The 72,089-nt window shown below is 38.3% G+C and overlaps 2 protein-coding genes and 1 long non-coding RNA gene across 7 annotated transcripts; 1 reads left to right on the forward strand and 2 right to left on the reverse strand.

Moving 5' to 3' along the window:
* Positions 1 to 2,602: 2,602 nt before the first annotated feature.
* LOC141359594 (CD276 antigen homolog) lies at positions 2,603 to 6,776 on the reverse strand. The gene is made up of 3 exons (XM_073862283.1): positions 6,664 to 6,776; positions 3,055 to 3,086; positions 2,603 to 2,975 (listed from the first exon to the last, which is right to left on the reverse strand). The coding sequence occupies exons 1-3, from the start codon at positions 6,696 to 6,698 to the stop codon at positions 2,641 to 2,643; spliced, it is 402 nt and encodes a 133-aa protein (XP_073718384.1). The 5' UTR covers positions 6,699 to 6,776; the 3' UTR covers positions 2,603 to 2,640.
* Positions 6,777 to 22,655: 15,879 nt separating this feature from the next.
* On the forward strand, positions 22,656 to 27,652 carry LOC129431204 (uncharacterized). 2 transcript variants are annotated; one of them, XR_012366032.1, is made up of 6 exons: positions 22,656 to 22,897; positions 26,243 to 26,340; positions 26,577 to 26,594; positions 26,709 to 26,766; positions 26,855 to 27,123; positions 27,526 to 27,652. It is a non-coding gene; the product is annotated as an uncharacterized lncRNA (long non-coding RNA). The 2 variants fall into 2 exon arrangements; XR_012366033.1 differs by lacking the exons at positions 26,577 to 26,594; positions 26,709 to 26,766; positions 26,855 to 27,123 and having other exon boundaries at positions 22,678 to 22,897.
* A 14,640-nt stretch (positions 27,653 to 42,292) lies between these two features.
* On the reverse strand, positions 42,293 to 58,889 carry LOC129435076 (uncharacterized). 4 transcript variants are annotated; one of them, XR_012365735.1, is made up of 11 exons: positions 58,875 to 58,889; positions 58,418 to 58,457; positions 57,932 to 58,318; positions 57,261 to 57,357; positions 53,152 to 53,273; positions 45,048 to 45,311; positions 44,882 to 44,955; positions 44,618 to 44,757; positions 44,203 to 44,464; positions 44,017 to 44,099; positions 42,293 to 43,782 (listed from the first exon to the last, which is right to left on the reverse strand). XR_012365735.1 is itself a non-coding variant. In XM_073861560.1 (5 exons), the coding sequence occupies exon 1, from the start codon at positions 49,857 to 49,859 to the stop codon at positions 46,377 to 46,379; it is 3,483 nt and encodes a 1,160-aa protein (XP_073717661.1). In that variant the 5' UTR covers positions 49,860 to 49,913; the 3' UTR covers positions 42,293 to 43,782; positions 44,017 to 44,099; positions 44,203 to 44,291; positions 45,261 to 45,311; positions 45,466 to 46,376. The 4 variants fall into 4 exon arrangements, 3 of the variants coding, with proteins under 3 accessions (XP_073717661.1, XP_073717660.1, XP_073717659.1); XM_073861560.1 differs by lacking the exons at positions 44,618 to 44,757; positions 44,882 to 44,955; positions 53,152 to 53,273; ... (2 more) ...; positions 58,418 to 58,457; positions 58,875 to 58,889 and adding an exon at positions 45,466 to 49,913 and having other exon boundaries at positions 44,203 to 44,291; positions 45,261 to 45,311; XM_073861559.1 differs by lacking the exons at positions 42,293 to 43,782; positions 44,017 to 44,099; positions 44,203 to 44,464; ... (4 more) ...; positions 58,418 to 58,457; positions 58,875 to 58,889 and adding an exon at positions 45,466 to 49,913 and having other exon boundaries at positions 45,048 to 45,138; positions 45,261 to 45,311.
* Positions 58,890 to 72,089: the final 13,200 nt, after the last annotated feature.

Consider the following 72,089-nt stretch of genomic DNA (forward strand, 5'->3'; position numbering starts at 1 on the left):
AGGTCACCTGCTAAAAAACAAACATGCTGGGGTCTCTGTGATACCAAGAAGCCCTCAATATGGGATCATTCAGTGCATAAAAGTGGATTTAAATCCCACCCCCAAAATTCTACATTTGCTGTGAGCTTCATGAAGTTTTAAACCGTTTTATTCATTGACATGCCATAATACACTGAATAGTATATTCTGTATTGTTGGTGAATAGCCACCATGTTCAAACAAGGCTGGTTTAGACTGGAATATTGGGAAGTAAGATGGTAAGTCCCTTAAGGGGGCCAAAAGGACATCTGGAAGATATATATAGTACCTTAAAGATGGGGAAAAAAAAGAATCGTGTCTTCTGAAATTAATTTACTTTTTATGCAGGATAATACACATAGCATGCTGCAAAAAAGCAACAGTGACAATTTTAATATGGGCATGAAATAAGAAAACAATTAGTATGAATACTATACTGACCTCAGTCTTAGTAGTCTATGGAGCATCATTATATGAAAGATCTGTGATGTGGACAGAACTATAATACTAGCTACAATAATAATGCAATACTAGCATCTTCAAGTGAAATAAAGACAGAAACTATAGACTTACAAGTTTAATGAATGGGATAGTTAAAGTTATGTCAAATATATGCTCATATATTACTTGTATGTAACTTGTGTTAAACACATTATTTGATTTACAATGTTTTTAAATTATCTGTCCATGCAGCACATTTGACACATATCTGTTTTGTGGAACATTTTAACACACTGAATTTTGCAAAAAAAAAAGGGCATTTTGCATAATAATTTGGAAAAGCATAATTTGCATATTTTTCAAAGTATTAAAGTATCTTTTGACATTTTAAATATGTCAAATTATGTATTTAAATAAAATAACATGCACACTGTCATATAACTATTCTATTCAGATTAAAATACAATTTATAAACATTCAGAAAATCAAGATTAAGAACATTTTGCATGCTGGTGACTTGATTGTAGAGAAAATTCTGCACATAAGGTGTCTGCTGACATATTTTATCATCTGTACTGATTTTAACATTAAAAAAGTCTCATATATCTGGCACAGGGGTGGGTGCAATCCACTGCATCCAATGACAATAGGTAAAGCTGTAACACAAATTAATTGAATTGAAACCGCCTTTCAACCTCATCAGCATTTATGATCTCAACAACTGCATTAATAAATGTATTCATCAAACCCCTGACATCAGTCTTCATAATAACACTAAAATAACAGTATGCATACTTAGATGAATTACAGTATATCTAGTATTTTTATGCAGGACCATGAAGTGACTAAAACACATTAATATCTAGTAGGATTGAAAGAGGAACCAGCCAATTAATCTGCAATGGTATAGTCTGCTATACGGTGGTGTTTAGCATCATTTTTATGCAGTATGGAGCTGGACAATCCCTTTCACCCACTACATAGGGCACTGGCCAACCAGAGAAGTACATTTAGTCAGAGACTGATCACTGCTTACTGAGCGTTTTAGAAGTGAACCTGTGACTATTAGGCTGTATAACTCCTCTTTGTAAGTGCTGGGACAATTCACTATTGAAGTAAATGACCCTTTTTTTATGGGTATAGCTTTTTTTCTTATCTATTAGTTTTTAAATCATTGATGAGCATATAATTATGTTTTTATTTATTTTTTCTTTCTTTCCTTTCTTTTTTATAATTGTAACACAAAAGCAATTTCCCCCTGGGATTAATAAAGTTCTTTGAATTGAATAGTATTAATCGTAGCCTGGTTAGCTGCAAAGAGTAAATCTCCATTGTAACTTCATCTAGATATATTTATGCCTCCCTTCATGCAACCGAGTCAGGGCTAAATTCAGCCAGGATAACTGGAAAATCTCAGCTTAATCCCTTATCTTGCTTTTATGCAATAGCTCTCAGGTCTTGTTTGTTCTCCTTGGTTGCTTTTGTCTTCTGATTTATCTGCTTGATGGTTGTTTTGGTCTTCTGATTTCTCTGCACGAAGGGAAGTTGAGAAATAAAGCATGATTGGCTCGTGATGAAGAAGACAATTTCACATTATAAGTTAACAGCCTATAAGTTAACTCCTGTTAGCAACCAAATCTTTCAAACATGGTAAGGAGCGTCACATTTCCTGCTGACGTCAGAGGTATTCAGACCAATCACAATGTACAGATTAGCTGGCCAATCAGGGACACAGAGCTTTACAAATCCGTGCGTTTCAGGAAGAGAGTGAAATCTGGAGCTACAAAAATGTACGGTATGTGGAAAATAATGTGTTTTTAAACCATAAACCACGCAAACACATTTTATTATTCAAAATAACATGGTTTTTAGCAATGAAATAGGTGCTCTTTAAATCTCTATAAGGCTAGAAAAAATATTCCCTGACCGACTGTAACAGAACGTTTCTCATTGTTTACATTACTAAAAGTGTTGTGCAGTGATATACAGAATTGAAATAAATAAATAAAGCACGCTAATGACCAATCAGAATCAAGGTTTAAAAGTAACCGTTTTTATAACCCACTTAGACAAGCAGTGATGATATATTGTATATACAATAAAAAGTTAATAAAAATGAATGACATTTTGTGGAATTATTTAAGGTATTCGAACTATATATTAAAATGAATGCATTGATTTTTACACACCTTTGACAAGAAGTTCGACCTTCCGAATTATTGTCTCTTTATTGATGAAACACGAGTATTTTCCTGCATCAGTCTCTCGAAGATTGTTCAGCCGGAGGGAGAAGTTTCCTTTCAAATAAACTTCAGGAAAACTTTCAGTTCTGTTCTTGTACTGTGACTCTTGTTTCTCTACTGACGCGTTACCTTTAATTATATCATACACATTCCTGCTTTCTTTATGTCGCCAGTATACAGTTATGTCTTCAGTTTTACCCTGATCTGAACTTGCAGAACATGGCAGGACAACAGAACCACCGACAACACCCTCGACTGTGACATCCAGAGACACTGAAAACAGACAAGTACACACACATGAGAAAATAAACAGATTTTTATGCAATAAGCAATAAGGAGATTAAGCACTTACCTTTATGTATAAACAAGCAAACAAGAAATATCCTGTAAACAATAAATATACCTGTTAGTTTTCACAATACAAAACATCACAGTTTGCTCTCATATTTAATTCAGAAATACATTACTCAAGGTAAAAACAACACTATGTACATCTTTAGGGACCTCTTTTAAAACGAGGAAGATAAAGAACAGATACATTTACTTTAAAGGTTTCATTTTTTACAAAGTTGTGCGTTTCAAATGTAATTTCAGTTAACATTTTATTAAAGCATTTTGGGTTACAATTCAGTATTGAAAAAGCCACAGACAAAAAAGCAAATGAAAAACAATGCTAAATGCAATTGATAGAATCCAAATAACCATATCATGCATAAACAGCATAGTGACTTAAACAGACTTAGACTTAGAGATTTTAGTGCTCATAGCTCTGTTGGACATTATTTTGGCTCAGTTTCATGGACCCAGACAAAATGCATATTTGAGCTGACTGAAAACAACTTGCATAAGACATTGTTTCCTTTAAAGATGCACGAGTAATGTTTTTTTCTTAGGCACATTTTCTAAAAACTACTGAAATGTCCTAATTTTACTATGACTTCATCTTGTCTTAACCTATGCTTTATATATATATATATATATATATATGTGTGTGTGTTTATATGTATATATATATGTGTGTGTGTGTGTGTGTGTGTGTGTGTGTGTGTGTGTGTGTGTGTGTGTGTGTGTGTGTGTGTGTGTGTGTGTGTATCGTTATAGGACTAATGCATATGGTAAAATAGAGTAAGCATCTTTTTAAACAATGTCATCACTATGGGTGCTTCTAAATATGTTTCCTCGTCTCCTTTTTCCTACGTCCTACATCCTACGACCCGGAAACTGATCTAGCTCCTCCATCATGTAGGGCAGTGTTCTTCACTCCCAATCCTGGAGAGCCGGTGCCCTGCAAAGTTTAGCTCCAACCTTAATCAAACATCCCTGCAAGCTAATCAATGGCTGCGTCCGAAAACTCTAAATTGCTGCCTTCTGAGGCAGCTTTCCAAGGCAGGAAGGCATCAAGGCATGTCTAAATTCAATGTTTGGTTTACTTTCTGTCTCCTGAGATACCTATGCGTGGACGTACATTAAGAATAATTGGTCGAGCCCGGTCGAGTTCTAAAAAAAATAAAATGGCGGCCAAGGACGCGACTGGACCACCAATTTAGTGTAAATAAATGTATATTTTCACTTTTTACACCTTTTAAGTGCATTTCTAGCGAGAAATTAGTATTGTAGTTTTCAAATATGTGATTAGTTATCACAAAGGCGCTCTCTGTTTAAATTTCAAACACGCTGCCTTTGAAGTGTGTCCGAAAGTCTTTCTCTGAGCTGCCTTCATGCCTCGAAGTCATTTCCTCATGAGGCAGCAAGGCAACGAGTCACTGTCTTGAGTTTTCGGACGCAGCGAATGTCTTCATGATCACTAGAACAGTGGTTCTCAAACTTTATCAGCGTGCGGCCCCCCTTGTGTACGGCACATTCCTTCGCGGCCCCTCCAAAGAAATTTTATGGCAAAAAACTGTTCTAAAACTCAATTTTAATTAAACAAAACATATTGAATTATACAAAGTAGTGCTGTTGGTTAGTATACTTATTTTTTTTTTTGGTTTAATTGCACAGAATTCATGATAAAATAATTTATTTTATAAAATGTCATAAAACTGGGCCCCCCCTGGCACCATCGCGCGGCCCCCCTGGGGGCCTGTCCCCCAGTTTGAGAACCACTGCACTAGAAAATCACAGGTAGGTGTGTTTAATTAAGGTTGGAACTAAACTCTGCAGGGCACCGGCTCTCTAGGATTGGGAGTGAAGAACACTGATGTAGGGCATCTCAATTTATTAATTTCACCACAAGGATGCAAGGAACGAGGAGTTAGGAGGCTTTCTGGGGAGTCATGAGCGAGGATACACAACATCGTCACGTCATTAAACACTCATAAAGCTAGTAATCATTAAATTATTGTAAATGTAGACTCATTTCAGACAGTATATGTAATATGTAACTAGTATAAACCACCGATCTTTATAAATTATCAGTGGTATAGACATATAACGTTATATATATATTAATTTTACAGCACTTTTAAGAATTTTTTTTTTAATGTAGTAAGAATATGAACTCTGACTGAAGTATGTATTTAACTTTATTTTATTAAATATTTCGGGTTTTAAATGCACTTAATTATTTGATAACAGATAAACGTTATAAAGGAAAGAGGATATCATTTCACTTCGTCTCCTCAGTCCTCGCGTCTTTCCTCGCTTGCACCCTAGGAAGATCATAGATATGTATAAAGGCTAGATGGCTCGTCCGCGCTGCTGGCCAATGGAGTGCAACGTCCGCATTTTGGCGGCCATCTTACGACAGGGCGCTCCCTCACTCGTAGCATTGAGTTTTAATGATGCAGGTACTTTTAAATGACCATAACTTGCTTAATTTTTTTACCGATTTTCAAACGGTTTGGTTTGTTATAAACGTCAAAGATGTACCTATGACACTGCATGAGTAGTTTTTTGTGTATTTTTACTTTTTTGAGTAGTTTTTAAAATCTGTACTTTTACTTTTTCTTAAGTATGTTTTATTTAAAGTATTGTACTTCGCTACATTTTAAATCATATCCGTTACAGAGTAAAAAAAATATTTTAAAAAGCAAAGTGATAAAGACGCGAAACGGATGTAAATGGGCGGGGCCCGCGCAAAAAGAACCATGGAGACGGACGAGACAGGCGCTCGCTAATGCAGACCCGCCTCAGTTCAAATCTTATGAAAGAAACCCCTGGCCATATTTAAGCGACCACTTTCCACTGACGCGAAGCAAGTGTTTCATTTCTATGAAAGGTAGGATTCATGCTCTTAAGTACGAAATTGCACGACGCGTTTTTAATACCATGCGCATTATCTTCCGAGGTCTAGCAGCTTTGCGTCAAGTCAAACACAACTTCAAAACGTCCTCGAGACATTGCAGAGAGAGGGAGATAGCGCGCGCGCGCGAGAGAGAGAGAGAGAGAACCCGGGTCAGGGAAGTAAGAAGATAATAAACGTGTCAAATGTATATAGACATGGCACTCATCTCATTATATGCTCATTTAAACTAGATATATAGTTTAATAAAATAATGTATGTTACCAGCATTAACATAAATTACAAACTTATTATAGTGATACTAGCTGCTGACCACCTTCAAAAGTGCATAACTCACATGTAAAAATCATTGAACAATTCCATATATGTTTCTTACTTTAAAAAAGCTTTTTATTTTATTAACTTTTTGTTATTGCACTTTAATTGTAAAGATGTTCCTACAATTAAAAACAACTAGTTTGAGATTTATATTCCCTTGTCGTTTTTGAACTATAGAATCCTCCACCTCTTCCCGCTGTAAAAAAAAGTAACTTTTACTCTGAGTAAAGTTAAAATGACTTACTTTTTACTTTTACTTGAGTAGATTTTTAGACAAGTAACTTTACTTTTACTTAAGTAAAATATTATTAAAGTAACTTTACTTTTACTTGAGTACAATATTTTAGTACTTTTTCCACCTCTGGGTTTTTACCAAATATGGTTGGGAAAAAAACATACCTGACGATCATGACTACAGAGATGAAATCTTTCATTATATTGGTTTAGTGACGGGTTGATATTTTGTTTGGAAATTATACGCAAAAGTGCGCGTCTAGGCCAGACCGGATTAGAAGGCTGACTGCCAATAACGTCACCGGGTCGCGACGAAGGCTGTCCCACCCACATATCTATGGTCCCACCCACCCTGTGGCTGCGTCCCTTTCGTTTACTGAATACCCACACTTGCGGGGTGCTGCTCAATTCTTATTTGTGCATCCTCGTTATCTTTCGTTGCGTCTTAGCTCCACCGTCCTCGGATGCAAGTGAGGAAAGGTGCAAGGACGAAGGAGACGAAGTATTTAGTGAAATTATATCCTCTTTCCTTAGTCAAGGTTTATTATCTGTTATCAGTTAATCAAGTGCATTAAAACCCCCAAATATTTAATAAAATAAAGTTAAATACATACTTGAGTTATAGTATATAAACGCATGACGTATTTCCTGTATTTTCCCAAGTGTTCTAGTGGAAGATCCCAAGCGTGCAAGTAGAATTATTCAACTGATGGGACACACTTAGTGTAAAAATGTCAATCCAGGTAGTGGCAGCAATTTGCACCAAAACATATTTGTTTCTTATTAACTTACATTTTAAAAAAGTTTTTCTCTAAATAAAATGAACACAAAAATATTTGAAATTATGCCAATGAAATGTGCAACACTTTCCGCTTTACTACCACAATATGTAATATCCATTTATTAACTTGCAATTAAAGCTTCTGCATCATCACGCGAGGTCTGGGCGAAAGTCTCACGATTTACATCCAGAACATGATGCATGATGGGATATACTTAGCCTTGAATACCGCTCCGAAGTGGTATTCAATATAGTGTGGGTTTAGTGTGGGTTAAGGGCACTGCACTTCCAGTTTTAAGACATGGGACAGTCTTGCTCACTTTTCTGTTGAGTGCACGGGCTCTCAAGTGGCCAAGACCGCAAGTGTGGGTATTTGGATGCAGCCTGAGTCTCATATAAGGTTGTGAATCAGTATAGACCATTTTGTAAGATGTAAACAACACTGATCCAGAAACACTTCCTTATTCAGTTTGTAACCGTTTATTTATTTTTTTACAGGTGCAAATTTATTCTGCTTCTGAAAGTTGAACAAAAGTGTAGCTATTAGTCTTATTCAGTGGTGGCCGGTGACTTCTTTTTCGAGAGCGCACACGATGTGAAGCTCGTCACATTATGTAGCCTGTCATTTGTGTGGTTTGTCATTTCAAAATATGTGTTTGATGCATCAAGTGAACCTATGTGCATCATGCGTCCTTTCAAAATAAGTGCCTGAAGCAGATGCATCTAAAGGGTTTCTAAAAAAAAAGACGCTCGTGTTTGCCAGATACTCTCTTAATCTCATGTGTATTCAGAGTTTATTGTAGAGTGAGTGTCTTGCAAGGATTTTGTAAAACGTGAGTGTCTCTTTTATTATAAATCCTTTTGACACTTGTGCAGCAGGCACTTATATTGACAAAACATGTGATGCACATGGTTCACATTACGCGGCAAACACATATTTTGAAAACATGAGCAACACACATGACACTCTGTACACTTATTTTGAATTTGTGCCCCACGGAAGAGCTGTCACCAGCCGCCACTGATCTTATTAAAAAAAAAGTTCAGCAAATGTTAATTTCAGAGTATTTATGTGTTAGAGAAAAACTTTAAAAAGTTAAATGTAAATTACAAGTAATTTATTTTATAGCTTTGCTTCGTGCCACATTACTACCTTGGGTGTGCATTATTTTCAAATAATTCAACAGCATGTCATCAATTGTTACATATTACAGTCATGACACACTTTAAACAACACAAGAAGTTATAAAGCATTTGTGTAAGTGACTGAGTGTATAAACAGGATTTTAAAGACTAACAATGTGGTCAATGCAACCCTGACTACTTCCTCATGATGTGGTGTGTAATACATTCAGCTCTGGGTTAAAGTTTCTCTATATGTGTGAGGAAATCTAGACTGCATCATGTTTATGGTCACACGCTTTAGAAGAAACATCATGAGGGTACAGCTCTGTAAGTCTTTCTGTTTAATTTCATATATTTTCTCATGTTTTGTAATCTAAATGTGATGATTAAATAGATTTATTATGGGAAGTAAGCATTATTAAATCTGTTTTTTATTTTAATCTCTTAGATCTTCTCATATGGGCTCAAATGCGTTGATGGATAAACTAACAGATCTTGGACAGAATGTGACTATAAACTGTGATCTAGATGGGAATGAGGTTTATTGGATTTTACTGAAACAATCAGATCCACCAGTTATTATCATACTGCGCACCACCACACATAAACCTTTTTACTAATAAAAAAAATAAACAGAAATATTTTATTCAATCAAAACATCATCTGTTTATAAATAATGTCACTCTTGATGAGTTAGGAGTTTATTACTGTATGAACACAGACACAACAAGCAAACTATTCAGCAATGTCACCAGGTTACACATCACTGGTAAGTCATTCAATCAGGGTAATTGTATACATTTTAAAATAATTACAACTAAAACATCAACTAAACCCTTCAGTGTTTGAACAGTGTTTGTTATAAAATTACAGATCAAATTCCAGGATGCCAAAATAAAACTGAAGTGACACATTTTGGTCCGAGTCTGACAGAATGGAAGATTATTGTCATCATATCTGATGTATTTAATGCTATTATACTCATGGTGGTTATAGGTGAGTGATTTATACTTTATAAGAAAAAACTAGTATGATCTCAAAGGATAGCTAGATAAAAAAATAAACATTTGTCATTATTTATTCACCCTAATGTTATTCCACATCTGCTTTGAATTTTTTAAACCTACACATTATTGAAGATTTGTTTCACACTGCACTTTAATGTATAAAGACCAAATCTGTCAAGCTCAACAAAGTGCATAAAACATGAAAAAGAACAGTAAACTTCATTATTATAATTTTATTCAAAGGACTTGCAGTGGCTCTTATTCATAAAAGAACCAGAAAAAGCACAAAACAATTTGAAGATATTGACCCACAGGTGCTCATGGATTTTGAACAAGACTCAACACAAATACAGGTGACATTAAACAAATTATTATTTATTATGTAAGAAATAATTGATGACTTTTGAAAATAATGCACAACCAAGGTGGTAATGTGGCACGACACAAAGCAGGTGTGCATTATTTTCAAATAATACAAAGGACCGGAGCCAATTATTCCTCTTATACCACAGTATACTCTGGTGCCTATTTATAAGACAGGTAAAAAAGTACTACACTTCCATAGTGTACTTCAAGTGCTTTATTTTCACACACTAATTTTGTACTTAATTTACAAAAAATCATCTTTAGTACATCTTAAGATGTTTTTAAGATTATCTAAGTGTACTTATCTAAGTGCACTGTGCTATTTTTAACACCATGAATATGAATTAAAATGCACTTTTAACATACTACCTCTGTATTTTGTTAACACTTGTATTAAACTTGAACTCAACTTTGATACAAAGATGGGTTCAAGTTTACTTCAAGTGGTACCTAAATACATTTAAAAAAAAATGTTTTTAGCACATTTTAGATCATATTTATTGTGTCTCAAATAGCACAGTGAAGTACACTTAGATGATCTTAAGAACATGTTAAGAAGTACTAAAGACAAATTTTTAGTATATTAAGTACAAAATGAGTGTGTGAAAATAAAGCACTTAAAGTACACTATGGAAGTGTAGTACTTTTTCATCTGGGGTTAGTTGTGCGGTTTACAGATAAATTTGTATTTGAATACATTTCTCAACCAGTAGTACAACACAATATAACTTAACACCTAAAGAATAATTTACAATAAACCCATGTGATGTGAAGGAGTCACACTGACAGGGTTTATTTTGTGATAATGACTAAAAGACGGTACATTATAATGCTAACTTATGTCTGGCTGTAGCAAATAAATAAATGGACATTAATTTAAAATTATGTTACAGAATAAGAAGTCCTAAAAGATTAAAATATCACACTGTAAAAGATTGGTTGTCAACTAATTAATTTTTTTGTCCATTAGCAATATTTGACTTTATTTAAGGATGACTACAACACATTTATGTGTGTTTTAAATGCTAATATAAATTTCTCTATTGTTTTTCAGTATGTTCTGGTGGACGTTCCCAAACTACACAGTAGGTATTAGTCTGTCAATGTCAGCGTCACCTATACAACTGCCCAAATGATGAACATGACTGATCCTGCTTTATTTCTTATACGTGATAAAGTATATTCATTATATTGCATAACTTTATCTCTTTAATCTTAAGAATCGCAGCAGACTCAGTTTATAATGACTACAGTTGTGTATAAGATGCAACATACTTTGTAAAATCTCTTATTTTCATTTAACATCCAGTTATAAAATAAACAATGACATTGTCAAATGTGAGTGTTGTATTGCTGTGCCATTTTTTTTAGTTCACATACCCATGAATGCTAAATTAATTTGTTACCCCACATACCACTTTATATGGCAACTTTGCATGCATTTACAAATTAAAGAGTAACAATGTGGTCAGTGGAAACTTCATGTGTGGTGTGTAAAAAAAACGGTTGTAAGCTTCAAAGTGTTAGTTTCATATCTCAGTGTGAGAACACCTAGACTGCATCATCTTTAGCTATTAAATATAAATAAATATGTAAACGACACTGGTACAGAAGCATTCCTCTTTTAGTTTTTTTTAACACTTAACAAAATATTAATATTAATTAGTATTAGAACAAAATACAACCAACAAAAAAATTTAGTACTGAATAAAACTGTTAAATAAAAGTGAACTAAAAATCAACAGGAAGTGATTCTGGACCAGTGCTGTTTACATCTTGCAAAACGGTCTATAACACCTGCTAATAAAAATGCTATAATAATAATAATAATAAATCTCATGAGAGAAAAACTAATTCTGAACAGAACTAATAATAATAACAATTAAAGTTATATCTACAGATGAGTGATTTGTAGGTTCAAAAATTTTTTTTGAATGAGGTTTAAACTGATTTACAGTGACACCACGTGGTAGAAATGTGAATTGCAAGATTGACACTACTATTTTAACCAGTATTCACTTTCAGAAATGTTAATCAATCAGAAATTATTATAATAAAATGTATTAGAAAATGGACAGCTCTTTGTATTCAAACACCTTATTTGTTTATGGCATTTTCTATCAGCTTGAAGACTCGTATAAAGATGCTCAGTCTGCTGTTATAGTGTATAGGCCTAAATAAATAACCACAAAATCCCAAACATTCAAAAATAAAGTCTCTGTTGTATACAATATATAAAATATTTAGTCAGACAACATTTAAATGCAGGTGGGCATTTCTTTTCTTGAAACACGGGGCAAACCCTCCAACTAGTTGCATAACAGTCGCTAATTTGTGTTGGGTACTTCATATATAATTGTCATTTTACTGTCTTAATGTCTTATGTAAATTTTACCAATGTCACACAGTCTTTTAATCTTAATTTGTCTGAAAATAAATGTAGATCAAGATAAACAGTCAAACAAACCAAACATCCTAATTGTAAACATCATAACGGAAACGGGAGTCTTAAGTATAAAATATAAATAACTTTTAAAAAAGACATTAGTTTAAAAAGAAAGTCATTTAAAAGTCACGGCAAGTATTACACTCTTAAAATGCTGGGTTAAAACAGGCAAGCATTTTGCATTGAAACAACCCTTCATAGGTTAAATTATAACCCATTTTCCCTATTTTGACCTAAAGCTAGAAATAAACCAGCACTTTTTTAGTGTGCTATTACTGTTTTAACTGAGTTGTCCAGATTAGTTGTTTGAATCAGGCACACAATGCATACTTGTACAATATATTTAATGCAAACTGTAGTGAGATTTTGGTTTATGTTGTAACAATCAGCCCTTTTGGTTGAGTCACAAAATAAATAAAAGGGGTCAGATTTAACGGCGTGAGATTAAAAGACTTAAAATGATGAGACAAACAAGTGTAATTAACTTAAATAAGTGTATTTACGAACACATGGTACAACACACTAAAACTCAAGACTGTTAAAAGAAAGGAATATAAAAACCAAACCTAAAACAATCTAAAAGTCCAAGTGTTCAAAGTGTCCTCCAGTGTATGTACAATTAAATCCACAAATCCACAAAAGTTTCTGAAAGGGTAAGTTCTAGGGCTGTGTATCACCAACAATTCCCCTATACGATACGCATCCCAATACAAGACTATTTTGAATTACATTTTTGTTAAGAATTTAGTAACATTATTATTATTATTATTTGTTTATTGTACATTGAATAAGCAGTGTTGTAACAGTTGTGTTTTTGCCATTCATTTATTAGCTATTAGAAATAATTAAAATCCCAGAGTTAGTACCTAACTTATGTTTTTTAAAGGCAGTTTTAAAAAGATGGTGTCTTACTCTTGTCTCTCATTATTCTACATCTATGAATATATCTATAAACATGCAGTCAGACTTAATACTATTTAATAGAAATCAGATGCATTAGTACTGTTTTATAAGAGCGTGGCCAATAAAGCCCTTTTGCAGTAGTATAGGTTAAGATATCTGCGCTTTCATACTGAACTCATTGACTTTGATGCGCAAGAGAGAGCGAGTGTATGCGGCTCATTATGCAGACACGCAAAGTGAAACTATACCCCGCTACCTTTAACTCTACGTACTCCGCGGGACACATGCGTCTTTCCGTATGGATCACGGATCAGTCGTCACGTTACTTTCAAAGGTACATCCGAATCGATACGGAAGGTGCTGTATCGATGCGCGCATCGTCAGGAGTCCATGACGATGTATCGCCGTATCGATATTTTGAACACAGCACTAGTAAGTTCACAATGAGAAACACCACAATCCAAACAATTGTGTAGCTTTAGCAAATGCTAACAATGTGCTTCTGCTGCTTCCCTTAATACTGGCAAATGATTTCCTGTCATGTGATTACCCCCCCCTTAGGTTACCGCCTTGGGGAAGGAACTAGGCCTTTAAAAGTTACTGTCAGCCATTGTCCATGAAGTGGGTATCCTTTCGCCCCTGTGCATTATTATGTCCTTGTATCAAACGTTAAAATATGGTTTCTGTTCAGAACGAACCGTTTGGGAAATTTTTTTTGTTCAAAGCCCTGCTTAATTGTATAAATAATACAGGTTATGTCATAAACTCACATAAACACCAGAATAGAAATAGGCAGCAAAAACATTACAATCATCTCAGGTCTTGTTTGTTCTCCTTGGTTGCTGTCGTCTTTTGATTTATCTGCTTGATTGTTGTTTTGGTCTTCTGATTTCTCTGCACGACCTTAAAACAATTACAAAAAAGGAAGTTGAGAAATAAAGCATGATTGGCTTGTCATGAAGAAGACAGTTTTACATTATATCATTTCTAAAAAGCAGTGTGTGTGTGTGTGACATTTTACTTTTGTAAGGCAGGGTGTAATCTTAAACACAAAGGTGCTTCACGATGCCATTGAGGAAACATTTTTGTCTGTATGCTTCCATTAAAGGAAAACACAGTTTTTCAATATTTTACTATGTTCTTACCTCAACTTAGACAAATTAATACATCCCCATCTTTTTTAATGCATGCACTTAATCTTTGTAGACTGTGTCGTGAATGTGTTAGAATTTAGCCTAGCCCCATTCAAGTGCTCTTTTGCCAAACAATATACTTTAACACAGTGGTTCCAACTCCAGTCCTCAGGGCCCCCCTCTCAGAACATTTTAGATGTCTCCATTTATAAAACCCCTGATTGAGATCATCAGCTTGTTTCTGTGTTAATTAAGGAACTGTTTCAAACATTCTGGAAGGAGCCTGATGAGTTGAATCAGGCGTTTTAAGGAGACATCTAAAACATTCTGGGAGGGGGGCCCTGAGGACCAAAGTTGGGAACCACTGCTTTAACATATACAATTTAAAATATTTAACTAATTCATAACTGTTTTTGGTGCCCAATCATACTGCTGAAACGCAGAGAAATGAGCACAAATGGACAGCCATATTTGAGGCTTTGTGTCATAGTTTCAACCGTATTTGTAATCTAGATTAATTGTGCAGCCCTAGTGTCGCTGAGTTGCTTTTCAAATGTGCTGAAAATCCTCCTTTTCGAAATGTACGTTTTAAATGGAAGTAAAGATAACAACCATGCATTAGGAAAATTAATAATTGCTTTTTTAGGCTATATTATATTTTCTATAGACGTGTAAAACCATATTTTGGTGGATCGTTTTTTACTTTCATTGTTCTTACTAGTTTGCCTGCCCATTTAGTCTTACTAATTAATGGAACCTAAACGAACTTGGCTTGCTGTTCTCGAAGGCAGCTCGAATCTTGGTCGGGCTCGAGACCCAATTCCAAGTAACAGAAGAGAAGAAAAATGCAGTGAAGGAGGAGAGATGCCAGAAGAATTGCGGCTGGGCGCAGAGGCACGGAGACTAATGTTGACTGTGATTAATGATGATTGACAAGTTTAGGTTCCTTTCAAACCTACGTTAAAAGTTTAGCCGTTAAAATATTATTAGCCTAATATATGTTTATTTTGATCATGGTGCTATAGGATCGATGGATAATTCTGAAGTTGTTTTAAAGAAGAATAAAATAATTACTTTTCAGTCATTTGCGCTGTCACACAGTTGAACGTCTCCGCATATGTACATCATTGCGACGTACATTTGCAAATGATTCATAAAGTCATACCTCCGAAATTCTTTGATCGATTGTGTTTTAGACAAGTAGAGGTAGCTGCAGGCTCAGGCTCAAACTCTAATGACAGTAATGTGATCGCTGATGCGCTGGTAGAGAGAGAGAGGCGGAGAAAAAGAGAGAGAGAGCGCGGCTCTGTACAAAAGTGGAAATGATCGATGTTATTTGAAGTCGGCTCTTAAAGTACAAAATACCCGATTAAGCCATTACGTGGCTATTATAAAAAAAATTTCGGGACGTTTTTCCGACCCGGTGGCAACTTGTCCACGACCCAATACTGGGTCGCGACCCGGTGATTGGGGAACTCTGCATTAAATGACCGGTAAGCAGGATCTTTCGCCACAAGTGTTGTATTGGGCTTACAAATGCTCAGACAGGTTGCTCGTCGCGTGTCAGCAGTTGAAAGACACTTGTCGTGTGGGCATAGTGTGCGAATATTTTTGTCCTTTCAAACAATAAGCTGAAAGTAATGTGAATATCGCCCTAGTGGCCGAAAACCTCCATCTTCATTTCCCGCTCCCCTTTGCACCAGCAGCTACGTCAAAATTAATCTGTATGGCAACGGCACACGTACAGGCACACGCATGCACGCACCACTTAGACAGAAGTTTACACCCAGGCAAACACTGCTTGAGTAACGCAGGAAAGCGCATTCCTATAGTCTAGTAAAGTAGTGTAGTTAACAATATTATTAGTGTAATGCGTTACTTTATTTCGTTACACAAAAAAGTAATATAGTTACTGTAATCCGTTACTTTGTAACTCGTTACCCCCAACACTGTCCACCTATATATATATAGATTTATACACACACCAGTAGTAGAACAGTAAAATTTTAGCAGATCTTGCAAGATCTCCTCACGGCTTTATTTTGCTAACAATAAAGTTAATCTTACAAATTAAAACCTAAGCCTGAAGACGGTTTTATCCAAGGAAAAGGGAAACCACAACACCACACATTACAAATATTAAAGCAAAAATATGTAGCAACACAACTATCATAAAGTTAAATCACTAAAAGGCCTCCTTCTACTGGAAACAATAGTCTGTGACAGATTGTAACAGACTGTTTCTCATATGTTTACATTTCTAAAAGTGCTGTGCAGTGATACACAGAATAAATGTGTTTAATCATAAATAAAGAACGCTTATGATCAGAATCAAGGATTAAAACTAACCGCTTTAAAATCCACTCAGAAAAGCAGTGACAATATATTTAGCCAACCAATAAGAACATGTATGTAAAAAAAAGTTTATAAAAATGAATGACATTAAATAATTCCACAAGGTATTCAGACAATATATTAAAATTAGGGCTGTCAATAGATTAAAATATTTAATCGCAGTTAATCGCATGATTTCATGAGTTAACTCGCGATTAATCGCAAATTAATCGCACATTTTATCTGTTCTAAATTTACCTAAATGTAACACTTTTTAAGATTTTAATGCTCTAATCAGCATGGATTTGGATAATATATATGCTATATGCAAATGTATGTCTACAACAGCCTGTTTACATTTTCAACAGAACCATCAGCCATAGTTTTATAAATGTTTTTGCCTTTAGAAGACCTTGTTCTTTCTCCATTTCTGTTTGCTGCTGCATCATTTGTGACCTGTGCTGGGATGAGCAAATTTTCAAAAATGTGTCATTTATATTTTAACATTCTCTATTAAAAAACTTCAAAACAATTGGACCAATTGTTGGAATCTGACAAAGCATGACAGAACTATACCTGTTAATGCAGAGCAAAAACAATTTCAATATACATATATGTTTTTCTTTTCTTGTTTAATTTTGACATTGGGACAGACCACTTTAAGACTGTAGGATAATGCAAGGGTTTAATATAAATGACACAACAGATACTTTTCCTTAACAGTTAACCAAACATTCACTTCAGATATAACAGATTATAGGTCATACCTGCGTGAATTCTGGTCAAAACAGATATTTTTAAACCTGTAATTTTGTGTTAGATGTCTATATATATCGAGCCCAGTCTCCTGAAGATGCGTATAAATAGCACGAAGTGTCACGCACTCGCGCGTTTGTGTGCATGCGCTTCAGACGTCTGCATCAGACATCGCTTTTGAGCCTTGTCACTCTTAATAACACTTTTAACATCAATCAGATCCCGAACTTTATCTCTCTTAATAATTATTTTAACATCAAGAAAGTCCTGCGGTCTATTTTCTATAATTTCTGAAAGCTTTTTAAAACGAAACTAAAAAGTGAAAGAAGACTCATCTTTGCTTTATGTGGATTTGGGACGGTACACCTCACAGAAAACGTGCAGATAAAGAAAACGGCACGTGCAGAAAACGTGGATTTTAGATGTTTAATTACCATTTAGAGCATTGGATTCGCTAGACGAGAGCTTAATGTTATTATTTTTATGAAAAGCTCCGACTCATCTAGACAGCGCCAGTCACTTGCTGCGTCTCAATTCATCCAGCTGTGGGTCAAACAGAAATTGCGTGTTGCCTTAATCGCGCGTTAATAAAATTAGTGCCGTTAAAATGAATTTGCGTTAACGCGTTATTAACGCGTTTATTTTGACAGCCCTAATTAAAATGTATGCATTAATTTTTACACACCTTCGACAAGAAGTTCGACCTTCCGAGTTATTGCCCCTTCAATGATTAAACAGGAGTACTTTCCTGTATCAGACACTTGAAGATTGTTCAGCTGGATGGAGAAGTTTCCTTTCAAATAAACTTCAGGAAAACTTTCAGTTCTGTTCTTGTACTCTAACTCTTGATCCTCGTCTGACGTGTTACCTTTAATTATATCATACACATTCCTGCTTTCTTTATGTCGCCAGTATACATCTATGTCTTGAATTGTACCCTGATCTGCCTTTCCAGAACATGGTAGCACAACAGATCCACTGACAACACCCTCGACTGTGACCTCCAGAGACGCTGAAAACATACAAGTACACATGTATGAGAAAACAAACAGATTTTTATGCAATAAGCATAGGAATAAGAAGAACATACTTACCTTCATGTATAAACAAGAAGACAAGAAATATCCTGTAAACAATAAATGTACCTGTTAGTTTTCACAATACAAATCATCACAGTTTGCTCTCATATTTAATTCAGAAATTTATGATTCAAGGTAAAAGTGACTTATGTACATCTATTAGAGACCTTTTTAAAATGAGAAAGATAAATAACAGATACATTTACTTTAAAGGTTGCATTTTTTACAAAGTTGTGCGTTTAAAATTTAATTTCAGTTAATATTTTATTAAAGCATTTTGGGTCACAATTCAGTATTGAAAATGCCACAGACAGCAAATGAAAAACAATGATAAATGCAATTGATAGAATCCAGATAACCATACAATCATGCAGACAGCATAGCAACATAAACAGACTTATAAGAAGAAGAAAACACATTCATTGTCCTTTATTGTTGACATCGAAGACTGCATGGTCAGGTCTATCAAAGTCTACAGCAATTTTAAACAAGTTTATCATTGTAGATGACAGCCAAATAGGGGGAAATGCCAAAAAAGCCAGGTTGATGCATGCCATAATTCTCACAAACAAAACAAAACTATTGAGAAGACATGACGGACTACATTACAGTGTGTTTAAACATCACTGTTAGATATTTAATGAGATTTTAGTGCTCATAGTAGGTATGTTGCTAAAATTTTCACAATGGTTAAATGCTAAAACTAAAGAAAAAAGCTTTTAAATGAGACCAAGATCATGTTTATGGGTTCAAGAATAACAAAATACTGGCCACTTGAAACTCAAAAATCATCACTTTATTTTGTCCCATCATGTTTTTCATTAAAATTCAAGAAAATGTGTGACCGAATCATGAAAATTATTAAGTTTTTTGCTATAACTTTTTACATTTTTTAGATATTGACCTGAAACTTTCAGGATAAGCTGTTTGATATATCCTCTACATATTCTACTTGTGAAAAGTCAGATATATAAAAAACAAACCACTAATTACACCAAATAACACTCATTATTCAGTCTATATATACAGACATCTACTACATGGCTATACGGCTGCTTCCCATTCTTTACCATTCAAGAATATTTTGGTAGAGGTAAAACCACCTGTGGTAGTCGTTCAAATGTATTACAATTTAGTTTAATTGCTAAACTACAAGTGAACGCAATGTCTTTACAATTTCAAGAATGTCTTTACTGAACTTCAGCAAAAACAGCGACGACTTTACAAACAACAGACTTTGGCGAGCTCGCACGGCCAGTAGTTAAACACGAAAGGTGGTGACTATAAAGGAAAAGGTTCTTCCGGTGATGTTAACAATAAAAACTCAGAAATTTCGCAATCAACAAACCAACAGAAGCATTATTTTCCACAACACCGCGCGCCGCATGAGGAAATCTAGAGTTTCATTGAGCGGAACCAAACAGTCAGCCGCGAAAGCGGAGTTAGCAACATACCTACTCATAGCTCTGTTTAACACATTTTGGCTCAGTTTCATGTACCCACACTAAAATACATATTTGAGCTGACTGAAAACAACTTGCAAAGGGATGTAACTTAACGACTCACTCGCGTGTCCCATTAAAAATGCCTGTCTCAAATCGATTCTGAATCGCTGCGAATCTGTGTTTCATACACAGCTTGTGCGTCTACTACGGCTCTGTGATCAGTAGGAAGTCCTTTTCAATCTAAAATCATTATGAGTCGGAGTCGTTTATAACGTGCATTTAAAAAGCAACAATCGTTAAATAAAAATCATTCAAAATATTCTTTATTATCATGAAAATACCTGAAACAATTCGAAGAAAAACGTTTAACTGTTGCTGTAGTCATTTCCTGAAATGTTATCGTTACTTCTTCTGTGTCACAAAGGGAGATTCTTCAGTGCTCTCTTAGCTCTTAATACACGAGAGCGCCCCTGGCGTTCGGATGTGCTGGGATTTCACCGTAATTATTCAAATTCATTCATTGATAAAACGCACATTTGCACGGTTAATCGTTACATCGCTACATAATACATTGTTTCGTCTCAAGATGCACACGAGTACTGTTTTCTTTCTCAGACCCCTTTAAGAAAACTATTTAAATGTCCTAATTTCACTACTGTCTTTAGACAGACATACGAACACGCGCTGCTGCTCCATCACATAACTTTATTTAACTGACTTTTAGCAATAAAACACACACACATGACTCTGGATGTCAATGTATCAGATGGCCACTATGTCCGCATAACATCATATATGTATAACACATAAAATATGTTACAACTACGACTTTACCCTGGCTTAACCTATGATATAGTACAGAGACTTGTGTAAATTTTGACACCAAATCACAACATATCCTGTGTGTGCTCCTTTACTGAACTGTATTCATGTATAGTGAAGCCTATATGAAATCTTTAATTACATTGGTTTAGTGACGAGTGGATCTTTTGATTGGAATGCGCAAAAGAGCAAGACCTAGCAACTTGTCGATAGTTACCAATGGCTGGCCGGTGCGCTGCGAATGCCAAAAACTGGTCATTTGTTCAACTCCACCTAGTGGTGAACCATCGGATTTTCGGAACAGTTAGATGTAATGAAGCCTCGTTTGCTAAATCAAGTGACTTGGCCGGTTAGAAACAAGCTCCGAACCAATGATTCGAAACAAAAGATTCGTAGTAGTTTAGAAGCCCGCCGTGTTGAGTTACAAAATGGCTGATTTTCATTGCTGCTGCGGAAATGCCAGTAAAACGGACTATTATCAGCTTAAATTGAAGTTAGACTTGATAGTAGAGGTGTACTTAGTTACATTAATTAAATTTTCCAAGCATCTGTGCTTTATTAGGATGTTTGTATTGGGGAAAAATTTACTTCAGTAACGTTACATTCTAAAGCGTAGAATCATACTGTGTATTCTTTAATATTGCATATTAAAATTTATTTAATACCTAATTACATTAAAATTGTGTACTTTTATTTTAGGCAAAGTACTTAAACATTAAATGTAAAACAAAAACTTGCATTTATGAAATGTAATAGATTAAAAAAGATTTTGATAAAATGCTTTGGAATGTATGTTTCCAAAGAAAAACACAAATAAAATAAAAATACTTGGAAAAAATACTTTAAGTAGAAGGTAAAACCTCTGCTTGATAGTGACCCTAGCAATTTGTCCACCCACCTTCGGTCTGTGAACGTTGGAATCAATTTACTTCTCCTTTCTGTGTTTTTTGGCATTCTGTAAAACGATAGCTCCGAATTCTTGTTAATCTGTTAGTACAGTCCATCGCACTACAGCTATTTCCCATTTAGACGCGTTTTCACCGTGTTTCCACTGCTTTCCATAGACTGTAAAAAAAACAAGATGGACGACAACAACATCGTTCACATTTTCGTTCACCACACTTCACTTGCTTTAAAGGCTAGGCGAGGCTCCTCGGAAAGGGGGGAATGTGCTCGCTGCAAAGACAAGTTCCGCCTCGCTTCATTTTCAATGGGAGTGGCCGTTTGCCAGCGACGAGGCGGGGCGACAAGCAGGCTAATTTATGGAGTAGGAGGTCTCTGCAGAACAAAAAGAGGCGTTTCCCAATTGGGGGCGGTTTCAACTGAAATAGGTGTTTTTCCACCTCTTTGTCTGATTTGCTCAAATTGAGTGGGCGATTCCCTGATGCAGCGATGAGCGCCGCCTGCTACCGAGTAGTGATGCAAAGTCCGATTCATTTCCGCGAACCGGCTCTTTTCGGACAGTTCGGCTCATTGAACCGGTTCAAAAAGCCGATTCAACGGTTCCTGACGACATCAAGAAATGACATTGCTACGCATTTATTTTCTAATTACTTGTATCAATGAAACATTCAAATAAAGTCGTTTGTGTCAACACATTAAAACATTCAAATAAAAAGTTGTTTTTGTGAAGGCATAGCTGATTTATTGCCTTTCATTCACAAGTTTGTGGTCACAGTTTCAATCCCGGATTGTAAATGCCAGATACCAGTTTTGACTAGCCTACAACTTGAATAAGATTCCTAAAAGACACTGGTGCACAATTGCGGATGTGTAAGTATAAAGAATAAATGTCTTTTAAACTCATATCTTCCTTAAACAACTACAATATGATTTGCATGCACAATAAAGCGTACTAAAACTAAAGATTTTTAATAAAACAAGAATATCAAGAAACTAATAAAACAAGAAACTTCGCGTATCAGGCTCGTTCAAATCCTCTGTGATTCACACGCAGAATCATCGTCAATTCTCGCCTCGGCAATCATCGACAAACTTCGTTCAGTTATGTTTTAGTTCGACGTGCTATTTCGGCTGTGCGTCTTGCGTCATCAACCCGGAACCTATGCCCAAAACTAAAGTTCGATTCAGTTCGATTTGTGAACCGGCTCGACCGGTTACTTCCTGAGAACCGGCTCAAAAGAACGATTCGTTCAAGAACCTAACTTCACTACTACCGAGGGAGATCGCCTGCATATGCATGTAAGTGAATTGTTGCCGATGTGTGTAATGCCATAGATATCATATAGAAGACTAGATGCCCTATTGGCCGCTGGGGACTGAGAAATACGGCCGCCATCTTAAACCGGTCGTACTCCTAGTTTCGTTCCATGGCAGCAGATAAGACGCCAGAGCACTGTGGAGCATTTTCCTGTTCTAATCGGCAGACCATCGCAAATAGAGCCGCGGAGGATTATTTTCACAAGTACTTTTTAACATTGCGGTACATTGCGGTACTGTATTTTGTGAATAGAATATTACCAGAAAATTGAGAAAGAGCAAGGAATATTGATTTTACTGTACTGAAATCGTTGCCAGCTAACGTTCGCTAGGCTATGTTTACTGCACCAGCCGTTGTTCACCCTGTTGTAAATATTGTGTAAGGCGCTATATAAATGTGTATTATTATTAACTTATTATTATTATAAGGTGCTGTGAGCTGCGTGATTCGCCGAACTTTAAAAAGCTAAGATGTCAACAGTCATGTTGTGCGGGAGGATCTGGAATGTTTTCCTTCGTAGGGAGCACATTGAGGAGAAGACCCAGTTTGGAATCGACAACCATCAGTCTGACTTGTTGTCATTGGTTGTGTCTGTGTTTTTAAAGATAAGGCTCCACCATGTAGCCAAACTCACCTCTCTGGAACTACAGAAAGGGAGCACGGGAAAGAAGCTCTGCAAAACAGTCCTCTTTCAGGGGTGTGTGTGTATGTGCGTGTGTTTGTGTGCGCGTGTGTGTGTGTGTGGAGAGAGAGAGAGGGAGAGGGGGGGGGTTACAAATCATTTTAAATTGTTTCTTCACCTTATTAAAAAGTCTTATTTTACTGCAACTATCTGTTTCTGCATCTGTGTCATATTTATAGTGTGTGATTTATAAAATATCTACATCACATATTTTGATTTTGGACTCACTTTATATCTTATATCAGAATATTTTATTACTGTTAAGTGAATATTCCTTCGTTCCTACTATGAACATTAAGTGGCGCTATCCACACTAATATTCTAAACCTAAATCTTGACAAACTATATATTGTTGGAAAGCTCAAAGAGTATAATTTTCATATTTCATTACCATTTGGGGAAAATTATGACATAGTGAGATTCAGTTTCTAGAAGTTTACGGGCCCACAGGTAGGCCAAATTTGTTTTTGCATATAACACTAAAACCCTACTCTAAACCTAAAAAACATGGCAAGCTATATATCATCGGGAAGCTCTCAGAATGTAGTTTTAATATTTCAAAACCTTTTTGCATGAATAATAATGCGGTGACAGTAATTTATTAGTTTGTGAGATATACAAGAGTATGTGGCAAAATCTAGTGGCAGTTGTTGGTAAAACCATTAAAATTGTGACACAAACATTATTTTTTGTGATTTTAACTTGAAATTTGGATCACAACTACTTGAGACATATTGCTTCATGTTAACATTATTTATTGTGTGAAACATTAACTTTTATGTAATTTTATTTATAAATTAATATGTTACTGCATTATTTTATATATTAAAATAAAGGTAAACGGCTATAAAAATATTTATATTTAATATTTGTACTTACTAACTCATTTGTGAAAAACCCTAAATTGTCCTCTTTAAAACAACACCAAGATTAGGTTTCTAGCCCAAAGAATCCCAGAGAAATATTCATTTAAAGATGTACACCACATTGTCACCCTCCACTCAAACGGGATTTGCGGCACATAAGGGGTTAAAATACGCCGAACCATGTGTCCTGTATCATAGCTCCATGAATGACCGTTGCAGCAAAAAAAGCCGCGTGAAAATCTGTTCGGTATTCACTGAGATATGATTAATTAAACGCGCTGATCGCTCATTCCACCAGTCATACAGATTACACTGAGTGGAGCGGGTGACCGATCTAAGATGGCGGCCCCATGTCTCGCCACGCCAGTAGCCAGTAGCGGTCGATAGGGCGTCTACCTATATGATGTCTATGTGTAATGCTTTTGATTAATGTAGGTTATTTTTGTTGCTTGTTACCGACTAAGTTCATTGTAACGTTCAGTCACAATATGGCGGCTTTGACCGGAAGTAGGGAAAACGTACTTTAAACGCATTTAAACGCAGCAAGTAAGCAATGCATGCAAACAAACAAACGAGGAATAACACTCATACACCACAATTAGATCATCATGTCGCATACTTTGGAATTGGAAGATAAATAATTGTTCAGTCTAAGGAAATAAGAAGTAAAATGTGTAAGTATTTCTCCAAATGTGCACACGTTGGACTTAAGACCCCCGTAATGACGGGAGCATACGCGAATAGGTATATGTCCCCTTACGAACATTAAATATGGTTTTATTGTGGTAAAGGTGTAGTAACCATGTTTTTTTGGTGTATTGATTACTATCAGCAAAACTATGGGTTTACTACACTAATCAGTTATCAAAACCATAGTTATTTTGCGGTTACCATGGTTTTACTACAGTAACCATGTTTTTTTTAACCATGGTTAATTTTCGTAAATGTCTCGTTATTTTATTTAACATTTCCAGCTGTCTAACATATATTTTGATAATAAGAAATGCTAAAAAATATAAAATATTTTTTAACATTATTCAGTCATTTCAAAGTAACACTTAAATGGACATTATATTGTTATTTTTAAACAATTTGTGTTATTTTTTTTTCGTGTTTGGGAGAAAACAAGCAGCTGTCAGTCCATATTATATTGATTGGTGATCGTAGTGGTGCAGCAGGAAGTTTGTTTTCCCTATGGTATTTCCGGTCAAAGCCACTATCTTGCGATATAGGCATATCTGTGACACTTTAGCAGTTTACCTCTGCAGTGCAAGAAATTAGGGCTGGGTATTGTTAGGAATTTCACAATTCGATTCAATTTCGATTCTTGAGGCTTCGATTCAATTCTATTCGATTCAATTCAATATTGATTTACTTGCTTCGATATCGATTCAATAATAAGTAAATACACAAGCAATTAAGTACCTGAGTATATTTTTAAATAATGTGTGTAGTATTACTAATGTTTGATCACGTTGATGGTGAAGGCTTGAAAGAAGTGCTGCTGTTTGCCATCTTTGATCTTTCTGTTTTGATAAAGCGCATCTTGTACAACGCTGAACCCTCTAGAGTGTTGCCCACAGCGCCGCCACTGGCAGGGGGGGGGGGCTGAATCGATTCATGGGATTTGATGAATCAATATTGAATTGAGAAACAAATAATTGCAATGCATTGATGAATCGATATTTTTACCCAGCCCTACAAGAAATGATATTTTGCATAATTTTTATATGGCTATGCACAGTTATAATATGTCTTTGTCTTTATTGTGTCTTTAGGTAAAGAAAATAGGGGTCCTCAAATGATCACACTACACATGATAAAACCTACTAAAGCTTGCTGGAGCGAGCCACTGACTCGGTCACAGCGTAAACTGGTAATGTAACTGCAGACCTCCATTATGATTAAATTTTAGATTTTTATTTAAACTTGCATTTATGTATTTATCAGACTTTTATCCTAAGCAACTTAGGATAGAGGAACATAAGTAATTTGTCACACAGAGCCAACAGTATTCATTGTGTGCAATGCCAGGTCTATTAGAAAGATGGATAGATTAGGACTAGGAACGTGTTGATTGTCAATAATTGAACATTTCTATTCTCATAACAGGTGACTCAAGCTCTTTCAGTAAGTAAGAAGAAACACTGGCATATAATATATTAAACCATAAACAATAAAAAAACATAAGTAGAATTTATTGTTTTCCTCTTTTTCCCCCTCAAATTATTGATGTTCTATTAGGTTTGTTCGACTGCATGTGGCACTGCAAGAACCGACAGGCGGATGACGTCAAAGTAACGTGAGAGCTAGTCGAAATTAGATTTTTCCATATGGCTCTCGAAACAAACTGGCGGTACTTTAACATCATCCGCCTGTCGTTTCTTTAGGCACTGCATGAAGTTGAACAACCCTCTCGTCTCTTCCTTGTGTCCTCCTCAGTGACACACCCTTGAAGATACAGCAGGCATGTATTCGCCATTTTACTCAATCTTTAAAGTGCAATTGGGTTATTATGACCACTACTTTTGTTCCTCTACAGCATGGTTCCCCAAATCTTAGCCTGGAGGGCCGGAGCACTGCAGAGTTTAGCTCCTATTCTGATCAAACACCCCTGAGCAAGCTAATCAAGGTCTTCATGATCACTAGAAAATCACAGGTAGGTAAGTTTGATTAGGGTTGGACCTAAACTCTGTCGTGCTCCGGCCCTCCAGGGCAAGATTTGGGTAACCCTGCCCTACAGCTTCCTCTGCTAGTTCTTCGAGCAATCTTGCTGGAAGTTTTGGTTCATGATGTCGATTTTGCAATCCGCAACCTTGCCCTTACATGCAGTTGCTTTAACAACATTGTGTGCAAGGAATTTTTGTGTTTCTGGCAAATTTTTCGGTGACTGGACAGTAGGTTTTATTAGTGTCTTATTAACCATCTTGATATCATTGCTATAGTAAAAACGGCTCTGTTTGTTTCTTTCACAATTAACATATAACATTGGTCAGTACATTTTTGCACTAAGTGCAGTTGCTTGTGAATGAGATCAGTTTTTTTTAAATACTTTTATCAGGTGTGGTGAACTGGAAAGCATTTAATGAGAACTACAGAACCCTGTACACGATTCCTTACTCAATATCCAGATGCCTCCTGTGTGACACCTTGTACAAGAATCATGGAGCAGGTTACAGAGGTAGAGGACAACGTTTTAGTCCTGTGATGACTGTGAGGGATTTTGTGGAATCGACACATCGTTTTTATGAGGCTGGAGGAAAAGTAATCTAATTTGAAACTAGGGGGTGGTTTCCCAGACAGGGATTAGCTTAAGGCAGGACTAGACCTTAGCTTAATTAGAAAATATAACTAGTTTTTACAAACATGCCTTACTAAAAACATTACTTCTGTGCATTTTGAGGCAAAACAAAGGGCACTGATGTATTTTAAGATATGTCAGTGCAAGTTGTTTTCAGTTTGGGCAGCTCTTACATTTATTTTAGTCTAGTACTAGTCTAATCCCTGTCTGGGAAACCGCCCCTAGATGTTTTTATTTGCACACCTTTTAGAATATTTTGCACTTAAACTGAGATTGTTTTTTGGAATGTAACTATGCGACCAATAAACTGATCCTAATGTTGTTTTTGTTTTTTGTCACCTTTATCTCTTGTATATTAAGTTCTACTTTTTAGTTTCTGTTTTTATTACACTTCTCTAAGAGAATATTACATTTAAAATAATTTGTTTTAAGTGTTAGACTTTGAGTTTGGCTATATGGTTAGTCAATAAACTGATCCTAATGTTTAACTTTTTTTTTTTAAGTCATCATTTCAGGTCCACATATTTTATTTATTATAATCCATTTTACAAGGTCAGTTAAATATCAGTAATGCATATAAAGCCCATTCTGTAAAAATATGACAAGTTAGACCAAAGTAATCATGTGCTTTTATATTTGTATTGTTGTATTTGATATCCTGCCTGTATTCCCTAAAATACCCCGCCTCAATATAATTTAGTAATTCATCATCCGCATCACTCTACAACTGTACATTCAGATAAACCAAACCAGCACTGCAAAGTAATTGACTTTATCTCACCTCTCAATTGAGTGCGTTGCTAGGTATTCAGTAACCTTGGGCGGTGTCCGGGCCGGGCTCAGCTGGATCCGGCTCTGAGGCACTGGTCTATGATTTGTCCAAAAAACAAACTATCTTGTTTCAATAAATAAACTCACTCAGAGACTTATTTAAAAGAAAGTTTACGAATCGCCATAGACAGATGGCTTCGGTTTAATGAACAAAGTTTTTCATAACAAACAATATCAGCAACAGAAATAAAAATACGAGTAGTCTTCACCACGAGGAACGGCCCAGATCTAACTGTGCCTCCCACATTTATAGTGCTCAAACCCCCCATGATGACACCAGGGGACTTTCAGCCTCTTTCCTTATTCGGACACAAATCTGTTCACTTCTCTCTTTAGTTATGCCCAGACTTCCTTTCTTAAAGGCGGAGTCCATGATGTTTGAAAGCCAATGTTGATATTTGAAATCACCTAAACAAACACGCCCCTACCCCAATAGAATCTGGACCTTCTGTTGATAGACCCGCCCCACACATACGCAACCCGGCATTTGATTTGATTGGCTATAAGTGTGTTTTGGTAGTCGGCCCGTCTCCTTTTCCAACTCGTTTTTCAAACATCGTGGACTCCGCCTTTAAGCAAGCAAAAGTTCGTGACATGAAGCAATCACAAAACACACAAGTTACTATCATATAAAAAGAAAAATCAACTCAATTCCTTCTAGAACAGATTTGTTACCTTTTCTCTCTAATAAGGAAAACATATACTAATATCTGTGGCCACCCTATACAGTAGGTGGCCTTCATTTCTCTATACATTGTTAAAGAAAGAAAAATCACAAGTTGCTCAGGCACGGTGTTACAAAACCACCTGGTACCTCTTTCTGCCTGCACGCGAGTCCAGCGTGATACAGGTCACAAAACACATCAAAAATCACACACATATTTGGACGTCGCTGAATCATTAAATGATTAAAGATTCAACCTCTTCCATCATATTTCTTAAATTTGCCCCTTTATCGGGTTCAGTTGCGGCCCTCTCCATTTCTCGTATTAATTTAATTAACATTTTATTCGTCCGTTCTTGGTCCTTAATCATTTCGATCATTACTGTTGTAGTTCTGATGAGCTCTTCTTTGCTTATGTGAGCATTTCTGCCGTCTTCCCGTTTGCTCCTCCTTCGTCTCTTTGCCGGTTTCCTTCTGTAAACCTTGATTAATTAAATCATTGGGATTAACTTTAATTCACTGAGGTTGATACACACATTTGTATTCAAGAAGGAATTTCCATTACCAGATGGTGTTTTGAGAAAGCAGAATGGGAAAAATTTAGGGCATGTTGTGAAGAGACAGTTAATCTGGTTACATTTGGTGAGGACATAGAAGAATGCACAAAGCACAAAGATTGTTGGAGGCTTCCGGTGTCATGGCGGCAGCATAGCACACCTCGGCGTCCACCCTCCTCAAAAAGTTAATGTATTGTTTGTACGTCAGTTTTCTCACTCTTTATGAATGGACTTTAATTGTACAAAGCATACTCAGGAGTAAATGCGAAAAACAAGACAAACCATTGCTGCCCAGAGAAGTGCAATGGGTGAACTTCAGGGAGAGCTCGGTGAGCAAAATGCAGCTCTGGCGAAAGTAATAGAGGTGACGATGGCGAAATATTTTAATGAGGCTGACGAGAAATCAGAAGCTCGTTTCAATAGACTTGAGAAACGAATTGACAACATGCACGCAACTCTATCGCGGCATACGGAAGAGATAAGGAGTATTCGTACTGAATCGGTAAACCTTCGGGAGCGCACTGCCAATGTGGAAAAATCGATTGCTTTATGTCTGAAGAATCTACACACCTGTGAAGCTAAACTAATTGAGATGGAGGATAGGGCACGCCGGGATAACTTGCTCGTTTTCAACCTCAAAGAAGGGGCTAAGGGGACGAATGCCCGCACTTACCTGATGAAGAAGATTGTGGAATATTTCCTGCTCTCGAACCCTCTTTGCCTGAGCTGATGAGGTGCCACCGCCTTGGGAAACCACCTGGTTCCGCAAAAGGCACGTCCTCATCCGCTTATAATTAAGTGCCTTCGCTTTACGGATCGTGACCGCTTGCTTGGCGAGGCGAGAAAAAACCCTCCGGAGGTGGATGGCAACCTATTGAAGTTCACTGCAGACTATAGCGAGGCTACGACAAGGCGTCGGAAGCCGTGCTATAAGATTATGTATGAGGCTCGTTCCTATGGATTCCAGGCGTTCTTGCTTTACCCGGCTACAATTAAGCTCTCGCGGGGGAAAGACATTTATACTTTCCAGGAGGTGAGCGAGGCTGAAAACTTTGTTGCCTCCCTGAAGAGCTAAAAACGTTGGTTTGACAAAAGCTTTGAAGGGTAAGACTGACGTGAGAAATTTATTTTTTATAAAAACATTTCTAACTGCAGGTTCCTGAGGTATATTTCTCCCGGCTTGTTTATTTCACTTTAATTTTTCTAACCGGGATTATTCATTATTGTACTTTGATATGAACTCATTTGCTGCTAATCTATTATTATTCTTATTTTCTAAATTGCATTGAATTCCTTTATGCTTTCAGGCTATGCTAAGTGAGCAGCAGGTTATATTTTGTTTAAGTGCTAAGGCTAAAATGGCTTGATGTTAACTATTGGTTTGCTTAATTAAGAATGGTACTCTCAACTCAACTCAACTTTATTTATAGCACCACTAAAAACAACGATTGTTGACCAAGGTGCTGTACATTGATCCATAGTATTAACAATAAAATAACACTAAAAGCATCAATTACACCAGAAAGACAGGACAAATACATAAAAACACTCCAGACATCGCAATATCAACTACACTTGTACGCCAAGGAAAACAAGTAAGTTTTGAGTTTAACCTTAAACTCATGTAGTGAGGTGGCAGTTCTAATAGCAGCAGGTAGACTGTTCCATAGTTTTGGTGCAACCACAGAAAACGCTCGATCTCCTCTAGTTTTTAATTTAACCCGCGGAACACTTAACATTCTCTGATTGGATGACCTAAGTGATCTTCCAGGATTATGAATGGAGATTAAGTCAGAAATGTATTCAGGAGCCAGCCCATTTAAAGATTTAAAAACCAGCATCAAAACTTTAAAATCGATTCTAAAACGTGTTGGGAGCCAGTGCAGAGACTTAAGCACAGGGGTAATATGCTCTCGTTTGCGCACACCAGTAAGGAGCCTAGCAGCTGCATTCTGCACCATTTGCAGACGATTAAGATTTGCTTGGTTGATGCCTAAATACATGGAATTGCAATAGTCAAGCCTTGTCGAAATAAAAGCATGAATCACCCTTTCAAAATCCTTAAAAGAAAGAAAAGATTTAACTTTGGCTAGTAGTCTGAGATGAAAAAAACTGGTTTTGACTACCATGTTAATCTGCTTGTCAAATTTAAGAGTGTTATCGAAAACCACACCTAGGTTCTTCACAAATGGTTTTACACATGGAAGTAGAGGCCCAAAATTTACGCAAGGGCCGTTCACAGCTTCAACTCTGACACGCAGCTAAGAGGAAAATTTTGTTTTGATGGAGGGTGGGGTGGCTGAGACTGTTTTTCCATGGAGACTGGTATACTTTTCCGGAGGGAGGGTAGTCTTCTTTGTTTAGAAGACCTTAGATGGTCAGGGCTGAGCCTTTTTTGTTTATTTAGGTTTGATGCTGTGGTTGTTGTTTTTCTCATTTTTTGTGTTATTATTATTATTTATATTTTTTCTTGGTTTTCTGTGTGGGGGCATGTGTTTGCATGCATGGTGGATAGGAGGGGGGGGGGGGTTGCTGACCCGGGCATCAACCTTACCAAGCTTTTGTTGTTTAACCTGGTTTCTGTTTGGTTTTCTTTTTATTTTATATGTCAAATTATATTTTGAATAAATGAGTAGTTTCAATGTTATGTCATGGAATGCACGAGGCCTCAATTCTCCCCAGAAGCACATAAGCACTTTGAAGCTTCTTCATAGAAAGAATATCCACTTTGCTTTTATTCAAGAGTCACATTTTCCTGAAGCTGATGTACACAGGTTTAAGAATAAGTATTATCATGTGATTGCTTTCTCTTGTTACACCAAGAAGAGCAAAGGTGTATTGATAGCTGCAAAGTGTAGTTTAAATTATACCAATCTGGGCACAGGGGGATCTGACAATGGCCAAATTACTTTTTGTAAAACAGCTTATAATGGTATTAAAATTGCATTGGTGAACGTTTATGCTCCAAATTGTTTTGATCAATGGTTTTATAACACTTTGGCTTCTATATTAACAAATCTCCCAGAGTACCACCTTTTAATAGGGGGTGACTTTAATGCTGTATGCATGGCTTCATGACATTGACAGAACAGGTGCAATAGAAAGCAGAGATCAGCGATTGGCATCTATTGCATTGAAAAAATTGTTTTCTGATTATGGTGTGACGGATACATGGCGAATGATGAACCCCTCCTCTAGAAAATTTTCTTTTTTTTCATCTTGTCATAAGTCTTTTTCAAGAATAGACTATATTTTTGCATCTACAACCCTTTTTAATGACATTCGCAGTACTGACATGACCCCAATAGCTTTATCTGATCATAGGGCTGTCTTATGTAGCTTATCATTAAGAATTGGTCAATCTAGGGCTGTTCGTTTGGCGTTTTAATACATATCTTCTCCAGAATGACATATTTAAACGTGAGATGGAGGTGGAGTTAGAAGAATTTATGAAAACTAGATGAGGTTAAAGTTTGTGAACAAACTTTATGTTGGCTTGAGAAAGCCTAGTCTGAGAGTAATAGATGGAGCTGCAGTTGGGGCAGTTAAGTTAGTTGGGGCAGATGGGTTAGTTGGGGCAGAATTGGGCAGTTGGGGCAGATGGGGCATTTAAGGTAGTTGGGGCATTTGGGGCAGATGGGGCATTTAGGGTAGTTGGGGCATTTGGGGCAGAATTGGATAATTGGGGCAGATGGGGCATTTAGGGCAGTTGGGGCAGAATGGGGCATTTGAGGCATTTAGGGCAGTTGGGGCATTTAGGGCAGTTTGGGCAGAATGGGGCATTTAGGGCAGATGGGGCATTTAGGGCAGTTGGTGCATTTAGGGCAGTTGGGGCAGATGAGGCATTTGGGGCAGAATTGGGTAGTTGGGGCAGAATTGGGTAGTTGGGGCAGACGGGGCATTTTGGGCAGAACTGGGTGTTTGGGGCAGATGGGGCATTTATGGTAGTTGGGGCATTTGGGGCAGAATTGGGTAGTTGGGGCAGATGGGGCATTTGGGGCAGATGGGGCATTTAGGGCAGTTGGGGCAGTTGAGGCATTTAGGGCAGTTTGGGCAGAATGGAGCAGATGAGGCATTTGGGGTAGATGAGGCATTTGGAGCAGAATTGGCCAGTTGGGGCAAAATGGGGCGGTTGGGGCAGATGAGGCATTTGGAGCAGAATGGGGCAGATGGGGCATTTAGGGCAGTTGGGACATTTATGTGTGTTTTTGTCTGGGTATGATTGGGTGTGTAATATTGTGTTTGTGTGTGTAATATTGTGTTTGTGTGTGTAATTTTGTGGTTGTGTGTGTGTGTGTGTGTGTGTGTGAGAGTCTGTGTTTTTGTGACAGTATGTTATATATAACTTTGTGTTTGTGTGTTTAATTGTGTGTCTGTGTGTAGTTGTGTGTGGTTGTGTGTCTGTGTGTGTGTGTGTGTGTGTGTGTGCGTGTGCGTGTGCGTGTGCGTGTGCGTGTGTGTGTGTGTGTGTGTGTGTGTGTGTGTGTGTGTGTGTGTGCATGTATTTGTTTTTGTGACAGTATGTTATATATAATTTTGTGTTTGTGTTTGTAATTGTGTGTCTGTGTGTAGTTGTGTGTCTGTGTGTAGTTGTCTGTGGTTGTGTGTCTGTGTGGTTGTGTGTGTGTGTGTGTGTGTGTGTGTGTGTATGTGTGTAGTTGTGTTTGTCTGTGCTATTGAGTGAGTTTTGTGAGACAGAGATAGACTGAGAGAATTTGAGAGATGATGTAATGTATTTGTATGAATGAGAGTTGACAGTTAGAATTTGAAAATAAACACTCAGCCTAAACATTCTATGAATGTAAGTCTATGGGACTTTCTTGGGGGTGTTCGATCGGACGGGTTAGGAGAACCGTAAGTCTGATCCCTTAGAAAAGATATAGCAACTCAAGTCAGATCAGACTCAAGGTCTGTGCAAAGTTTGGTGGCTGTAGCTTGAAAGCTCTAGGAGGAGTTAGAGTTAGAAATTTGTAGCTCTGAAGAAAAAGAAGAACTAGATGAGGTTAAAGTTTGTGAACAAACTTTATGTTGGCTTGAGAAAGCCTAGTCTGAGAGTAATAGCTGGAGCTGCAGTTGGGGCAGTTAAGTTAGTTGGGGCAGATCGGTTAGTTGGGGTAGAATTGGGCAGTTGGGGCAGAATGGGGCATTTGTGGCAGATGGGGTATTTAGGGTAGTTGGGGCATTTGGGGTAGAATTGAATCATTGGGGCAGACGGGGCACTTGGGGCAGATGGGGCATTTAGAGCAGTTGGGGCATTTAGAGCAGTTGGGGCAGAATGGGGCAGATGAGGCAGTTGGGGCATTTGAGGCATTTAGGGCAGTTTGGGCAGAATGGGGCATTTAGGGCAGATGGGGCATTTAGGGCAGAATGGGGCAGATGAGGCAGTTGGGGCATTTGAGGCAGTTTGGGCAGAATAGGGCAGATGGGGCATTTAGGGCAGATGGGGCATTTAGGGCAGAATGGGGCAGATGAGGCAGTTGGGGCATTTGAGGCATTTAGGGCAGTTGGGGCATTTAGGGCAGTTTGGGCAGATAGGGCATTTAGGGCAGATGGGGCATTTAGGGCAGATGAGGCATTTAGGGCAGTTGGGGCAGAATGGGGTAGTTGGGGCAGACGGGGCATTTGGGGCAGATGGGGCATTTAGGGCAGTTGGGGCAGAATTGGGTGTTTGGGGCAGACAGGGCAGATGGGGCATTTAGGGTAGTTGGGGCATTTGGGGCAGAATTTGGTAGTTGGGGCAGACGGGGCATTTAGGGAAGATGGGGCATTTAGGGCAGATGAGGCATTTGGAGCAGAATTGGCCAGTTGGGGCAAATGGGGCAAAATGGGGCGGTTGGGGCATTTGAGGCATTTGGGGCAGAATGGGGCAGATGGGGCATTTAGGGCAGTTGGGACATTTATGTGTGTGTTTGTGTGAGTATGATTGTGTGTGTCTCTGTGTGTGTGTGTGTGTGTGTGTGTGTGTGTGTGTGTGTGTGTGTGTGTGTGTGTGCATGTCTGTGTTTTTGTGACAGTATGTTATATATAATTTTGTGTTTGTGTGTGTAATTGTGTGTCTGTGTGTAGTTGTGTGTCTGTGTGTAGTTGTGTGTGGTTGTGTGTCTGTGTGGTTGTGTGTCTGTGTGTGTATGTGTGTAGTTGTGTTTGTCTGTGCTATTGAGTGAGTTTTGTGAGACAGAGATAGACTGAGAGAGGTTGAGAGATGATGTAAGGTATTTGTATGAATGAGAGTTGACAGTTAGAATTTGAAAATAAACACTCAGCCTAAACATTCTATGAATGTAAGTCTATGGGACTTTTTTGGGACGTTTGATCGGACGGTTTAGGAGAACCGTAAGTCCGATCACTTAGAAAAGATATAGCAACTCAAGTCAGATCAGACTGAAGGTCTGTGCAAAGTTTGGTGTGTGTAGCTTAAAAGCTCTAGGAGGAGTTAGAGTTAGAAATTTTAGTCTCAGAAGAAAAAGAAGAATAATAATAATAAGTTTAAGTGCAACAACAGTATGTTGGCTTTCTCAAGCCAACATAACTAGATATTAAAGTTTGAAGACAAACTTTATGTTGGCTTGAAAAAGCGTAGCCTGAACGTTTAAAACGGTTTGACAGAAGTTTAGTATCTGGCTGTTAGTTTAAGTATGAAGGTAGCATGATTTAGCATGATGTTAACATGAAAAGCATGAAGCTAACATGATTAGCATGATGCTAGCATGATTAGCATGAAGCTAACATGATGTTAGCATGATTAGCATGAAGCTAACATGATGTTAACATGATTAGCATGAAGCTAGCATGAAGCTAGCATGATTAGCATGAAGCTGTCATGAAGCTAGCATGATTAGCATGAAGCTAGCATGAAGCTAGCATGATTAGCATGAAGTTAGCATGAAGCTAACATGATTAGCATAAAGCTAGCATGATGCTAGCATGATTAGCATGAAGCTAGCATGATGCTAGCATGATTAGCATGAAGCTAGCATGAAGCTAGCATAATTAGCATGAAGCTAGCATGAAGCTAGCATGATTAGCATGAAGCTAGCATGAAGCTAGCATGATTAGCATGAAGCTAGCATAAAGCTAGCGTGATTAGCATGAAGCTAGCATGAAGTTAGCATGATTAGCATGAAGCTAACATGATTAGCATGAAGCTAGCATGTTTAGCATTAAGCTAGCATGATGCTAGCATGATTAGCGTGAAGCTAGCATGAAGCTAGCATGATTAGCGTGAAGCTAGCATGAAGCTAGCATGATTACCGTGAAGCTAGCATGATGCAAGCATGATTAGCGTGAAGCTAGCATGAAACTAGCATGATTAGCATGAAGCTAGCATGATTAGCATTAAGTTAGCATGAAGCTAGCATGATTAGCATGAAGCTAGCATGAAGCTAACATGATTAGCATGAAGCTAGCATGATTAGCGTGAAGCTAGCATGAAGCTAGCATGATTAGCATGAAGCTAGCATGATGCAAGTATGATTAGCATGAAGCTAGCATGAAGCTAACATGATTAGCATGAAGCTAGCATGATTAGCATGAAGCTAGCATGAAGCTAACATGATTAGCATGAAGCACGCATGATTAGCATGAAGCTAGCATGAAGCTAGCATGATTAGCATGAAGCTAGCATGATGCTAGCATGATTAGCATGAAGCTAGCATGATGCTAACATGATTAGCATGAAGCTAGCATGATGCTAACATGATTAGCACGAAGCCAGCATGATGTTAGCATGATAAGCATGATAAGCATGAAGCTAGCATGATGTTAGCATGATTAGCATGAAGCTAGCATGATTAGCATGAAGCTAGCATGATTAGCATGAAGCTAGCATGATTAGCATGAAGCTAGCATGATGCTAGCATGATTAGCACGAAGCTAGCATGATACTAGCATGATTAGCACGAAGCTAGCATGATGTTAGCATGATTAGCATGAAGCTAGCATGATGTTAGCATGATTAGCATGAAGCTAGCATGAGGCTAACATAATTAACATGAAGTAAGCATAAGGTTAGCATGATTAGCATGAAGCTAACATGATTTAACGTGAAGTTAGCATGATTAGCATGATGTTAGCATGATTAGCATTAAGCTAGCATGAGGCTAGCATGATTAGCATGAAGTTAGCATGAAGCTCGCATGATTAGCATGAAGCTAGCATGATTTAACGTGAAGCTAACATGATTAGCATAAAGCTAGCACTATTTAGCGTGCAGCTAACAAGATTTAACATGAAGTTAACATGATTTAGTATGAAGTTAGCAAGATTTATTATGAAATTAGCATAAAGCTAGCAGGAAACTAGCATGCAGCTAGTATGACTTAGCATGGAGCTAGCATGAAGCTAACATGACCCAAAGACCCAACCCCCATGTCTCTATGATGTTCAGATCCAGAGATATAAGGCTTTGTTTATTATGTTGCTAGGGTGTTCATATTTGGTTTCTAGGGGCGTGGCTTAATACCTCAATAAGAATCCTAAGAGACTGATTGGATGCCTGAGTAAAATGAGCCCACCCCCATGTCTCTATGACACTGTGGTGCAAAGATATCCATCTGGGCTTTTTATAATGGTAGTCTATGGGAGATGTTGCTAGGGTACCCAAAATTGTTGCTAGGGGCGTGGCTTAATAGCTCTGGGGCGATCCTAAGAGACTGATTGGATGCTTGAGTAAAATGAGCCCACCCCCATGTCTCTACGACACTCTAAAGTGAAGATATTCCATCTGGGGTGCTTTATTCCCTTTTATGGGCATGTTTCCTGCCCCATTATAAGTCAATGGGAAATTTTGGGGGCCTCTTACACCCCAGGGGTACAGCTGACACCCCATTGTGATGTATGTTCTTACAGAGCCTGTCAGCCTCCTTAAATGTGGTAAGCCACAAGTTTCTACAAGTTTCTCACTCGCAGCTATGACCCGTCAAAGTTTGTCTCAATGTTAAGTCAATGGAAATTTTGGGGTGTTCGAGCCCCCCGTTTAGGAATTTGGAAGGTCCCATCAGTTAGAAAAGATATAGCAACTCGAGTCAGATCAGACCGAAGGTCTGTCCAAAGTTTGATGGCTGTAGCTTGAAAGCTCTAGGACGAGTTAGAGTTAGAAATTTTAGTCTCAGAAGAAAAAGAATAATAATAACTAGATGAGGTTAAAGTTTGTGAACAAACTTTATGTTGGCTTGAGAAAGCCTAGTCTGAGAATAATAGATGAAGCTGCAGTTGGGGCAGTTAAGTTAGTTGGGGCAGTTGGGTTAGTTGGGGCAGATGGGTTAGTTGGGGCAGAATTGGGCAGTTGGGGCAGAATGGGGCAGATGGGGCATTTGTGGCAGATGGGGCATTTAGGGTAGTTGGGGCATTTGGGGCAGAATTGGATAATTGGGGCAGACAGGGCACTTGGGGCAGATGGGGCATTTAGGGCAGTTGGGGCATTTAGAGCAGTTGGGGCATTTAGGGCAGTTGGGGTGTTTAGAGCAGTTGGGGCAGATGAGACAGTTGGGGCATTTGAGGCATTTAGGGCAGTTGGGGCATTTAGGGCAGTTTGGGCAGATGGGGCATTTAGGGCAGATGGGGCAGATGGGACTTTTATGGCAGATGGGGCATTTAGGGCAGTTGGGGCAGAATGGGGCAGTTGGGGCAAAATTGGGTAGTTGGGGCAGATGCAGTATTTAGGGCAGTTGGGGCAGAATTGGGTGTTTGGGGCAGATGGGGCATTTAGGGTAGTTGGGGCATTTGGGGCAGAATTGGGTAGTTGGGGCAGACGGGGCATTTGGGGCAGACGGGGCATTTAGGGCAGTTGGGGCATTTAGGGCAGAATGGGGCAGATGAGGCATTTGGGGCAGTTGGGGCAGATGAGGCATTTGGGGCAGATGAGGCATTTGCAGCAGAATTGGCCAGTTGGGGCAAATGGGGCAGTTGGGGCAGATGAGGCATTTGGGGCAGAATGGGGCAGATGGGGCATTTAGGGCAGTTGGGACATTTATGTGTGTGTTTGTGTGAGTATGATTGGGTGTGTAATATTGTGTTTTTGTGTGTAATATTATGTTTGTGTGTGTAATTTTGTGGTTGTGTGTCTGTGTGTGTGTAGTTTGTGTTTTTATGACAGTATGTTATATATCATTTTGTGTTTGTAATTGTGTGTCTGTGTGTAGTTGTGTGTCTGTGTGTGGTTGTGTGTGTGTGCATGTCTGTGTTTTTGTGACAGTATGTTATATATAATTTTGTGTTTGTGTGTGTAATTGTGTGTCTGTGTGTAGTTGTGTGTCTGTGTGTAGTTGTATGTGGTTGTGTGTCTGTGTGGTTGTGTGTCTGTGTGTGTGTGTGTATGTGTGTAGTTGTGTTTGTCTGTGCTATTGAGTGAGTTTTGTGAGACAGAGATAGACTGAGAGAGGTTGAGAGATGATGTAATGTATTTGTATGAATGAGAGTTGACAGTTAGAATTTGAAAATAAACACTCAGCCTAAACATTCTATGAATGTAAGTCTATGGGACTTTTTTGGGACGTTTGATCGGACGGTTTAGGAGAACCGTAAGTCCGATCCCTTAGAAAAGATATAGCAACTCAAGTCAGATCAGACTCAAGGTCTGTGCAAAGTTTGGTGGCTGTAGCTTGAAAGCTCTAGGAGGAGTTAGAGTTAGAAATTTTAGTCTCAGAAGAAAAAGAAGAATAATAAAAAAAAGTTTAAGTGCAACAACAGTATGTTGGCTTTCTCAAGCCAACATAATAACTAGATAGGTACATTTCCTGAAGAAAATGTGAAGTGGTGCTTGCCGTGGCAAAATTCTGGGGACCATATATGATTATACTCCAAGCCAAAAGTAAAACGATCCAGCCCCCATGTCATTTGCAAGGTTTAGACACACATGGAAATAATAAACTTTCTATAGTTGTTTTTTTTCTGAATGATGCATATTTAAACGAATAGTATTAAAATATTATAATTTATGGATGATTTCTTCTGCTTTCTTAATAAGTGTCGCTTCTGACTGGGTTGACCCACCATCAATCTGAGTGTAGCCTCGCCACTGGTGTGAAATAATTTTTGAGAATCATTTTTAAAAACTCCTAACCCTAAAGATTACTTAAGATTCTTACTGTCAATGATGTGAAAATAATCCACGCAGAGACATTGACTCGTCTGTCAATTCCTCTAGAATGCAGCGTGGGGCGCACTTGAGAGTTTATATTTATTTCAGACAGAAATCTTTTTGATTTGTTTATTGCAAAACTGGGACAAATAATAGTCAGTATCGCCTTGTGGCATGAGAATTATAAATTCATGTAGCATTTTATTTTTAATAAAAACAGGGGACCCCACTAATTTATATTTACAGATGAAACAATGAATATCGCACATTTATGCCAAGATATTGCTTATGAACTTATGTTTATAATTCATAACAATCTTTACTTTTCAGTGTTTTTATGGTAATATATTTTATACTGTTATAAGAGTTACTTTTATCTCCTTAATCTGAAATCAAATTAGCAGACTAATTTCAAAGTAAGAGTCACGTTGTATTTCGGTCTTGTTTATAATAAACCCACAAAAAAAGATGCATGACCAACTTTCCACTTAACTCACCTCTCCACTGCACCTTTTTCAATAAAGGATAATTGCCTCCTAAACTGACTTTTTCCATATTTTAATCTTTAAATACATTTGCAAAAGTAATATAAAAAAAAATAGATAAACGTGCAATGATGATAAAATGAACAACTATTTTATTGTAAAATAGTGCAAAAACTGACTATATTGTAAAGAAGATCACTTGAACAGTTGTACAAAATAAATGATTGGATTTACTTTTTAGGAAGTTCGATTTTGTCCCCGCCACTTTTTTAAAACATCTCTTGGCCCGAATGAATATATTAGAAAAGCCAGCCTATCTCCAGTTGGTCATCCGGTGCAGGAATGTGTTTCTGAAATCATGCAGGGTCTTCCTTTCTTGAAGTTTCTGCTCCGTCAAGGAGAGCGCAGCTCGTGGTTGCTGAGCAATGACACACGCCACTTGAGCACTCTCATTTGTTTCGGTGAAATCACAAAATAAAATGCCCACAAACATGTTCCTACTGTTGATATACAATCACCAACTTAATATAAACTACTATAAACTAAAACATACTATACACTGGCCACTTCGAATGAACCTCTTTTGCATGCTACCCACAGCCCATACGGGAATGCAGGTTTTTGTGGCAAATTTTTGTATTAACTGCCGTAAAGAGTCGTGAGCTTAATAAACATACTACAGTAGATCTGATGCTTTTAACAGTCAATAAACTAAACTCATGTACTAATTTTTTTTGCAATCATTAGTTCCTGCCATTAAAATGTATGAAAAATATGCAAATACAAATACATATATGTGAGGGTAAGTTAACATTGCTTTCTGGAGTACCCGCTGGAACTACTGTGAAGTTCACAAGAACACATTTTTAATGTACCATTGAAGAGGTTTCAATAAAGACAAAAACACTTGATGTGCCAATTCAACAAATTTATTAAAAGATTTAGAAAACGCCTGTTGTGCCAAATCCCACCCATATGCACAGCTAGATCCTAAAATGTTGTAATAGCTCACATTTAAATATAATTTTTCAATTTAAATATACATTTTACAATTTTTTACTAAATGTTAAAAAGGAACAATTACTTTACAGTTGCAACAATATACTTTTACTAGCAGAAAATGATATACCTATTTATGTGTGGTAACTAACTTTGTTAACTTGTTTAAATTTCTAATACTTTACTGTTGAAATAATACAATATACTAGGAGAAAAATTATATACCTATATGTGTAGTAACCACCTTATTTGTTAACTTGTTTAACACAATAATGTTTGCTTTAAATTATTTTTTCAAAACATAAACATTTCTTCACTTCCAAAATTTCTAACACACGTTTTATTTTGGGATAATACCAGTAAAAAGTTGTTGGGATTATTGTTAACCTTCTGCATGTTGTTTTCAAAACTATTTTAAAAACTCTATTGCTGTCCATGATTTGGTTTATTACAATGCAGGTATTTATAAGAGTAATAAGTCCTGTGATTTCAGAAAACCAGAGGGGCTTTTATCATGATTACATTTTTTTTTCTAATTAATTGTGGGACCCTGGTTATTAATATTTTTATAATTTCAATTAATAAATAAATATTTTTATTGACTTGCAAACTGTTGTTTTGAAAACCCTAGTTGACAAAGACATGAGAGGGACACAGGATTTGGCACAACACCCCCAGTGAGCAAGCCTGTGGCGACAGTGGCAAGAAAAAAACCTTGAGAGGAGATAAAAAAACCTTGAGAGGAACCAGACTCAGCAGGGGGCTGCCCATCCTCTTCTGGCATGGCGTACACATTATTAATAACATTCCTATTTTAACTAATATTTATATTTATATATAGAAACCAATGATTATATTAAACTAATATTTTATATTTTAATATCTATATATCTATATCTATATATTGATATTAATTATTATATTAAACTAATACTTTATATTTTAAAATCTATATATCTATATATTGAAACCAATTATTATATTAAACTCATATTTTATATTTTAATATCTATATATAGAAACCAATTATTATATTAAACTAATATTTTATATTTTAATATCTATATCTATATATTGAAACCAAGTATTATATTAAACTAATATTTTATATTTTAATATCTATATATCTATATCTATATATTGAAACCAATTAATATATTAAACTAATATTTTATATTTTAATATCTATATATCTATATCTATATATTGAAACCAATTATTATATTAAACTAATATTTTATATTTTAATATCCATATATCTATATCTATATATAGAAACCAATTATTTAATATGATAAAACTAAATTTTAAATAAAATGAAATTAATTAATGCAATGAGCGGTGTAGTGAAGCAGCTCCCGACATCTCTCCGCTGGATCTGACATTGCATACAGGCTGGACACCCTGAGGTAGAGAAGGTAAAACAGAGAAGATCATATTAGTGTATTTATTTAAATTGTTTTGATTCTGCAAAACTGACAGAGAGTTATAAGTTAAGGTCAGATACATGTCTTGCAAGAAACATTATACACTTTAACACTGTCTTGGTTTTAACCTCAAAGAACATGCCTTTGAACAAAACATTGTATGATAAAATGCACTAAAACACTAGACTTTACCAGTAGTATTGACACTTACCTCTACTGCTTCAATGTGGTTCTTCATTTGCTTCTTTAGTGTTCAGTATTGTCCTACATGCCAAATGGGTTTGGTCACATTATCTAGCCATGAAACCAATAAATGAATAATGGGGTTACTAAATACACATATACCGTACTTACAACAAACAAAAAAATAAATAAATAAATAAACGTTACAACTTACTAAAAGAAATCCAGCTTTCCAATGTATCCAGCTTGTCATTATCGGTGTTAGCACACTTGATCTTCTCAGACATTCTGACCTGGCGCTTCCTGAAAAACATCAAAATCAGAATTAGCTTAAAATATTCATTCAGAAGCAGTTACGATGTGCAGTAGTACAGTGACTGAAGCAAGTTCTTAAAACACTTAGCTTTAGATGGTATATTGCATACTCATATCCATTGTTGGACAGGACTGCTATTGTCTCAAAATTCATTCTGCAACTTTACAGAAGAGCACATATTAATAATAACAAAATAGCAGGGGACTGCAAATAAAAAATCCAGTACATATTGTCACAAATTGAACACAAAGCAAATACATCACAACAGTGTCTTACTACTTCTAACTTTACCTTACTATCATGTATGACTTACTGCCGCTGTTGCTCTCACTGTCTGTGTCCTCCCTGGAGTTGCCACACTAATCCTCACTGCATCCTGTATGCTGCTGCCTTTACTTCCTAGTGTCCTCTCTCGAGCTGCCACATTACTCCTTCATCCTTCAGCCACTCTTTCTTATGAGAAACATGATAGACTTTAACAATTGGTTTTCACATCAAAGCACATGCCTCTGAACAAACACATTGTATGATAAAATGCACTGAAACACTAGACTTTACCAGTAGTATTGACACTTACATGAGACTGCTTCTTCCTTTGCTTCTTTAGTCTTCAGCATTGTGCTCAATGCCAAATGGGTTTGGTCACATTATCTAGCCATGAAATCAACAATTGAATAATGGGGTCACAAAATACACATATACTAACAAACAAACAAAACAAATAAATAAAAGTTACAACTTACTAAAATAAATCCAGCTTTCCAATGTATCCTGCTTGTCATTATCGGTGTTGTAGCACACTTGATCTTTTCAGACATTCTGACCTGGCGCTTCCTGAAAAACATCAGAATCAGAATTAGAATAAAACATTCCTCCAAAAGTAATTACAATGTGCAGTAGTACAGTGACTGAAGAAAGTTCTTAAAACACTTAGCTTCAGATGGTATATTGCACACTCATATCCATTGTTGGACAGGACTGCTATCGTCTCAAAATTCTTCCTGCAACTTTACAAAAGAGCACATATTAATAATAACAGAACAGCGGGGGACTGCAAATAAAAAAATCGATTACACATTGTCACAAACTGAACACAAAGCAAATACATCACAACAGTGTCTTACTACTTCTAACTTTACCTTACTATCATTTATGACTTACTGCCGCTGTTGCTCTCACTGTCTGTGTCCTCCCTGGAGTTGCCACACTAATCCTCACTGCATCCTGTATGCTGCTGCTGCTGCCGCCGCCTTTACTTCCTTGTGTCCTCCCTCGAGCTGCCACATTACTCCTTCATCCTTCCTGCTGCTGTACCTGCTTTGTAGCTCACTGTCATAACACTGTTAAATGACCATAGATGCCACAATCTCATTGCAACACAACCATACGCACCAACCCGTTGGCTAAGGCTGTCAGTGAGCCCCCACTGTCGTCGTTAATGCAGGTTCAGTGGCCCCCGGTTTTGTATGGCATGATAACACAATGCAAGACAACAAAACAACACGACCATACGCACCAACCCGTTGGCTAAGGCTGTCAGTGAGCCCCCACTGTCGTCGTTAATGCAGGTTCAGTGGCCCCCGGTTTTGTATGGCATGTCAACACAACGCAAGACAACAAAACAACGCGACCATACGCACCAACCCGTTGGCTAAGGCTGTCAGTGAGCCCCCACTGTCGTCGTTAATGCAGGTTCAGTGGCCCCCGGTTTTGTATGGCATGTCAACACAATGCAAGACAACAAAACAACGCGACCATACGCACCAACCCGTTGGCTAAGGCTGTCAGTGAGCCCCCACTGTCGTCGTTAATGCAGGTTCAGTGGCCTCCGGTTTCGTATGGCATAACAACACAACAATTAGTGCACAACCATTCGAGTTAACCCATTGACTAAGGCTGTCAGAGCCCTATTGCAACTGTTTACTTATTGCCCATGATTCCGTCTGCCAAAACACCACAATCATAACCACCACATTATGCACGTCCAGCACCACAGAGCCTGAAGAAAGTTAATGCGTAGTCCACGATTCCTTATGGCATAAAACACGACAATATTGGCCAACCACAGAATGTCATTTTCGCAATATACAGTACACAGGATTGTGGTAACTGTAATAGCTCTGTAACACACCTGACTGAAGACACAAGTCCGGATGTGAGATGTATATGTGATCCAGTAGTGTGTGCTTCTCAGTTGTAGCTGATGTGATTAGCTGTGTATATCCCTTGGATTGAAACATCTCCAGTATAGCCTTTCTTCCAGCAGATAGGAGGTCCTCATTAAAGTCTCCACTGATGATTACAGGATGTTCGTCTACGATGTCCAGATAATCAAGTAGGCCCCTTAAATTTGGCAAGAATTTTTCAAGACTGTAGTTTGGTGGCCTGTACACTGCAGCAATTGTTGCACACATTGGAGTGTCGATTTTGATGACAACAAACTCCAGGTCTGTGACACTTTGGATGTACTGTCTGGACTGAGCTTGAATATCTTCTTTGCAAAATATTGCAACTCCACCGCCGTCTTTCTTTGCCATTTCTACATGGGTTGAGTAGGAGACATGTCTATTCCGTGCAAACATCTTGTATCCTTCCAACTGGAGATGTTGTGGAATACATGAGCCAGACAAGTGACTTTCCGTTATGCAAAGAATATCCGATAAAAGTAGCTCATGATGGCATCTGATATCCTCGATGTGAGATGACAGTCCTTCCGTGTTGTGGTGAACTATTTTAAGTGTTTGGTCCTGGTTGATTTCCCTTATGTGTTGCAAAAGTGGCATGATTCCTTCGAATGTCACTTTTCTCATGTTCTGCAACGATGCTGTGATTTCAGGATCAGCATAAATCTTCTTTTCAATGAAGTCTGTAATATGTAATCCAGAAAGCGACGTCGTTCGGCTGAGGGCAACGTAGGCCATTCCAGGTTCGAAAATCTTCTTCAGTGACACTACGGCAGACTGCATTGTCATACCTTGAACTTTGTGAGCTGTGCAGGCATAAGCGAGCTTGATGGGAAATTGACGACGAACTGTTCCTTTCCTCAGACTTTCTTCAGATCTCTCAATATATACAGAGTTGTCATCTTCACCTTCCACTCTTCTGCGGTGTTTCAGACCTGCATTTGGATTGTCGAGCTGAAGTCCTAGCATGTGTACAGTGGCGATTCCATCTCTTGTTTTAGTGACAATGTTAACAATCTGACCAAAACATCCATTTACAATTCCATCTTCAACATCCAGATTCCTTGTCACCATTATACGAGCTCCCACTGCAACTTGTATAGAATCCAGCAAGTCATCCTTCTTTCCAGTGACAGGTTTCTTTTGTCTTTTCATCACTCCTGTTCTTGGGTCTTTCCTGTAGTCTTCGGCATCAATGGTTATGATGTCAGTGTGAATAGCCTGTATTGTTTTAGTATTGTGCATGTGAACTTCCTTGTTGGTTGCAAATATGTGCAGAGCATCATGAGGGCAGTCTTCTGGGTTCTTTACAGCTTGGAGTAACAGAACTCGGTCTTCTTCTCTAAGAACATCAGTCTTCTGCCTCACTCTCAGTCGATTTAAAAGCTCAGCAAAGGCAAGGTCCTCCTTTTGACGCATGATCTCTGTAAGGGTAATTATTTGAAAACTGTCCTTCCAGAAGTCCAGAACATCATCTTCATACACACAGAGCGGTTTGGCTTTACCGAGAGGTGGTAGTTGGAAAAAGTCTCCTACAGCGAGAACAGAGATTCCTCCAAATGCTTTCTTGCTGCCTCTGATCTGTTGAAGTCTCCAGTTTACATAAGCGAAAAGATCCTTCGAAATCATGGACACTTCATCGATGATGAGAATTTCCACACTGCATAATTCTGCTCGTAGTTCATCTAGAGCATTCCCAAGTCCTTGATAAGGTGGCTTTAAGTTCCTTGGCAGTTTTAAAATGGAATGCAGTGTTTTACCAGATATATTGAATGCTGCCGTTCCTGTAAATGCACTCAAAATCACTGTAGGCACAGAGAGATCCCCTTCCTCCTGAAGTCGAGGCAGTTGTCTTAGAATCTTGGTTGCTTCCGTATATATGCACTTAATCACATGTGATTTTCCACAACCAGCACCACCTGACACGAAGTAAAAAAACTGTTCCGGATTATGACCCCAGACACGCTTCTGACACCACTGACGGACAATGTAGAAAATTGCTGCCTGTGTCTCATTTAGACTTTGAAACATCTTCCTGACAAATTCAACACTCATCTGTGGTGCCTTTATCCGAGGAACGACTCCATCTCCATCTTCAAGAAGAATCTGGTATTCCGGTACATCATCTTGCTCATCCTCTTCATCATGATTGACATCTTCTCGTTCTGCAATGCACTCTAAATTATCCACTTCAGCTTCAGGGGCAAAAGCTGTCCAAGCATTCTCAGATGGGCCTTGTTGCTGCAACTGTTCAATTGCTTTGTCCACTTCTTCACTGTGTTTTTCGAATTTCTCCTGGTGTGCTTTCACTATTGCGCATACAGGCATTCGGACACCAGGGTGGGAAGGAAGTTCCACAAATGCACTTTTGTAAAACTGCTCATACGTTGGAAATGTTGGAGGTTTTAGCTGGGCATTGAAACGATGTGGCACATAAAGTTTCACTAATCTTCCGTAAAACTTTTCCGGTTGTTTCTCCTCCGAACACCGTGCGTATCGAATAACGGCAGCCTTACCAACAGATCTTTTCTGAACAAATCCCATATCATTGAGCAGACGTTGTACATTCTTTCCCTTAGTTTGCTGACCGTACACAATGCGGTAATTTGACACAAAGTCTGCCAGACATATCTTTTCAAACTCCAGTGTTTGAGGCCTTGCTCTGTATTTATCTATTATTCCCGACATCCAAACATCCTCTGAATCTGGATTTTTGTGCAGTAGGACACTAAGGGGCAGACTCATCTTCAGAGCATCGTCATCCGTTGGTATACACACAACACTTCGCGAACACTTCTTCATTGGTAGGCTGCACGTTCGTGCACCAGACTCCTGCGAGCTCACGTGTCTGTGCTTCGAATAGGCTTGCATAATGTGCTTCATTTCATCCTCTTCGTTCACATCTGTTTCACGCACTGCTTTGATCACGTTCTTCAGCATCTCGTTCATTTCATGCTCTGGCTTGGAAATGTAGGACAACATATACATGATGCAACTGTAAGGGTCAAGTATATACTGAATGTCCATGTTAGCATTCCATGCCCTCAGCAAATCTGGATTGTATCCATTTACCCAAACCTCCTTTGGATCACGCTTTAGCAAGATCACACTTGAAGTGGACAACTCCCTGGTGTACTTCATGTAATCCTCCATGGACAAATTACATTTTGACAGTAGTTCAGGCAAGTTTTCAAAGGTGGCTTGGGGATCATTCAGCAAATCCCACAAAGGTTTGAGTTTCGTCCTAGCATCACTCATTGCTTTTCGAACAGCATCTGACCTTGAGCTTCTTCTGTCTTGATGGCTATCCTCTTCAGTTTCCTCTTCTTCAGGTCGCTGTGGTCGTGGACGAGTTATTGTGGTGTCAGACATTGGTAATTTAGGGAACCCAAACCTACACAACACATTTCATTTCTTGCATGACTTGGAGTGTTTTCTGCTGTGAAGCTGAACCTCTGTAACAATCTGATGAAGTTCAGGATCAGTCGTGGAATCAGGGAGCCTGCATGTGATGTAGCGATCAATAAAGCCACAAACAACTTCATCAGAATCACTTTCGAACTCGGGTGCATCCTTTACCCATGCAAGCAGATGTATATGTGGGCTTCCTCTTGCTTGAAACTCAACTCTGTAAAAGTAATCTTCAACCTTACCAATGGGTTGGGCAGGTGACAAAAGCAGGTGAGTCATTAGCGCATCCACTCGTTTCTCAAACATCCGCATGACAGTAACAGGGTTACTTCGAAGGATTTCACATTTTGTCATCCAGTCAAGCTCTGAAAAAACGACGTCTTCCCCATGCTGAGCCTTGATTGCCGTAATTACTTCAGGCCATCGCATTTCGGCCGCACTGAATGTGCAAAAGAAAGTTGGTGTTCCCAACTGCCTGATCATGGCTTGTAGATCTCTTAGTGTTTTCTCCCAGTAAGATGGCGAACCTCTCAGGGGTTGCATGAACCGTGTGGCATCTTTGTTGTGCACCAGTCTTTCAACCTCATGGTTATCTTGAAGCAACCTGTTGGAAATTCTTCTGCCATCTCTTGTTATAGGTTTGCCTTTCCGCAACTGGACAGTCATGCTGTTCCTGGCCAGATGTGTTTCTGTCGCAAACTGTGCAAAGAAAAGGTAACTCTGGTCTCTTGCAAACCGTGTATCCACAGAGAACAATCTCGCATTGAAATACATACTTGGTGACAATGCTTTTTCTCTTGCCTCATCAATTGTGTTATGTCCAGTAGGGAACTGAACAGGGAACGCCATGGCCTCCAGCTTTGGGATTTTGAAAAATCCAACAGGTTTTTTTCCCTGAGCAGGTGCAATGCTGAATATTCCCTCGCCATATGATAAAATCTCCTGGCCGATGTCAGGTGGCTGCATACATGTGTCCAGAGTGAGGCCTGGTCTAAGTTCATCCTGTTCCTCTACACTCACATCTCGCTCCTCCTCTTCAGCAACACCAAGTTCTTCTTCTTCTTGTTCTGTATCATCAACTTCCCCATCAATGTCACTTTCAAACAATGCAGTTTCGCTTATAGAGATATCTTTGTATTCTGAGTGTATCTCTTTTAGTTTTAATAAAGCTGCTAGCACGTTGTGCATATTCACAGTATGGAAGTGCTGGTATCCTTTAAACTTGATGTGTCTTTTAAGCTTTACCTGTAGTAACTGGGACTCACTACTAGGTCTTGGCAGACAATTCACTGTCTTTTCCACCTCAGAAGGCACACACACAACCGCACCTTGCACCGCTCTTTGTTGACCTTTGGGCAGTGCAATAATTTTTGCAAACGGTACAATTTTGGCAATAAGCTGTCGTTCGAGCACATTTAATTCCAGTAATTCTGCAGGGATGTGTGCCAATTCAAGTTTGTTTGCCACAGCAATTGAAGACATGCTTCCTCTCTTCAGATGGCTATCACAAGTATGGCAAATCCATTCCTTTCTTCTTTGTTCTGGAACCACACAAGAATCTCTGCAGCTACGGTCACAAATGTGAACATATTGCCCGGTTAAGCAAGATGCCACAATATGTGGATTTTTAATGTAACTCCTTCTGTTACAGACTCTGACTTGATTTGGAAACATAGCTCTGTGACAGACTGTGCAGACATGTGTGGGGCCTTGCTGAATGTTACATCTGAATGCATCTCTGGCACTTTGCATTACTTTGCTGACCACAGGCTGAGGTGTTTCCAGTCTGGAACTGATGTGAAGTTTATATTTCCTTTTGATTCGAAGTGCACATTGCAATTTATGATAAACATGGTATGCAACATCACTGACACATTTCTGTCTTTTGAACAAGGTACATCTTAAGATGTGACGTGCTCTAAACTGTGGGTCATCTGCATATCTCTTGACCATGTACTCTTTCATCTTCTTCTGAAAAGCAGTATCCTTGTTGTACCTCCTCACCATGTACTCTTTCATCTTCTTCTGAAAAGCAGTATCCTTGTTGTACCTCCTCACCATGTACTCTTTCATCTTCTTCTGAAAAGCAGTATCCTTGTTGTACCTCCTCACCATGTACTCTTTCATCTTCTCTTTCTTCTTTCTCTGAAAAACAGTATCCATGTTGTAGCTCCTCGCCATGTAGTCTTTCATCTTCCTCTGAAATACAGCATCCGTGTTATATCTCCTCACTATGTACTTTTTCATCTTACTTTGAAAGACAGCATCAATGCTGTATCTCCTCACTATGTACTCTTTCTTCTTTGTCTGAGCAACAGCACATGTGTTATACCTTTGGGTCATATATTGTTGAATTTTCTTTCTGAATTGAAGATCTTGATTATATCGCTCCTTTATAGCCTCGTTTCTCTTCAGTCCATATTTTAAACGGGTAACATATCGCTCTTTTTCATATTCCCTTTTTTTTGATTTTCTGACTTCTTGAGATGCAGTTTTGTCCTTGGGTTGTAACTGTTGTACAGTTATTTTTCTCTTTACTTTTCTTCTCCGCTGCTTATTTGTTTTCATTACTTGCTGGTTTTCATCTGCTTCAACAACAAGAATTTCTGGGGTTTGGGCTTGTATACAAGATGATGGTGCTATCTGTTTGTCAGATTGCTGCTCCATTTCAAATGACACAGGCAAAAATTCATAGCTGGTCTTATCAGGGTGATCCTGGAAGATCGTGAGAATTCTGTCTATCATGTCACTTAGATGTGTAAAAGTTAACATGACAGCAGTTCCAGCACCAGTAGGATGGCGCAAACCTTCAGCAGTCCTTGAGTGTGAATCAAAGAATCCATATCTTCCAGATCTGTCTCTGAACAGAGCGATGCATTCCACAGAAATGATAAGCAACGCATGACTTGTATCTGTTGAAAGACACTGCAGTCTTTCAGTAAGAGGAATAAACCAATCTTCTGTGCCAGGGTTCCCTCTGGCTCTGAGGAATCCCATCTTGAGTTCAGACTTCTGCACACGGTATGTTTGGGTAAATGTTGAAACATTCAGTGGTACTTCCTCCACAGCCAGAAGGTCCCGAAGAAATCTTTGTTCATGCATAAGCTGCATTTTAACACCAACATACAAAGCATCTCCTTCCTCTAAAACTCTATCAAGATCAGACATCCCAAACTGAACCCCTTCACTGTGGTTGGCCAAAAATAGTAATGCTACACATGTGCACTGATGATTCCTTGAGAAAACATCATACCTTATATCACCCTGGCAATGGGACGCCCGCACAGACAAAACTCTGGGTGCACTATCACAGTCTTCTATGTGTAGTAGGTCAGATACCTGAGCCACAGCAGTAGGGATGCTTGCCTGTTCAACCTGTAAATAATCATTAATGGAATCCTTAAAAAGCCTTCATATAGTCAAATCATTCTCAACTGTGAATCATGCATAAATCTTATAATAGTTCAATGATGTCGGTTCCAACAAATAAAAATTATAGTAAAAAAAAATAGGATGTAAACTTTTTTTCTTTAGAAAGATCTTTTTCATACCCTTATTGTATGAGACATACAATTTGCTTAATAATGTGGACCAACTTTTTTTAAGTAGGTTTCCCTTTGATTAAGATCTCTTTGCAAATTACTGATTAGACCTGTCTGAGATTGATACCAGTTAGCTAAAAAGATATAAAACAAAAAGCAAGTTCTTTAAAATCTGAATGTTCTTTTACTAAAATCTTACTGATGTGAGACATGAATAATAATTTAGAACACAGATGTATTAATTATGTTTTTTCACATCAAAGCATAGTCCAGTAAATGTGGGGTCTCACTTAAAGTAGGGCTGGACAATAATTCCATATCAATATCTTTCACGGTATAGTTTTCCAATAACAGTGATATAGTTTCTAAAAACATTTCTTATATTTCGATATACATTACAGCTTCCCGTGGCTGTTCACATGTAGCATCCAAAAACATGTTAAATGCGGGTCAAGGTCCATATTTCTCCCATAGCGCTTCCGTGAAATCTTTTGTAGCAAAGCAAACATGAGCCTGATCGGATTTAAATAGCTCATCTGTACCTCGCATCAAATAATATCATTGTCACCATGCAATTAATTAATCTGTTTAGGTCTTTGAAGTGTTTGCTTAGAGAAGAGCTGTCACTCAGAAATATGAGAAGGAGTTGCGAGGTTAGTTCGCATCAAGTCACAACTTCTAATAGGGCAGCAGATTAAATCTAAAATAATTATTTTATTTTAACTTGAATACTTTTATGAATTATTTATTAATTGTAAATCTTATTAATTATCATTCACTAATAATTTCTTTTTAATAAAATTAGAAATTGAATAATTATATGAATAGTTAATGCACCACAAACTAACATCAATTCGTGTAATGACATAAACAAGAATAAATAAATGCTTATATACAATATATTGTTGATGTTTGTTCATAATGCATTTACTAATGTGAAGAAGTACAACCTTTTTGTAAAGTGTTACAGAAATTTGTATTTCATATTATTCAGTTCACATAAACAAATAATTCAGGGTCGGGTCTGTTCTGTTCGGAGTAATAGCTCTAATATATAAACTCAAAACGATCAACTCGAATCACAATTCAACATACAAATCTTATTAAAGGCCTCTCATTTTCAAAAACTCATTCGATCAAGACAAATCATCAAAATTACCTATTTTGGATCCATAATGACAAATTTCACCAAAAGGTGAAAAGTTTGCACCCCTGAACATTAAAGTTTTAAAGTCTCTTTTACTTAAACTATTTATTAATATGTTTCCACATATTACTATAATAGCAAATTGATCAAAACTGTGAAACTATGAAAGTAAATACTGTGACTGAAGAAATCCATTAGTTTGAGATCCATGCATTACAGCATTTATCACTGACTGACATTCAGGTGCACCTTATTAAAATTCCAGTGGAGCCTTAAAGTCTTATGTTTATTTGACAGTGAGTTTACATTTAATTTTATATAAAGGCTAAATACCAATTAAAGGTAAACATAATTTATTTGTACAAATTGTTTTTTATATTATATTGTTTTATATTAGGAGGCTTCATAGACTTGGCAGATTCATTTATTCAAAAGTTTACTGCTATTTTGACCCTAAACAGACAAGATCTGTTCACTGCACCAGACAAAAAACTGGACACAAGCTCATAGATATATTTCTGTTAATCTTTTCTATTAATCTTTATACAGGACCATACTAACGTATTCTAACGCTAACTTAGTGTGACAATGTCAATATGTACCCTATAGTATATATTGCAAGATGATATTATCTAATTAAACAATTAACAAAATATAGCTTAAAAATTAGCGTTATTGTTTGCAGCTTATTATTGCATGGATCACACAAGACTATTGTTTAACATATAAATTACCTTCTCCGACATAATGATCATATTAAAACGTGTCTTCTCTACCTAGATTTATTAGAGACATTCTGGAACAGAAGATCATGTGTGTCACTGATTAAATCAAACAACTAATCACAGGTGCGAGGACACCAGTCATTGTCCCGCCCCGTCACCCCCACAGTCCCAAGTCATCTTGATCGAGCAAGTGCGTGTTGTGCAGCTGCGAGCGCATAGAGAGAGTCGAGTGAGCGCTTATCCCAGCCTTTGCTCGCATGTCGTGACTGCGTTTGTGCGCTCTGAACAGGAGGTGCGCTCCTGGGAGGACGTTTTTATGAGCGTGAATAGTGCTCTGTGAACACGTGAGAATGCTTTTCGCACATGTATTATGTTCTGTGCTCGTATCCGTCGCTCATGCGTGGTTTTCGTGCACACGAATTTTGTGTCTGAATTAAAGGAATAGTCTACCCTTTTGCCATATTAAACTATGTACCTCAGCCTACACGAATTAATACATACCTATCTTTTTTCAATGCGTGCACTGTACGGTGCGTTGTGAATGTGTTAGCATTTAGCCTAGCCCCATTCATTCCTGTGGTACCAAAATAAATTTTTATTTTGTGGCACCATACATACTGGTATAACTCCTCATGTAACAGTCTTTAAAGCAACACCAAAGAGTTTTTTTTACCTTAAAATAACGTTTCCAAAAAAGTTTCAGTGGTTCATCCACACAAAACAGGGTGAATGGCACTTTCACATTCGCTTTGCAGCCCTCTATCGGCCAAAACCGCACTAAAGAAGTTTCCAACCGTCGGGTAGTGGTCCTGTAGTTCGAGTGAAAACTACAAAAACTTGCTTTACGGCAGACCTACAATCCAATCACAGCCAGCTATGCTGAAGTATTTACGACAGTGGTAATGAACAATTACGCTTCTTACCTGTCGGGGGAGCAAAGAGCACGAGTTCTTTAGTGTTGCTTTAAATAGGAAAAACATGGAAGTGTTTGGTGGCTTCCCTGTTTGGTACCATAGGAATGAATGGGTCTAGGTTAAATGCTACCACATTAACGACGTGTTGTACAGTGCACGCATTGAAAAAAGATAGATATGTATTAATTCGTCTAAGTTGAGGTAATAACATAGTTTAATATGGCAAAAGGGTAGACTATTCCTTTAACAGCATATAAATCTATTGATCATTTGAAAAGTTAAGACCTCCGTGAAAAATTCAAGACTTTGAGGTGAAATTCAATACCTTTTAAGGGCTTAATATGGGAAAATGAAATTCAATACTTTAAGACTTTTAAGACTCCGCGGGTATCCTGACAAACATTTTTTGTGGGCATTTTTTAAAAAGTTTATTCCAAGTTTTTTTTACATTCATACCGGATTTATACAGTATCAGGTACAATTTAGATGTATTCCATCGATAGAAATTTTAGCCATATCATCCAGCCCTAATTTAAAGCCTCCGATGCTAATTCCTAAATGTCATTTCACACTGAGAGAGCGGGGGGACAGCACGAGTGAGAGGGAGAAAGGAAGAAAGAGACTGTAGCACTATTCACCCACGCACATTTCTTCTGATCTAAAGTGTTTGCACTTACTTTTTGCAGTAATGGGAACATTCTGAACAAGTCGGCCTATCAATATTTCTATATTAAATTGTTTCTTAGTATTTATGTATAGTTTGTTCTAGATTTATTTTAGAAACAAACAAACAAAACAAAACAATGAGTGTTTTTACTGTTTTAATTTTATTTTCTATTGGATTATTTTATTCATTCTTTTCAATTTCTTTCATTAAAACACATATTTATGCTTCATTTGTTGAAATCAAATGAATCCGCTATTTCAGTTAAACTTGGTAGACTGACATACATTTTATCACAATCTCAGTATGGTATCATTTTTGTCCAGGCAAAGAAGCATGTTATTATCCCAAACAAATAGGTCAATAGTACCTTATTAGTCCTGGAAAGTCTGGTCTGGTCATTTCCAAGGTCCACCTTTCTCCAACGCGTCTTCTGAGCCTGAGATCTCTTACCTTTCCGCGGCATCCTTTAAAACATCAAGAGATAAGAAAATAATCCTTTCAAATATATCACTAATTTGACTTAAAGGAATAGTCTACTCATTTTCAATATTAAACTATGTTATTACCTTAACTAAGAAGAGTTGATACATCCCTCTCATCTTAGTGCGTGCACGTAAGCACTGGAGCGCGCTGCGACACTTTGATAGCATTTAGCTTAGCCCCATTCATTCAATGGTTAAATAGGAAAAACGTTAATGTGTTTGGTCACTTCTAACTTTATCTCTGATTGGTAACATTGAATGAATGGGGCTAAGCTAAATGCTATCGAAGTGTCGCAGCGCGCTCCAGTGCTTACGTGCACGCACTAAGATGAGAGGGATGTATCAACTCTTCTTAGTTAAGGTAATAACATAGTTTAATATTGAAAATGAGTAGACTATTCCTTTAACTAAGTAACTTGTAAAAAGAAAAGCTTTACTCTAAAGTAAGCCATGGGTCTCTTCCTAATCATCAAAATAAATTCAGGTAAAAGACAAGAGAAATTGAATTGCTCATTAGTTAAATTCATTTCAACAGGACATTCCAATATGCACATACTTTCCCCCGATGTATGTTCCCTGTTGAGCCTGCAAAGATAAAACCTGTAGTAGTCTAAAGAAGAGAAAACAGTTTAACAACAATGCAAGAGAGTATGTATAAATTTAAATGGTAAAAAACAATTGTAAAATACAATAAACAATTATTATTTTTAAAGTAAGTAAATGTAAAAATTAAATGCCCTTTTTAAAACAAAAAGCACAAAAAAAACTCTACAAGATACCTATAAACTAATCTAAATCTAATCTTTAATCTAATCTTTCTATCTATATCTATTAACTAAAAATTGAAGGCAGAGCACAGAAAATTTGCAATACAAGTAAAAGCCTTAATGTAAGTATATAGATATGAACTGCTCTCTGTAGAAAAAGCCAAAACACAAGGAACCTGAAAAAGAAAGAGACATAATAAGCCACAGGAACTACAATCACGGTGGTGATCTCATGAAAATTGTATAATACTGCTTTAAAATCCACCAACACTGACCAAGGTAAAAAGTGCAGCAAGTGTAGTCTGATCAGTGAATCTGAAAAACAAACAATGATAACATCATGAAAACAAGAAAACTCAAGTCAAATATGCATAACATGCATGTCAAACATCAATTTTATATTTAATTTCTAAAAAAGAATGTAACTGTTTGGAATGTTTCTTTCTTAGAACAACCAGTCATATATACAAGGCAAGTTATGCCAAAACATGTCTTGGACTGGGTGGACTGGCCATTGATCCAGGTGTACACCAAGAAACCTGGGATAAGATTCAGCATCCGCTTTTATAGTACAAGCGGTTTAAAGAATGGTTGATAATTGTGATCATTTATTATTTGTAGCTTAAATAACAGATTTTATTTGAATAGTTTATATAATTCTGATCACTGTCATTACCATAACACTGGTTTTAAACAAACAAAATCTGAAGCTATCACAAATTAGTTTATTACCTCAAATGCAGGAATGAAAGCTCATAAATCAGTATTCTAAAACAGAGAAAACAGAGTCACATATAAAACTCAAATACAGCAATACAGAGTAGACAAAAATATATATACAGAAAGCAAACAAAGGGCAGTTTCTAGACATATGGAGGCTCTAAGCAAAATCAATTTGTGTGGCACCTCACCCTTCTTTAATTTTCATACACTATGAGAAATTATTTAAACACTAAAATTGCAGACATGATTTACTATCATTATTATTAGTATAAGTATTGCAGTCATTTATTTACAAACCCACACACTTTTTGGGATATCAGTGAGAAGGTTTTACACTGCAAACGAAATACTATAGATGAACATGATGGGCCAGTTTCCCAGACAGGGTATAGACTGCTATGCATCTTATAAAATATGTCACTGCAAGCTGTTTTCAGTTCACACAATTCAAACATGCATTTTAGTCTGTGACTACACTTAACCCCATGTCTGTGAAACCACCCCTTTATTACTTATAAATGAACATCAGTTTAATTTATTATTTTTGTCTAGCTGGGTATGTTAAGGATTTCTTATCAATTAACCCGTTTACACTATTATCTGCACTGTAGGGTATGAATATTATGTATTGCAATACCATACATATGCAACATATAGGCTACACAAATAAGCTGCTACTGAAAGTAAAACAGACTAACTGCTGAGAAGATAATACAACAATCTATACTAAAATGATGCTGATCTATAGAACAAGCTCAATTAATTTTCATAATGCATTACAATCGATTCAGAATACCTGCATCACTCGCTGCACCGTCTGTGTATGCGCATGTTGAGTAATTTAGGGGTGCAACGGTTCAAATTACTTGTGGTTTGGTGTGTGTCATGGTTTTATGTGTGCTGTTTCGGTCTCACCTGCTATCACCTGGTGATGGCGGCGCAATACGTGACTCGTCATATTAGATGTATTGCCTTAAGCAATTTAAACGAAGTGACAGTTTAGTCCACGTTTTGTTTTACCATGGCTGCTGCAGCAGACTTAAATTAAGCTGGCGGTGGATCTATTAGCGGCTTTTCTTCTTCGCTTGCCGTGCTAAACGATCCGCAACACAGAACACACACACAAACCAAGACGTGAGGAGAAACTGTGAACTTAAAGGGATACTTCACCGATTTAGCATTCAGCTTTGTATCTGTAGAAACCCGGCAGTATTACTGAATGACCATGTTTCCCTCCATCATTTCCCCCTGAGAGGAGAGATATCTGCATTTTGGTTCTGCAAAAAAGTCCTCCGATGATGCAAAAATCGTCATATTACATCATCGGAGGACTTTTTTGCAGAACCAAAATGCAGATATCTCTCCTCTCAGGGGGAAATGAGGGAGGGAAACATGGTCATTCAGTAATACTGCCGGGTTTCTACAGATACAAAGCTGAATGCTAAATTGGTGAAGTATCTCTTTAACAACCGATATGGATTCTGCGAGTTGATTGGACAGATCGTCTCATGTAAACACACGCAGAAGGTATTCAGAAGAACCATACACTAGCGGTTTTATGCGGTTTTTTTTTTTAGAAATGCGTGGTTGAATAAAAGCGGTTCACCAAGTGCACGTGTGGGCCGAACCTAGGGATGATAATGGCACGAGAACACCCCAAACCCCCCCCCCACAAAAGCATTTCGCGTTGCAGAAAGTAATCCGTTGAAAACGGATTTCTTCGCCGATGACTAACATAATCTGTTGGACAGTGCATTCGCTCAATGAAAACGTGTAAATTAATATGCAAACCCTGAATGCAATGCCACGTTACATATAAAATAAACCAAACACTCCACATGGCTAAAACAATTGACATAAAATCAATTAAACACAGATTTTACCAAAATTTGGTGGCTAGCAGTAGATAATACGAATAATATCGCCCAAATTGATGAAAACATATATTAACTAAGATAAAAAGCTACGCTTGACATGATTACAACCGTCTGTAACTTACCTCAGAAGGAGAATAAAGCCCTTGGCAACCAGTCGGTAACGTCCAGCATTAGCAGAGCCAATCAGCAGCCAGCATTAAGTGACGCTATAATGAGCCCATGTTCACTGTGACTTTTTTTAGTTTTTTAATTTATCATATTTTTTGCACATTAATTTAATTACTTGCACTTTATTACAATGCCATTCAATTTAAAAATAAATAAAAATAAATTTGTGGGTGTTCATTCCTCTAGGTTTCAGGAACGTCCCCTCTAACCTTGGGCAACCATTAAGGGGAACATTGCACTAATGGTCTGCAAATGCCTGAATGCAAATAATCAGACTAAAAATCATGTGTTAAACTGTGTTTATTGTTAAGAGAAACTCGAGCTTATTTTTAATAAAAAAAAAAACTCAGCATAACATATTGTATTTAAATAACATTGTATTTTATAAAATATATAAATAATGACTTTAAAACAATTATAGACCTTTACGAAAATTAATGATGGTTTTATTACATTAAAAAACATGGTTACTGTAGTAAAACCATGGTTAGCACAAAATAACCATGATTTGACAACCATCCAGGCAAACACAGAATGTTCCCCTGACGTTCCCATGTGATTCCCGTTTGGTTATATTTTGGGAACCAAATAATAACATTGTGGGAATGTTCCTTGTAGGTTACATTTGTAATAACCTAAAGAGAACGTTCCCAGAACGTTCCCTGCAGGTTATTTTTAGGTTTAATTTCATAACAAAGATAACCTTCCCAGAACGTTCCCTCTAGGTTTTATTTTATTTTATAACTTAGAGAGAACATTCCCAGAAGGTTCACTGAAAGTTATTTAAAGCGTAACTAAACCCCTGGCCAGAGCCTGACTCCACCCACTGGCAATATTTGAAAAATGCAAGAAATGTGGACAGATAGAGGGGACGAACTAAGTGTGTGGTGATATCGTAACAAGGGCGTGGTGATCTTGAACCTGCTTACGTCAAGAGTCATTTTTTGGACCCACCATCCAATAGGAAAATTCAACTGCAGTAGCCACAGTTCAACCTGAAGAGGGCAGCACTCAGACGTTTTTACACCATATATTGCAGTATTGAAACACTTTATATCCAAATGTCAAAAAACTTACTAAAATCAACGAACAGCACTAATAAAGCCCCATTCTTACAGATAATTAACTAAAAAAGTTGGTTTAGGGTTTAGTTATGATAAAACTAATAAAAAATTTTTAATGGATTGCATTTACTAAGGCAACTTGGTTAAGCTCCCAGGGCAGCACAGTAGGCATCCACTACTGTGTGTTGACTACTAATTCTATCTATTTTAGGAAATTAAGTGAAACGTCATTTAATCCAATATTCCTTTATTAGTGTGCAACTCTGATGTGCGCGCTTCACTGCTGCAGCACACACTTCTCTCTGCTCTCCCAGCACACGCTTTCTGCTCACGTCATGGTCATTTAATTTTACATCACAGACTAACATTATTTTACAGATTTCTTTTCTCTCTTTTGTCATTTAACTAAATATGAGTAAACAATAATATATTTTAGTGTTAATCCATTTTGAAGACGAACAGAAAATTAGAAGGGTTTTGATTGATATAAAAACAAAGATAGCGGCATCTAAACTGCTGTGGTAAGATCCGTTAAAGTGAATAAAATGTTTTATATATCATTTGGTTTTACCTCAGACTACATTATTTTAGCGAATTATTTTATCTCTTACTTCATTTAGTACCGTTATCTTAAATATTGTGAACAAAAATGTATTTTAGTGATTTCTGATCAATTTGACATGTCTTATGAAGAGAATTAGATTTAATGGAGAAGCTTTTGATATTGTTGTAGCTAAAACGGATTGGTGACTAACTTCAGTGGTAAGATCTAAATTGGCATCCACTAGTGATTATACTCCAAGCCACAAGTAAAACGGTGCAACCCCCGTGTCTCTACGATGTTCTGATGCAGAGATATAAGGCTTTATTTAATCTGTTGCTAGAGTACTGTATTTTGTTGCGAGGAAGAAAATTGGTATGCGCTAGTGATTATACCCCTAGCCACAAGTAAAACGGCCCAACCCCAGTGTCTGTACCATGTTCTGATGCGGAGATATAAGGCTTTGTTTATTCTGTTGCTAGGGTACTGTATTTGGTTGCTAGGGAGAAAATTTGCATCCACCAGTGGTTACACTCCGAGTCACGAGTCAAATGGTCCAATCCCAGTGTCTGTACCATGTTCTGATACGGAGATATAAGGCTTCGTTTATTCTGTTGCTAGGGTACTGTATTTGGTTGCTAGGGAGAAAATTGGCATCCACTAGTGATTACACTCCAAGTCACAAGTCAAACGGTCCAACCCCCGTGTCTCTACGATGTTCTGATGCAGAGAAAAAAGGCTTTGTTTATTCGGTTGCTAGGGTACTGTATTTGGTTGCTAGGGAGAAAATTGGCATTCCATAATGAATACACTCCAAGTCATAAGTAAAACGGTCCAACCCCCATGTCTCTACGATGTTCTGATGTGGAGATATAAGGCTTTGTTTATTCGGTTGCTAGGGTACTGTATTTGGTTGCTAGGGAGAAAATTGGCATCCCATAATGATTACACTCCAAGTCACAAGTCAAACGGTCCAACCCCCGTGTCTCTACGATGTTCTGATGCAGAGAAATAAGGCTTTGTTTATTCGGTTGCTAGGGTACTGTATTTGGTTGCTAGGGAGAAAATTGGCATCCCATAATGATTACACTCCAAGTCATAAGTAAAACGGTCCAACCCCCATGTCTCTACGATATTCTGATGCGGAGATATAAGGCTTTGTTTATTCGGTTGCTAGGGTACTGTATTTGGTTGCTAGGGAGAAAATTGGCATCCCATAATGATTACACTCCAAGTCACAAGTCAAACGGTCCAACCCCCGTGTCTCTACGATGTTCTGATGTGGAGATATAAGTCTTTGTTTATTCGGTTGCTAGGGTAGTGTATTTGGTTGCTAGGGAGAAAATTGGCATCCCATAATGATTACACTCCAAGTCACAAGTCAAACGGTCCAACCCCCGTGTCTCTACGATGTTCTGATGCAGAGAAATAAGGCTTTGTTTATTCGGTTGCTAGGGTACTGTATTTGGTTGCTAGGGAGAAAATTGGCATCCCATAATGATTACACTCCAAGTCATAAGTAAAACGGTCCAACCCCCATGTCTCTACGATATTCTGATGCGGAGATATAAGGCTTTGTTTATTCGGTTGCTAGGGTACTGTATTTGGTTGCTAGGGAGAAAATTGGCATCCCATAATGATTACACTCCAAGTCACAAGTCAAACGGTCCAACCCCGTGTCTCTACGATGTTCTGATGTGGAGATATAAGGCTTTGTTTATTCGGTTGCTAGGGTACTGTATTTGGTTGCTAAGGAGAAAATTGGCATCCCATAATGATTACACTCCAAGTCATAAGTAAAACGGTCCAACCCCCATGTCTCTAAGATGTTCTGATGCGGAGATATAGGGCTTTGTTTACTCTGTTGCTAGGGTACTGTATTTGGTTGCTAGGAAGAAAATTGGCATCCCATAATGACTACACTCCAAGTCACAAGTCAAACGGTCCAACCCCCGTGTCTCTACAATGTTCTGATGTGGAGATATAAGGCTTTGTTTATTCGGTTGCTAGGGTACTGTATTTGGTTGCTATGGAGAAAATTGGCATCCCATAATGATTACACTCCAAGTCATAAGTAAAACGGTCCAACCCCCGTGTCTCTACGATCTTCTGATGCGGAGATATAAGGCTTTGTTTATTCGGTTGCTAGGGTACTAAATTTGGTTGCTAGGGAGAAAATTGGCATCCCATAATGATTGCACTCTGAGTCACAAGTCAAACGGTCCAACCCCCGTGTCTCTACAATGTTCTGATGCAGAGATATAACTGTTTGAATTTTATGTTGCTAGGGTGCTCAAAAGTGGTTGCTAGGGGCGTGGCTTAATAGCTTTGGGACTATACTGATAGACTGATTGGATGTCTGAGTAAAATGAGCCCACCCCCTTGTCTCTACGACATTGTAAAGCAAAGATATCCCATCTGGAACTTTTTTATTCCCTTATATGGGCATGTTTCCTGCCCCATTATAAGTCAATGGGAAATTTCGGGTGCCTCTTACACCCCAGGGGTACAACTTACAGCCCATTGTGAAGTATGTTCTTACAGAGTCTACCACCCTTTTCAAATAATGCAACCCACATGTTTTTACAAAATCCTTGAGCGGAGGTATGACCCGTCAAAGTTCGGCCCAATGTTAAGTCAATGGGATTTTTTCGGGTGGTTTTTCGCCCCCCTTTCGGATATCCTGCACCCGATCCCTTACAAAAGTCATAGCACACCTCTCCTCAATAAACCGGTCAATTTGAGCCCTCATCCGTGTGCCTACGACAAACCGTGCGGGACGAGTTACGCGCCGAAAAAGTGTGCAGACATAAGAATAATAAGATATAACTAGATAGGTACATTTCCTGAAGAAAATGTGGGTGGTGCTTGCTGTGGCAAAATTCTGGGTAACATATATGATTATACTCCAAGCCAAAAGTAAAACGATCAAACTCCCGTGTCTCTACGATGTTCTGATGCGGAGATATACGGCTATGTTTATCCGGTTGCTAGGGTACTGTATTTGGTTGCTAGGGAAAAAATTGCCATCCACTAGTGATTACCCTCCGAGTCACGAGTCAAACGGTCCAACCCCTGTGTCTCTACGATGTTCTGATGCGGAGATATAAGGCTTTGTTTACTCTGTTGCTAGGGTACTGTATTTGGTTGCTAGGGAAAAAATTGGCACCCACTAGTGATTACCCGCCGAGTCACAAGTCAAACGGTCCAACCCCCGTGTCTCTACGATGTTCTGATGCGGAGATATAAGGCTTTGTTTACTCTGTTGCTAGGGTACTGTATTTGGTTGCTAGGGAAAAAAATGGCATCCCATAGTGATTACACTCTGAGTCACGAGTCAAACGGTCCAACCCCCGTGTCTCTATGATGTTCTGATGCAGAGATATAAAGCTTTGTTTACTCTGTTGCTAGGGTACTGTATTTGGTTGCTAGGGAAAAAATTGGCATCCCATAGTGATTACACACTGAGTCACGAGTCAAACGGTCCAACCCCCGTGTCTGTACAATGTTCTGATGCAGAGATATAAGGCTTTGTTTACTCTGTTGCTAGGGTACTGTATTTGGTTACTAGGGAAAAAATTGGCATCCCATAATGATTACACTCCGAGTCACGAGTCAAACGGTCCAACCCCCGTGTCTCTACGATGTTCTGATGCGGAGATATAAGGCTTTGTTTACTCTGTTGCTAGGGTACTGTATTTGGTTGCTAGGGAAAAAATTGGCATCCCATAGTGATTACACTCTGAGTCACGAGTCAAACGGTCCAACCCCCGTGTCTCTACGATGTTCTGATGCGGAGATATAACTGTTTGAATTTTATGTTGCTAGGGTGCTCAAAAGTGGTTGCTAGGGGCGTGGCTTAATACCTATGTAAGGATCCCGAGAGATTGATTGGATGCCTGAGTAAAATGAGCCCACCCCCATGTCTCTATGACACTGTGGTGCAAAGATATCCATCTGGGCATTTTATAATGGCAGTCTATGGGAGATGTTGCTAGGGTGCCTAAAATGGTTGCTAGGGGCGTGGCTTAATAGCTCTGGGAATACCCTGATAGACTGATTGGATGTCTGAGTAAAATGAGCCCACCCCCTTGTATCTACGACATTGTAAAGCAAAGATATCCCATCTGGAAATGTTTGTATTCCCTTATATGGACATGTTTCCTGCCCCATTATAAGTCAATGGGAATTTTCGGGTGCCTCTTACACCCCAGGGGTACAACTTACACCCCATTGTAATCCATGTTCTTACAGAGCCTACCAACCTCTTCAAATAATGTAACCCACATGTTCCTACAACATCCTCAAGCGGAGCTATGACTCGTCAAAGTTGGGCGCAATGTTAAGTCAATGGGATTTTTCGGGTGGTTTTTCGCCCCCCTTTCTAAAATCCTGCACCCGATCGCTTATAAAAGTCATAGCACACCTCTCCTCAATAATCCGGTCGATTTGAGCCCTCTTTCGTTGGACTACAACAAACCGTGCGGGACGAGTTACGCGCCGAAAAAGTGTCCAGACATAAGAATAATAATAAGTATGAGCAATAGTAATAGTGATGCCTTGCATAAATGCAAGCACCACTAATAACTAGATAGGTACATTTCCTGAAGAAAATGTGAAGTGGTGCTTGCCGTGGCAAATTTCGGGGAACAATATATGATTGTACTCTAAGTCATGAGTCAAACGGTCCAACCCCCGTGTCTCTACAATGTTCTGATGCGGAGATATAAGGCTTTGTTTACTCTGTTGCTAGGGTACTGTATTAGGTTGCTAGGGAAAAAATTGGCATCCACTGGTGATTACACTACGAGTCACGAGTAAAATGCTCCAACCCCCGTGTCTCTACGATGTTCTGATGCGGAGATATAAGGCTTTGTTTAATCTGTTGCTAGGGTACTGTATTAGGTTGCTAGGGAAAAAATTGGCATCCCATAGTGACTACACTCTGAGTCACGAGTCAAATGGTCCAACCCCCGTGTCTCTACGATGTTCTGATGCGGAGATATAAAGCTTTGTTTACTCTGTTGCTAGGGTACTGTATTTGGTTGCTAGGGTAAAAATTGGCATCCCATAGTGATTACACGCCGAGTCACGAGTCAAATGGTCCAACCCCCGTGTCTCTACGATGTTCTGATGCGGAGATATAAGGCTTTGTTTACTCTGTTGCTAGGGTACTGTATTTGGTTGCTAGGGAAAAAATTGGCATGCCATAATGATTTCACTCTGAGTCACGAGTCAAACGGTCCAACCCCCGTGTCTCTACGTTGTTTGGATGCCGAGATATAACTGTTTGAATTTTATGTTGCTAGGGTGCTCAAAAGTGGTTGCTAGGGGCGTGGCTTAATACCTATGTAAGGATCCTGAGAGACTGATTGGATGCCTGAGTAAAATGAGCCCACCCCCATGTCTCTATGACACTGTGGTGCAAAGATATCCATCTGGGCATTTTATAATGGCAGTCTATGGGAGATGTTGCTAGGGTGCTCAAAAGTGGTTGCTAGGGGCGTGGCTTAATAGCTCTGAGATGATCCTGAGACACTGATTGGATGCCCGAGTAAAATGAGCCCACCCACTTATCTCTACGACACTGTAAAGCAAAGATATCCCATCAGGAACGATTTTATTCCCTTATATGGGCATGTTTCCTGCCCCATTATAAGTCAATGGGGAATTTTGGGTGCCTCTTACACCCCAGGGGTACAACTTACACCCCAATGTTATGTATGTTCTTACAGAGTCTACCACCCTCTTCAAATGTTGTAACCCACATGTTTTTACAAAATCCTCGAACGGAGATATGACCCGTCAAAGTTGGGCGCAATGTTAAGTCAATGGGATTTTTTGGGTGGTTTTTCGCCCCCCTTTCGAAAATCGTGCACCCGATCCCTTATAAAAGTCATAGCACACCTCTCCTCAATAAACCGGTCAATTTGAGCCCTCTTTCATGGGACTACGGCAAACCGTGCGGGACGAGTTAGGTGCCGAAAAAGTGTCCAGATATAAGAAGAAGAATAACTAGATAGGTACATTTCCTGAAGAAAATGTGAGTGGTGCTTGCCGTGGCAAAATTCTGGGTAACATATATGATTATACTCCAAGCCAAAAGTAAAACGATCAAACTCCCGTGTCTCTACGATGTTCTGATGCGGAGATATACGGCTATGTTTATCCGGTTGCTAGGGTACTGTATTTGGTTGCTAGGGAAAAAATTGCCATCCACTAGTGATTACCCTCCGAGTCACGAGTCAAACGGTCCAACCCCTGTGTCTCTACGATGTTCTGATGCGGAGATATAAGGCTTTGTTTACTCTGTTGCTAGGGTACTGTATTTGGTTGCTAGGGAAAAAAATGGCATCCACTAGTGATAACCCTCTGATTCACGAGTCAAACGGTCCAACCCCCGTGTTTCTACAATGTTCTGATGCGGAGATATAAGGCTTTGTTTACTCTGTTGCTAGGGTACTGTATTTGGTTGCTAGGGAAAAAATTGGCATCCCATAATGATTACACTCCGAGTCACAAGTCAAACGGTCCAACCCCCGTGTCTCTACGATGTTCTGATGCTGAGATATAAGGCTTTGTTTACTCTGTTGCTAGGGTACTGTACTTGGTTGCTAGGGAAAAAATTGGCATCCCATAATGATTACACTCTGAGTCACGAGTCAAACGGTCCAACCCCCGTGTCTCTACGATGTTCTGATGCTGAGATATAAGGCTTTGTTTACTCTGTTGCTAGGGTACTGTATTTGGTTGCTAGGGAAAAAATTGGCATCCCATAATGATTACACTCTGAGTCACGAGTCAAACGGTCCAACCCCCGTGTCTCTACGATGTTCTGATGCTGAGATATAAAGCTTTGTTTACTCTGTTGCTAGGGTACTGTATTTGGTTGCTAGGGAAAAATTTGGCATCCCATAGTGATTACACTCTGAGTCACGAGTCAAACAGTCCAACCCCCGTGTCTCTACGATGTTCTGATGCGGAGATATAAGGCTTTGTTTACTTGGTTGCTAGGGTACTGTATTTGGTTGCTAGGGAAAAAATTGGCATCCCATAATGATTACACCCCGAGTCACGAGTCAAACGGTCCAACCTCCGTGTCTCTACGATGTTCTGATGCTGAGATATAAGGCTTTGTTTACTCTGTTGCTAGGGTACTGTATTTGGTTGCTAGGGAAAAAATTGGCATCCCATAATGATTACACTCTGAGTCACGAGTCAAACGGTCCAACCCCCGTGTCTCTACGATGTTCTGATGCGGAGATATAAGGCTTTGTTTACTCTGTTGCTAGGGTACTGTATTTGGTTGCTAGGGAAAAATTTGGCATCCCATAGTGATTACACTCCGAGTCACGAGTCATACTGTCCAACCCCCGTGTCTCTACGATGTTCTGATGCGGAGATATAAGGCTTTGTTTACTCTGTTGCTAGGGTACTGTATTTGGTTGCTAGGGAAAAAATTGGCATCCCATAATGATTACACTCCGAGTCACGAGTCAAACGGTCCAACCCCCGTGTCTCTACGATGTTCTGATGCGGAGATATAAGGCTTTGTTTACTCTGTTGCTAGGGTACTCTATTTGGTTGCTAGGGAAAAAATTGGCATCCCATAATGATTACACTCTGAGTCACGAGTCAAACGGTCCAACCCCCGTGTCTCTACGATGTTCTGATGCGGAGATATAACTGTTTGAATTTTATGTTGCTAGGGTGCTCAAAAGTGGTTGCTAGGGGCGTGGCTTAATACCTATGTAAGGATCCTGAGAGACTGATTGGATGCCTGAGTAAAATGAGCCCACCCCCATGTCTCTATGACACTGTGGTGCAAAGATATCCATCTGGGCATTTTATAATGGCAGTCTATGGGAGATGTTGCTAGGGTGCCCAAAATTGTTGCTAGGGGCGTGGCTTAATAGCTCTGGGATGATCCTGAGAGACGGATTGGATGCCCGAGTGAAATGAGCCCACCCACTTATCTCTACGACACTGTAAAGCAAAGATATCCCATCTGGAACTGTTTTATTCCCTTATATGGGCATGTTTCCTGCCCCATTATAAGTCAATGGGAATTTTCGGGTTCCTCTTACACCCCAGGGGTACAACTTACACCCCAATGTCATGTATGTTCTTACAGAGCCTACCACCCTCTTCAAACAATGTAACTCACATGTTTCTACAAAATCCTCGAGCGGAGCTATGACCCGTCAAAGTTCGGCGCAATGTTAAGTCAATGGGATTTTTTGGGTGATTTTTTGCCCCCCTTTCGGAAATCCTGCACCCGATCCCTTATAAAAGTCATAGCACACCTCTCCTCAATAAACCGGTCGATTTGAGCCCGCTTTCATGGGACTACGGCAAACCGTGCGGGACGAGTTACGCGCCGAAATTTTGTCCAGATATAAAAATAATAAGTATGAGCAATAGTAATAGTGATGCTTTGCATAAATGCAAGCACCACTAATAATAACCGAAAGCAATAATAATAGTGATGCTTTGCATAAATGCAAGCACCACTAATAATAAGTATGAGCAATAATAATAGTGATGCCTTGCATAAATGCAAGCACCACTAACTAGATAGGTACATTTCCTGAAGAAAATGTGAGTGGTGCTTGCCGTGGCAAAATTCTGAGGACCATATATGTTTATACTCCAAGCCAAAAGTAAAACGATCCAACTCCCGTGTCTCTACGATGTTCTGATGCGGAGATATAAGGCTGTGTTTATCCGGTTGCTAGGGTACTGTATTTGGTTGCTAGGGAAAAAATTGGCATCCACTAGTGATTACACTGAGTCACGAGTCAAACAGTCCAACCCCTGTATCTCTACGATGTTCTGATGCGGAGATATAAGGCTTTGTTTACTCTGTTGCTAGGGTACTGTATTTGGTTGCTAGGGAAAAAAATGGCATCCCATAATGATTACACTCCGAGTCACGAGTCAAACGGTCCAACCCCCGTGTCTCTACGATGTTCTGAGGCGGAGATTTAAGGCTTTGTTTACTCTGTTGCTAGGGTACTGTATTTGGTTGCTATGGAAAAAAAATGGCATCCCATAGTGATTACACTCTGAGTCACGAGTCAAACGGTCCAACCCCCGTGTCTCTACGATGTTCTGATGCGGAGATATAAGGCTTTGTTTACTCTGTTGCTAGGGTACTGTATTTGGTTGCTAGGGAAAAAATTGGCATCCCATAATGATTACACCCCGAGTCACGAGTCAAACGGTCCAACCCCCGTGTCTCTACGATGTTCTGAGGCGGAGATATAAGGCTTTGTTTACTCTGTTGCTAGGGTACTGTATTTGGTTGCTAGGGAAAAAATTGGCATCCCATAATGATTACACTCTGAGTCACGAGTCAAACGGTCCAACCCCCGTGTCTCTACGATGTTCGGATGTTGAGATATAACTGTTTGAATTTTATGTTGCTAGGGTGCTCAAAAGTGGTTGCTAGGGGCGTGGCTTAATACCTATGTAAGGATCCTGAGGGACTGATTGGATGCCTGAGTAAAATGAGCCCACCCCCATGTCTCTATGACACTGTGGTGCAAAGATATCCATCTGGGCATTTTAT

This window comes from Misgurnus anguillicaudatus, chromosome 23 (assembly GCF_027580225.2).
Source record: "Misgurnus anguillicaudatus chromosome 23, ASM2758022v2, whole genome shotgun sequence".
In the NCBI taxonomy this organism is placed as follows: domain Eukaryota; kingdom Metazoa; phylum Chordata; class Actinopteri; order Cypriniformes; family Cobitidae; genus Misgurnus; species Misgurnus anguillicaudatus.

Excerpts from the sequence above, each read along its gene's own strand:
- LOC141359594 (XM_073862283.1), bottom strand. The coding sequence starts at position 6,698 with ATGAAAGATTTCATCTCTGTAGTCATGATCGTCAG. Across the intron at positions 3,087-6,663 it reads TCTGTAGTCATGATCGTCAG|GATATTTCTTGTTTGCTTGT; the intron begins GTATGTTTTTTT and ends TATTGTTTACAG. Across the intron at positions 2,976-3,054 it reads TTGCTTGTTTATACATAAAG|TGTCTCTGGATGTCACAGTC; the intron begins GTAAGTGCTTAA and ends GTCTGTTTTCAG.
- LOC129435076 (XM_073861560.1), bottom strand. The coding sequence starts at position 49,859 with ATGTCTGACACCACAATAACTCGTCCACGACCACAGCGACCTGAAGAA.